The 70,393-nt window shown below is 56.5% G+C and overlaps 1 protein-coding gene and 2 long non-coding RNA genes across 3 annotated transcripts; 2 read left to right on the top strand and 1 right to left on the bottom strand.

Annotated features, from left to right (window-relative positions):
* The first annotated feature begins 14,219 nt into the window (after positions 1–14,219).
* On the top strand, positions 14,220–15,265 carry LOC134434080 (uncharacterized). Its single transcript, XR_010031804.1, has 3 exons — positions 14,220–14,273; positions 14,572–14,652; positions 14,893–15,265. It is a non-coding gene; the product is annotated as an uncharacterized LOC134434080 (long non-coding RNA).
* Positions 15,266–18,358: 3,093 nt separating this feature from the next.
* Positions 18,359–20,030, top strand: LOC134434090 (low affinity immunoglobulin gamma Fc region receptor II-like). The gene is made up of 4 exons (XM_063182785.1): positions 18,359–18,451; positions 19,011–19,031; positions 19,120–19,350; positions 19,621–20,030. The coding sequence occupies exons 1-4, from the start codon at positions 18,421–18,423 to the stop codon at positions 20,028–20,030; spliced, it is 693 nt and encodes a 230-aa protein (XP_063038855.1). The 5' UTR covers positions 18,359–18,420.
* Positions 20,031–26,882: 6,852 nt separating this feature from the next.
* LOC134434193 (uncharacterized) lies at positions 26,883–43,501 on the bottom strand. Its single transcript, XR_010031818.1, has 3 exons — positions 43,447–43,501; positions 36,831–36,851; positions 26,883–26,941 (listed from the first exon to the last, which is right to left on the bottom strand). It is a non-coding gene; the product is annotated as an uncharacterized LOC134434193 (long non-coding RNA).
* Positions 43,502–70,393: the final 26,892 nt, after the last annotated feature.

The raw sequence follows: 70,393 nt of genomic DNA, 5'->3' as shown, positions 1-70,393 counted from the left end.
CTCTCTGGTTGCTGTTTCAGGAAATTGTTCTTCTCTCAGCCCTTTGGGATCTTTGTGCCTTCACAAGGCGGTCAAGGGGCAAATTTTTGGTGGCAGCACAAACACGAGTGGATGCCCATGGGTGGGCACCCCCAGTGCCCCCAGTTCCCCCCAGTGTCACAGCACATTCCCGTAGATGTCACCAGGTTCTCGCAGTCGCCCCTGGGGTCCCTGGTGCTCAGCGTAGGTCACGTGGGGATCCTGGAGTGTGGTGGCACGGGGGGGACACTGCGAGAGACACGGGCTGTGGGATCTGGGTGGGGTGACACTCATTGGTGACATGTCCCCCTGCGTGTGTCCTCCACATACTCACCCCCTGCCCTCTTGGTGACCACGACGTGGGCATACAGCATCTCCCCCTCCTCTGGAGGGGCTGGGGGATCCAGGGGGGCCCTGAGGGAATAAAGGGGATGTGTGGGAAGGAATGGGAGGTCCTGGGGATTGGGGTAAAAGTGTAGAGTGTGGTTTTAGCCCCCTCCCCTGACCTTTCCTGGTTCTTCCTGGCAGCTGCAAAGGAAAGAGGGAAGGCATGACTGTGAGGTCCCAAGGACCTGATCCCTCTCATGATTCCTGAACCCCCACAAGACCCTAATTCCTCTCAGGACTTCCAAGCATCCCTGGATCTCCCAGAATTCATAAACATCCCCAGTGGCCCTGACCAACTCAGCATCAAGAACCCAAATCCAGGTAGGTACTGAGACCCCCCAAACGCCCCCACGGCCCCTGAAAGAACCCAAACATCCCTGCAGGACCCTCCAGCACCTCCCCAAACCATTCCGACTCCAGGCTAAGGTCAATATTCTGTGGATGTGCGTGCTGCCCAATCGCTCCCCAACTCTGGCAGCCTCTACAGCTTGCTGTGACCCCGTGCCTCCCCATTGTCACCCACCCACACGGTGCCACTGGTGCCAGGCCACAATGACACCCACAAGCAGGAGCAGGAACAAAAGGGCCCCACTGACACCTGCGGCTACTGCTAGAAACAGAGAGGGACACATCAGGATCACCCATCAGCATGGAGGTCCTGCACTCCCTGGTGACCCTGTGTGACCCTACCTGTGTCCCTTTGTGCCCCTGTGTCCCGCAGTGTCACATCCAGGACACTGGGTGTGATGGTGGCATTGTCCGTGGGCACTGCAGGGACACAGACAGGGATGAGACCACAGGGAGGGGTTGGAGCCAGTGTGGGGGACAAGGGATGGGGGAGGGATGGGTGTGGTAGGGGATGTTGGGGATGGGGTCACACCACAGATGGGTGAGGGGAAAAGGGGAGTAATAGAAGGACCAAGGAAATTTGTGTGGAGGAAATGGAGATGCCCTGCCAGGGGAAGGGAGGTGGCTGTGGGGGCTCCCCGTGCCCATCCCCGCACTCACTGTGCACGGTGATGCGGAGCCGGGTGCTGCTCTTCCGCACATCCCCCCCACCCCCACCCCCCCTCTCCGTAAGCAACTGGCAGCTGTAATTCCCCAAGTGGGAGACCCCCACGGACACCAGCAGCTGCAGGGACCCCTGCTGGCCCCCCACCACCTGCCCGTCCCGGTAGAACACGTGCAGGAGGGGGGCTCAGGGCAGCAGGGGGCTGGGGGTCCTGAGGCAGCTGAGAGTCAGGGGCGACCTCACGATGTGTTCAGGGGGACCCTCCAGCACTGGCACTGAGAAGAGCTCTGGGAGGGAGAGTGGAGGGGGATTTGTGAGTCCAAGTCCCTGAGGAGGTGCTGTGGGGGTGTCGGGGTGGGGGCTGTATGGTGCTCACCCTGCACTGTCACTGTCACAGGCTCTGACTTCTTCCACCCCCAGGATTCCACCCAACCCCTGCATCTGTAGTGGCCACTGTGGCCCAGCTGCAGAGGGGACTGGGACAGCTCTGTGGCTTTGGGGAACACCTCCAGCTCCGTCTTCTCACGGTAGAAGGACACCGAGTTGACTGTGCTGTTCCAAGACTCTGGCAGCACAGTGTCACCGTGTCCCCCTCCAGCAGCACCCGTGCCGGCGCCTGCAGCACCAGCCAGTCTTAGGGACAGAGAGGTCCTGTCACACCCAATGGCACTGGCATCCCCTCACTGGTTCACATCCAGAGCACCAGGGATCCCCAAATCCAACTTGGGGATCCCTCCAAACCAGGATACTCTGGGATGTTCCCAGAGCAGGGGACAGGCTCTGGTTACGGAGGAGGTGACCCATGGAGCGGAGCCCATTCAGAGCCCTCAGGGTCCCTGCGAGTGCCAGGTTGGGGATACCCAAACATCCCCTCACCATCTAAGATGCTCACGGGGTGGCTGAGCCCAGTGCCAGGACTGTCACACATGTAGGTGCCTCTCTTGAAGACAGTGAAGTGATCAGGATGCTGCTACCACCAGGTCTGTATGTCCTTGTACCAGGTGGCGGCACCAGCAGTCCCCGAGCCCTGGCAGGTCAGTGTCACCCAGTCCCACAGCACTGCCAGCCTCCAGGGGGGCTCCACAAGGAGCTGGGTGGTCTGGGCACCTGTGGGTGACAGGGGACACCAGCCTGCCAGGGCCAGCATAAGGCTGGGGACAGCAGGGTGGGGCCATGGCCTCCCCCGAGGACTCACCAGTGAGGCTGAGGGTCTGGGCTGGAAGGGAGAAGGGAGAGGGCTCAGTGAGTGTGGCACCATGGGAACAGAGGCAAAGGGATGCAGACTGTGGGGACTGTCCCTAACTCTCCCCATCGGGTCAGCAGTTCTTGTGAGAAAGTGTGTGTCGGTGGTCCCCAAGAGATTTGGAGTGGCAGGGGGACATGTCTGTGTCACAGCCACCCATGCACCACATCCCTGTGGCACAGACACCTTGGAACAGGGAAACTGAGGCCACCCCGGGCTGAGGCTGAACAAGGGGACACTGTGGAGACAAGCCCTCTATGGACACAGCCCATCCTGGCCCAGGTCACCCCCACCAGCTCATGATCTCATCCCCATGATCCCATCCCCATGATCCCATCCCCATGATCCCATCCCCACGGCCACATCCTCACTGTTGTTGTCCACTTCTGTCCCTGCATCCCAGTTCCCTTTTGCCTATGCCCAGAGCCACCTGAACCCAAAGGTGCCAGTCCCCACATCCCTGTCCCCACATTTCTGACCCCTCTTCCTGTCCCCAAAGCCACCCTATATGTCCAGTCCCACCAAAGTCCACTGTAGGTAACATGGACTGGCACTGCTGGCATTGGAGACCTCAGGGGACCCCACAACCCCCTTGTGCCCCCTCCCCTCCCTATCCCTGGGGTGTCAGGCCCGTGCCCGGGGCATTCACCCCACAGGAGCAGCACCACCTTCCCAGCCATCCCGGTGTCCCCAGCCATGTGCACTGGCTGTCACTCGCTGCTGTGGCCACTGCTCCCCTGGCTGGCGGCTCTTTGGACGAAGGGGAAGGAAGTGAGGTCAGGTCTTTCCCCATGTGTAGGTGGCCCTTGGTGGGGATGAGGTGGGCACAGGATGGGCACAGGCTGGGGACAAGGCTGCATAGTCTGGGGACATGGTGGGTGATGGTGTTTGCAGGAGTGGGGGGCTCAGGGGATGTGGGGAACCAGGGATGGGTGTCCAGGAGAATGAGGGTCCAGGGGAATTGGGGTCTCCATGCCTGGAGGGATTAAGGGTTGGGTGTGCTGTGGGAACATGGTCCCCAGGGATCTGGGGTCATGGCATGTTGGTGCCAGGGTTGGGGGTGCAGGACGAAAAAGGGGACCCTTGGGAATAGGGGTTCTGGGGGAAGAAGCAGCCCATGGGATGGGCTCAAGGCAATGGTGGTGCTGGGAAATGGCAGTCCTGGGATGGGGGTCCCAGGGAGGAGAGACCAAGGCAATGGGGGTCCCATGGTTGGGTTCCCAGGGGAATGAGGGTGCCAGGGATTGGGCAGTTGATGGGTGGGCACAGGGGAAAACAGCTTCTTCCCTGGGTGCGGCAGATTTTGAGCTGACCCAGAGCCCAGCAAAGCCCCAACCCCGAGGCACCTCAGGGCTGTTCTGGGAGTCTCTGTTCCCCTGCCCCACACAACCCTGGGTCAGGTCCCCCAATTTCCTGGCTCAGCCATCCCAGACAACACTTGATGCCCAATTGGTTGAGACAAAATTACACATCCATAGAATAAAAGCAAACATCTTTCCCACACCATTATTTTCCCAATAAAGGACAAACTCATCAGAAATCCAACTGACAAGGTATAAAATTACCTGGGTTTGTAGAATCCACTGCTTTTCCAACAAGTCACTAACAATAAAAACACAAACAAACCACAATGGAATGAGACTTTTTCATTCCATTTAGCAGCCCCTGGGTGCATTCCCCAGTAGCATTTCCTTGTGGATAACAGAGTGTGGATTGTCCCTGAGTGTCCAACAGCTCCATGGAATTGCTCCCTGCCTGCTGAGCAGCAACCCAGCCCAGAAGGAAGCCTTTCTTTGGCTTTTAGGAACTCTCCTCATTTTGCCCCTTCCCACCCTGAAACTTGATTGACTTCCCATGGAGGAAGGGGAGAAGCTCTGTCCATCCTTGGGACAGTGCACAGGAATCTGTGGAAATGCCTGTGTGTGCCTCAGGGTCTGATTCCCTGGTAAATCCACTCCAGCCTGCCCTGAATTCCCCTGCCTGGGCACTCCCTACTCCTGCTGTGACACCCCTGTTCCCCAGCCCCTTGTGTGCAGCCCCTGCTCAATATTTCCACATTTTCCCTCTCTTCTGCTGTGAACATCCAGATCACAAACATTCTCTCTGTGCGGTTCCAAAGGGCTGCAGGTTTTGTTCAAGAAGGAGGGTCCAGGTCAGGTTGTTGAGCAGATTGTTCTGGTATTTGCAGTAGTGCTGGGGCTCTCTCAGTCCCTTGCTGAGAGGGACAAAATGATCAATTGCTGCATTTCCAGACAGGTTCCCACACAGCTGCCCTTGCATGTCCAGTTTCCAGCCAGCCCTGCTCTGAAAAGCATGAAAGACCGTCACAGAGCCACTGCTTGGGCTCCCTTTGTGGTTTGTGCTTCTTGCAGGGCTGAGCAAACCACAGGCAGGCCTTTTTCCCCAACAGAATTCTCACCTTTGCAGCCGCTCTAAAGTTCCCAGAATCAAAGCCAGGGGGGCAGAGGGGAACACTTAGGTGCTGGCTGCCCCCTGGGGCTGGCCAGAGCAGAGCTGGGCAATGGCCATCCCTGTGCAGTGGGGCTGGGCCATGGCTGGGCCCCACCCTTGCATTGACAGGGCTCCCCAGGACGTGCCACCCCTGGGACAGGCACCTGGCCAGGAATGTGCAGGGAGATTTCTGGAACTGCCACCCCCTGGGACAGGACCCCCCCACAACAGGATGTGTCACCCCCTGGACTGGTTTCCCCCAGCTGAACTCTGGAACAGAGACCTTAGAGGACAGGATGCCCCTGGATGTGCCCCCCCAGGAACAGAGACTGAACGCTCCCTTTCCCATCTGACTCTCAGCACAAATGGCCTCTTCCCTCTTGTCCAGAATAATGAAAGTGTTGAGGGAGCACAGCCCAACACCTCCTTACCTCAAATCCTCCTCACCCTTCCATGCGCCCCCTGCTCCCCATTTCCCCCCTCCCCTGGCTGCCCCAACCCCTTCCCTGCTCAGGTGCTCCCCAGGATTGCTGAGCCAGTAACTGGGGTTGAGGAAATACGGCAAAAAGTGCAAAAAACAAGGAAAAAAGCGAAATAGAGGGAAAAGTCAAGGATAGGGGCAGGCACAGAATTACTACCCAGGACCCCCCTGTGATGCCTGCACAGAAAACGGGCATCCCAAGGGGGCTTTGCTGAGCTCTGTGTCATGCCCAAATCTGAGGCACCCAGAGAAGGAGCTGTGACATCTGTGCCCACCCAGCCATTGCCCATCCCAGGCACCCCCATTCCCCTGGGAACTCAACCATGAGATCCCAATTCCTTCAGTCCCTCTTCCCTGGGGCCCCCATCCCTGGACTGCAATTCCCCAGGATATCTAAGACCAAGGAACCCCATCCTGGTAATTCCAGTCCCTGGGATCCCCCTTCCCTTGGGGACCTTGATTCGCCAGGACCTCCCATTCTCACAGGATTCCCCTTTCCCCTTGCACACCCATCCCTTGGCCACCATCCCATGACCACAAATCCCTGGAGGCCAAGTTTTTCTGGGACCCTCCTTCCTGACTCTGAGTCCATCCAACCCTTGGGACCATCATTCCCATGAGACCCCATTCCGGGGCACCCAATTCCACTGGACACCCATCCCTGGCTCCCTACACCACCTCAGACGCCAAATTCTGGCAACACCATGTCCCCACCATGTCCCACAAGGTCCCTCTCTGCCCCATCCTGTCCCCACCCTGCCCCCACCAAGGGCCACCTACACGTGGGGACAGACATGACCTCGCTTCCTTCCCCTTCATCTGAAGAGCCGCCAGCCAGGGGAGCGGTGGCCACAGCAGCGAGTGACAGCCAGTGCACATGGCTGGGGACACCGGGATGGCCGGGAAGGTGGCACTGCTCCTGTGGGGTGAGTGCCCTGGGCACGGGCCTGAAACCCAGAGATGGGGAGGGGGCAGAGGGGGGCTGTGGGGTCCCCTGAGGTCCCCAATAACCCCAGAGTCAGTGCCAGTGCCAGTGACTGCACGGTGAGCACTCCACAGCCTCCACCCCGACGACCCCACAGCCCCTCCCCAGGGACTTGGGCTCATAAATCTCCCTCTCCTCTCCTTCCCAGAGCTCTTCTCGGTGCTGATGCTGGAGTGTTCCACCGAGCCCATCCAGGGTTCCCCCTGACTCTCAGCTGCCTCAGCACCCCCAGCCCCCTGTGGCCCCGAGCCCCCCTCCTGCACGTGTTCTACCGGGACGGGCAGGTGGTGGGGGGCCCGCAGGGGTCTCTGCAGCTGCTGGTGCCTGCCGTTGGGGTCCCCCACTCGGGGAATTACAGCTGCCAGGTGCGCTCTGAGGGCGGGGACGTGCGGAAGAGCAGCACCTGGCTCCACATCACGGTGCACTGTGAGTGTGGAGATGGGCACGGGGAGCCCCCACAGCCTCCTTGGGTCCCCCATCACGGTCTGGTTCCCCCATAAATGCCCGGGTCCCCCATCCTTTCCTGGGTACATCACCAGATGCCCCACTCCTACGTGGGCGCCCCCATTTTCCCTTTAATCCTTTTCCATGTCCCCCCTTTACTGCTGGGATCACCCTCTGTGTCCCCCCATTCCTCACTGGGCTCCCTTCATCTGTCCCTGGTTCAACCACAGCCCTCTCTGATTTCTCCCATGGTCTTCAGGTTCCACCATCCCCTTCCTAGGTCCCCATACCCTTCTTGGTGTTTCCCCATCTTCCTCTCCAGATAACAGGTCCCTGAACCCTCCATCCTTCCTGGGGGTGCCTTTCCAAGCCCCCTTCAATCTCTGACCCCCTCTCCCTCAGTGGGATCCCCCTTCCCCGTTCCCACCCACCCTCTATGGGTCCCTCATTGTCCTCCGGTGCCCCCCCTCCTGCAGGAGTCCTGCTCTCAGGGGTGTCACTGTGGGCACAGCCCCCAAGGGGACAGGTGGCACTCGAGGACTGCCTGGTGCTGAGCTACACAATGGCCATGGGGACAGGTCCCTTGTCCTTCTCCTGGAACTGGGGGGCTCGGGGGCACCACTGGGAACTGGCCCCCACCTGGAGATGGGGTACATGGCGAAAATGACAGCGGCCAGCACTAGTGCGGGGACAGCGTGGAAGAGAGTGTCACCCTGAATGTCGCTGTCCTGGGAGACCAGAGCCCTTGGGCTAAGGATGACCCCACCCACAGTATCTGCATCCCCATCCCACCTTGCCCGGTGCCAGTCGCATCTCTGTCCCCACAGTGCCCATGGCCAATGCCACCATCACCCCCGGTCACACCAGATGGGCACAGGTGACAACGTGACCCTGCATTGCTCGGTGCAGGTGGGCTCAGCACCTGTCACCTTCACCTGGCGGCACAACGGGCTGGAGGTGGCCCGGGGTCCCCTCCTGGATCTTGGGAACATCAATGGCAGACATTTGGGCACCTACCAGTGCGTGGCCACCAACCAGCTGGGACAGGACGGGCATCGAGCGTTCCGGGCACTCAGCCCTGAGCTGGCCTTGGAGGTGACAGCTGGCTCACTCTGGGTCACAGGTGGGGTCACATGGGGTCACCGCGGTGTTCAGGACCCCTGGGGTAATGGGTGACCCTGATGTGTCCCCCTCTGTTTCTTGCAGTGGCCGCAGGGGTCGGTGGGGCCCTTTCCTTCCTGCTTCTGCTCGTGGGTGTCATTGTGGCCTGGCACTGGTGGCACCGTGTGGGTGGGTGGCAATGGGGGGACGGGGGTCCCATTCAACTGTAGAGGCCTACAAAGAAGAGGGTGCAATAGGTTGGCACCCACAGGCCCAAAATTGTGACATTGGTGGGGGTCCTGTAGGGATTGGGGACGTGCTGGAGGGTTCTGCAGGGATATTGGGGGTTCTTTCAAGGGCCCTGGGGGCGTTTGGGGGGTCTTTGTCCCTCCTGGGCTTTGGGTTCTTGAGGTTGAGTTGGTCGGGGGCACTGGGGATGTTCATCTGGGGCATCAGGGATGCTTGGAGGTCCTGTGGAAAATTTAGGGTCCTTTGGGAGCTCAGAAATCCTGAGAGTGGTCAGGGCCCAGGGTCCCCTCAGTCACCCTACCACTTTTGCCTCAGCAGACTCCAGGACGGAGAAGGAAAGGTGAGTGGGGGGCTCAAACTACAGTCTCCCCTTTTACCCCAACCCCCAAGACCTCCCATTCCCTCCCCCACATTCCCGTTATTCCCTCAGGGCCCCCCCCGGATGCCCCAGCCCCCCAAGATGAGGGGGAGGTGTACACGCATGTACACGCATGTCGTGGTCACCAAGAGGGCAGGGGGTGAGTACGGGGGGGACACACACAGAGGGACACATCACCCACGAATGTCACCCCATCCAGATCCCACAGCCCGTGTCTCTCGCAGGGTCCCTGCGTGCCACCACCCTCCAGGATCCCCAGGTGACCTACATGGAGCTGCGGGGACCCCAGGGGCGACCACAGGAACCCAGTGACATCCACAGGAATGTTCTGTGACACTGGGGGGAACTGGGGGGCACTGGGGGTCCCCACCCATGGGCACCCACTCCTGTGTGTGCTGCCACTAAAAACTGCCCCTCCCCTCTCTGTGGAGGCACAAAGATCCCAAAGGGCTGAGAAACGAAAAATTTCCAGAAACAGCAATGAGATAGAATAAAAACAACAGCAACGGAAACAAAGTTCAGAGTCTGAATTGTGACAAAAGGAATGATTTCCGGGGAAAGTCACCAAAAACGAATAAACCTCAAATATTTCCTCTAGTTTTCCTCCACCAGAGGAACCTGGCAGGTTCCGGGACCTTCCTTGCTCTGATGGCCAAAGTGGCCTTCAGGAGCTCTGTATTCTCTTGTCCCCTGTCCCAAACCCCTCCTCTGCTGTGTTCCCCAAACGAGGAACTTACAAAGGTCCTGTGGGGATTCCAGAGCCTCCCCCTTTTCCAGGGCAGACGGAATCAGACCATGGCACAGGCCAGGGTGTCAGCGACAGGAAATTTTGATGTCTGGAGACATTTTGGAACTCCTGTGTATGATGGGTCAGGCCTTGCTTTTGGTGAGACAGGGCCCTGTCTGTCCATCAGTCTGTCAGCCATGGCACACTGGGGACAGGGTGATGCTCTGGCAAAGCCAGCTCCTGAGCGGCTGGGTGACCAGAAATGCCACCTGGGGAGAAGGGCCCTTGGTGTCCCAACTGGCTTAAAAGGCAGAGCATGAGGTGGCCAAGTCCCTGATCGGGTCTTCTCTTGGGGTTTCTGACCCATCCATACTGGAACCCAGGAGTTGGCAACCCATTTAAATGAGAAATATCTGCCAAGGAAAGTGGGATATTCCTGAAATGGAAAGAAGACCCATATCTAAAGCTTGCTTTAATTTCAAAGATTGTGGGACTCTCAGGCCAAAATGTTGGAAAAGGAATAACAGCGGTTTCCTGGGAAATTGATAAACCAGAACAGAACAAACAACACAAACCCAGAACTTTCCCTTCCACTCAGTGCTGTTGTTTTTTGTGGCAGTTATAACTGCGGCCAGCAGGGGACATTGCAGGGACACTCCCGACCAGCAGGGGGCGCTGCAAGGAGCACTGCCAGCCAGCAGGGGGCGCCGTGGTCCAGCTCCATCCCCTCAGGGGCCGTGGCGGCCTCGGACGGGAGGGAGGAGGGGAAATCGCTCCTTTTGCAAACTCACGGGCACCAATCGCTCCCAGCACCACCACCGGTAGCGGGCAGAAGCTGCCAAGGCAGCAGGTTGCATCCCAGTGCCCAGTGGCAGCGTAGCAGTGTCCTGGGGCCAGGCACACGCCCTGCAGAACACTCGCCACCACTCTCCATGATCCCAAATGGAAGGAAGGCAGTGCCTGACCCCAGGCAGGTCTCGGGTCCACAGCAGCAGCTCTGGTGGTTTTAAACCACAATTCCTGCAAGTCCTCAGCCTTTCTCTCCCTTTTCCTCTTTCAGTCCTGTCACAGCCGCTCTGGAAATGTTGAATTGCCCTGGGATGTTGAGGAAAGCTGGTACTCAGTGCTGACTCTGCCTGGGCTCCTCAGGGGGCTCCAGAGCACTTTTGGAGTTCCTGCTCTTCCTGGGCCACTGCTGGTCCTGACACAGAAGCCACAGGGGGAGGAGGAAGAGGAGGAAAGCAAAGCCACAGCCCTGAGGGCTCTGGAGCTGCAGCTAGAGCACAGGGAGAGCCAAGGCTGGAAGCAGTGCCTTGGGAGGCCAAAATGGGGCAAAACTGGAGCTGGTTGAGCCAATGCCCCTGTTCTGCTCTGGGAGCTCAGACTCTTAAGGAGGTGTTGTAATTATAGCTGGAGTTACTGAAGTTCAGCTGTGCTCCTAAATCATCCTGGTGCACAAACAGATGGCTTTGCTGCGTCTTCCAGGGATTTTGGGCTACACAAGGCAATATTTGATACCATTTGGGCGTCAGATGCTGCCAGCTCTGCCCACAAGGACCTTTCTTTACTGCCCGGAAGATTTTTGCTGGTGCTGGGGATGATTCAGTGCCTGTGCCATGTGGCTGGTGCTTCCTGCTAGCCTTCCAGGAGGGCCGAGCTGGAGCAGTGGCCGAGGCAGGAGCAGCTGGAGGAGGAGGTTTCCCATGGGAAAAGCATCTGGCCATGCAGGTGGAGCAAGAGTGCTGAAAATTTTGCAGGGTGGTCAGATGAGGCCCCCAGGGGCTGGGCCACAGTGGGGCACCACTTGCCATTCCAGCTTCCCCCAGATTTTGAGACAGAACAGTGACACCCATCGGCTCCCAAATCTCTCAGTGCTCAGGCACAGCCTCACAGGAGGACCCGGGGATGATTCGGATGCTCCCAGGCTCGTTCCCAACAAAGGGCAGGGCTCCAGGAGCGATCGGCACATCCCAAAAGAGCAGCCCGGGCCTGCTGGAGCCCGAGTGCTGCGAGCAAGGACAGTGTGAAGGAGCCAGGCCCCGCACAGCCGGCACTTCCACAAGAACGTCTCATCCTGCAGGAGCTCGGCAGCCTCTGCCGGTGCCGGCCCCGGGGCTTTCAGGGGGGCGCAGCCTGAGGGGCCGGGGGGCAGCGGGTGGGAGGGGCCAGGATTGAGGGACCGGGACCCCACTGGGGAGCCCCAAACGTGGAGAGAGCGAAACGGCAGAGGGGAGACTCCGGGACAGGGGGGAGTAGAGACCCTGCAGTGGGGTCTGCAGAAAGGAGTGACCGCAATGGTGGTCCCGGAGCACCGGGAAGGGGCTCAGCTGCCATCGTGCTGCGAGTGCCAGGACGGACACGGGGTGTCCAAACTGACTGTGACAGTGTGCCCGAAGCCACTGTGGAGATGTGTCGGGACTGAGCGTTGCCAGGGTAAGGCTCGGACAGCTCCGGGAAGTGGAGGGGTACCCTGGAAGGTGTGCAGCAGGGGCAGGGCAGAGCCCTGTCTATTCCCTATGCCTTGTGCAGATGAGGAGGGCAGGGAAGGAGGAGCTTTGGGAACACCTGGAATCCAAACAGGATCGCTCCCCACAGCCCCATCATGGCCATAGAGCAGAGCCACTGCTCAATATTTCCCACATTTCCCTCTTGTCTGGCAGCTAAACCAGAACCCGAACTTTCTTTCCATGAGGTTCCAAAGGGCTGCTGGTTTTGTTCAAGAAGGAGGATCCAGTCAGGTTGTTGAGCAGATTGTTGTGGCATTTGCAGTAGTTATGGGGTTCTCTTAGTCCCTTGAAGACAGGGATTAAATGATCAATTGCTGCATTTCCAGACTGGTTCCCTCACAGCTGCCTCTGCAGAGGTGGTTTCCAGCCAGCCCTGCTCTGGAATCCATCAAAAGCCCTCTCAGAGCCACTGCTTGGGCTCCGTTTGGGTTTTGTGCTTCTTGCAGGGCTGAGCTAACCACAGGCAGGCCTTTTTCCACCCACAGAATTCTCACCTCTGCAGCAGCTCTAAATCTGCCAGAATCAAAGCCAAGGGGGCAGGGGGACCCTCAGGTGCTGGCTGCCACCTGGGGCTGGCCAGAGCAGGGCTGGGCAATGGCCATCCCTGTGCAGTGGGGCTGGGCCATGGCTGGGCCCCACCCTTGGATGGCCACTGGCTTCAAGGAGCAGGAATTTGGGAGCCCCTTCCTGGCTGGGGCTCCATTCCCCAGCTGCTCTTGCAGGCTCAGATCCTGCAGAAGACGAGCAAGAATGGAGAAATCTGGAGCCCCCCGGAGCTGCCATTCCCCAGGACAGGACCCCCTTGTCCAGCATGTGTCCCCCCTGGGACAGGATCCCCCCATCGCAGAAAACTCCCCTCCCCCCCATCTGACACTTAGCACAAACGGCCTCTTCCTTACTCTGCAGGACAGAAAAAGTGAAAGTGTTGGGGCACACAGCCAGACACCCCCATGCCCCACAGCCTCCCCAGCCCTGCCTGCAGACCCCTAACCCTTACTAGCCCCACTCTGGGGTTCCCCCAACTCATTCGCCGCTCTGTTGTTTCCCAGAATAATCAAGGAACAAACTGGGGCATTGTGAAATTTAGGGATCAAAGGGAGGAAATGGAAATGAAGAATGGAAAAAGCCCCTGGGAGCTGGAGGCACACAGACTCAGAGCCCTTCAGAATTTCCTTGGCGTCACCCCCAGGCCATTGGCACACTTCAAGCCCTGTGCTGGGCTGTGGGTCACCCCAAAATCTGAGGCACTCAGGGAAGGGGCTCCAACCCATGGACCCACCGAGCCGCTGCCCATCTCTGGCACCCTCATTCCCCTGGGAACCCAACCATGGGACCCCTATTCCTTCAGTCCCCCTGTCCTGGGGACCCCATCCCAGTACTCACATTCCCCAGGATCTCCATGGCCCAGAACCTCATTCCCAAGGAACCCTCTCCCATTCATTTCATCCCCAGAAATTCCTCTTCCCCCAGAACTTTGATTCTCCCAGAAACCCTCATGCCCACTGGATCCCTCATTCTTCTGGTACCCTCATCCCTAGGACAACCATCCCCTGACCCCAAATCCCTGGAGCCCTCATTGTTCTGGGACTTCCATCCTTTAGTTCCTCCAGCCCTGGGCACCCCCATTCCCATGGCACCCCCGTCGCTGGTTACTCCCCCTCCTCAGAACCCCCATTCCCAGGGACCCAATACCTTGGGCTCCCCATTCTCCTGGAACCGATCCCTGGATCTCCAAACACCCTGTGCCCCTCACTCCTGCCAGGCCCATGTCCCACCTTCTGCCACTCTGTCTTGTCCCCATCCTGTCCCCTCCCTGCCCACAGCCTGTCCCCAGCTTGTGGTCACCCTGCCACCACCAGGTGCCACCTACACATGAGGAAGAGACCTGACCTCGCTTCCTTCCCCTTTGGCCATAGAGCCACCACCCAGGAGACAGCCACCCTGGCAGTGAGTGACAGCCAGTGCACATGGCTGGGGACACAGGATGGCCGGGAAGGTGGAGCTGCTCCTGTGGGGTGAGTGCCCTGGACATGGATATGACACCCCGGGGATTGACCTCTGTGAGACAGAGACCAGTGGGGAGGCGGCACAGGGAGTGGGAGAACATGTCGGTCACTGAGGTGCGATTCTGCTATGAGGACAAGGAGGGGCAGGCGTCCCTCAATGGGACTGTTCTGTCCCTTTCCCCTCTGCAGCTGAACCACAGTGGGCGCTACTGCTGTGGGGGCTGGGTGAGCTCCAACGTGTCCTCGTGGGTGCTCTCAGCGCCGGTGACAGTGACAGTGCACAGTGAGCACCCCACGGCTAGAACTGCAATCTCCTGACACCCCCAAACCCACCTCCCAGCAGACTCAGAGTCACAGTCCTTAGCTCCCCTCTCCTTCCCTGAACGCTTCTCGGTGCCAGTGCTGGAGGGTTCCCCAAGCCCACCAAGGGGTCCCCCCTGACTCTCAGCTGCCTCAGCACCCCCAGCCCCCTGCGGCCCCGAGCCCCCCTCCTGCACGCGTTCTACCAGGATGGGCAGGTGGTGGGGGGCCCACAGGGGTCCCTGCAGCTGCTGGTGCCCACTGTGGGCGTCTCACACTAGGGCAAATACAGCTGCCAGGTGCACCCCAAGAGGAGGGATCAGTGCGGAAATGCAGTGCCTGGCTCCGCATCACAGTGCACAGTGAGTGTGGGGACGGGCACGGGGAGTCCCCAGAGACCCCCCGGGTCCCCTTCCTTGGTACCTCCATGTCCCCCTGACACCTTTATTGTTTCCCTTTGCCTCCACCCTCAGTCCCTTCACTCCTCTGTGGTGTGACCCAATACCCAAAGTCCCCCATCACACCCATCCCCCTCATCCCTATCCCCTCAAACTGGCTGCCAGCCCCTCCCTGTGCCCTCAGCCTTGTCTCTGTTCCCACAGTGCCCATGGCCAATGCCACCATCACTTGAAGTCCCCTGTATCATCAAGTGCACGCGGGTGACAACGTGACCCTGCACCACTCAGTGCAGGTGGGCTCAGCCCCTGTCACCTTCATCTGGCTGCACAACGGGCAGGAGGTGGCCCAAGGTCCCCTCCTGGAGCTCAGGGCTGTTGATGTGGGACATTCAGGCACCTGCCAGTATGTGGCATCCAACCAGGTGGGACAGAAGGACACCAGGCTCTCAGCCCAGAACTGGTCCTGGAGGTGACACCTGGCTCATCCTGGGTCACAGGTGGGGTCACACGGGGTCACCAGGGTGTTCAGGAACCCCAAGGTTCAGGTTGACCCTGGTGTGTCCCCTCTGTCCCCAGCAGTGGCTGTGAATGTCGGCAGGACCCTCCTGTTCCTGCTCCTGCTCCTGGCTGTCATCGGGGGCTGTCACTGGTGGCACCACCAGGGTGGGTGACAATGGGGGGGGATTGGGGTCCTGGAGTAAGGAGGAGGCCCCAGAGTGGAGGCAGAGATCAGCAGCACCGAGGGCACCTGATCTGGGGGACACTGAGCCTGCAGTGACCTCACCTGGGGTTCCTGGGGATTTCTGGGGAATTTGGAGAGTCTTAGCTGTGCTCTAGGGCCATCCCCGGATGGGCTTTGAGGAAAATTGTGGTGCATTGGGAGTTCCTGGAGGGTTTGGAGAGCTCCTAGAGGGCTGTGCTGGGATGTTGGAGGATCTTTGTGGGTCCTGTGGGAGTTTGGGGGCCCCCCTCTCTGCCATGCTTGGGGTTCTGGGGGCTCAGAGGGTTGGGGGCACCAGGGGGACTGGGGGCACTGCGGTGTTGCAGAAGTTCCAGGAGGTTCAGGGGTGATCAGAGTGTCCTGGGGGAATCAGGAGTCCATTGGAATTTGGGGCTGCAGTGGGGATATGGGGATCCTGTGGGTGGTTGGAGCTCCTGAGGTCCCAGGAAGGATCAGGGGTCCCGGTGTCCCCACAGTCACCCCCTCCCCTTTCCCTTGCCGCTCCCAGGAAGCTCCAGGAGAGGTGAGTGGGGGGCTCTGGCTGGGACTCCCCTCTCCCCCTCCCCAGACATGACCCAGACCCCCCCCCATCCCCACAGGAGGAAGGGGCAGTGCTGAACCCCGCACATTGTGGGCACCAAATGGGCAGATGGTGAGTACAGAGGGTGACAGTGACACGTCACCCGCGGGTGTCACCCCCACCCAGGTCCCCACAACCAGTGTCACTCTCAGGGCCCCCATGGGTCTCCCCCAGCCCTGCCCCACCTCGGGATCCACAAGTGACCAATGTGGAGCTGTCGGGACCCAACGAGGGACAGTGGGACCCCTGTGACTACGATGACATGCTGTGACGCTGGGGGCACTGGGGTACCCTGCCTGAGGGCACCCACCATGTGTCCCCCCAAGCTCCCATGGGTGCTCACCGTGTCTGTGGGGTGCCCACGAGTGGGGGTCCCATGTGGGGCTGCCCAGAGCTCCCCATTCCAGTGCTCCCAGCGCTCCCAGTACCCCCAAAGTCTCCCCATTCCCTTCCCCAGAGCCTTGTCCCTCCTATTGGATCCAAAATACAGCTCTTTGATTAAACTGGGAGAAATGGTTTTTGTTTGTTCAGCTCTGTCAATTCAGCTTGGGAAGGAGCCAGGTCCCTGTCAGGTTAAGGAGCAGATTGTTGTTGCTTTCTTTCCAGTAGACCTGGGGCTCTCTCAGTACCCTGGGGACAGGGGCAAATTGATAAATTGCTGCATTTCCTGTCTAGTTCCCTCCCAGCTGCCCCTGCAGGGTGGGTTTCCAGCCAGCCCTGCTCTGAAAACCATCAAAGGCCTTCACAGGATCACTGCTAGTGTCACTCTGGCTTTTGTGCTTCTTGCAGGGCTGAGAAAACCACAAGAAGAACAAAACCCAAGAACTTTTTCCACCCACAGAATTCTCACCTCTGCAGCATCTCTAAAGCTGCCAGAATCAAAGCCAAGGGGGCAGGGGGGACCCTCAGGTGCTGGCTGCCACCTGGGGCTGGCTAGAGCAGGGCTGGGCAATGGCCATCCCTGTGCAGTGGGGCTGGGCCATGGCTGGGCCCCACCCTTGCATTGACAGGGCTCCCCAGGATGTGCCACCCCGTGGACTGGTTTCATCCAGGTCACCCCCAGAACAAGATCCTGCCTGGACAAGACCCCCCTGGATGTGCCCCCCCCAGGACAGAACCCCTTCCTTTCCCATCTGACTCTCAGCACAAATGGCCTCTTCCTGCTTGTCCAGGAAAAGGAAAGTAAAAGTGTTGAGGGAGCACAAGCAGACATCCCCCAAAGCCTCCCCACCCTTCCCTGCACCCCTCACACCCCATTTTCCCCCCCCCCCCGGGGTCCCCCCAACCTGTTCCCTACTCAGGTGCTCCCCAGGATTGCTGAGCCAGGAACTGGGGCTGAGGGGACCAGGCACAAAAGTGAAGAAAATAATGGAAATAGAGAAATAAAGAGAGGTAAAAGTCAAGAGCAGGGGAGGGCACAGAGTTAGAGCTATCCAGAACCCCCATGTGATGCTTGCCCAGAAAACAAGCAGAGTGGGTGGGCAGTGCTGGGCCCTGTGTCACCCCAAAACCTGAGGCACCCAGGGAAGGAGTTGTGACCCCTGTGCCCCTCCAGCCACTGCCCATCCCTGGCACCCCCTTTCCCCTGGGATCCCAAACATGGGAATCCCATTTCTTTCAGTCGCCCCTTCCCTGGAGTCCCCATCTCCGGACTGCAATTCCCCAGGATCTCCAACACCAAGGAACACCATCCTGGTTAATTCCAGCCCTTGGGACCTCCCTTCCCTTGGGGACATTCATTCCCCCAGGACCCCCATTCTCACAGAGCCCCCATTCTCACAGAGCCCTCCTTTCCCCTGACACCCTCATCCCTTGGCCACCACCTCTTGATCACTGGAGGCCAAGTTGTTCTTGGACCCTCATTCCTGAGTCTGAGTCCACCCAACACTTGGGGCCCCAATTTCCATGGGATCCCATCCTGGTAATTCCAGATCCGGGGACACCCCTTCCCTTGGGGACATTGATTCCCCCAGGACCCCCAATCTCACAGGGCCCCCTTTAACCCTGGCACCCACATCCTTGGCCACCATCCCATGATCAGAAGTCCCTGGAGGCCACGTTGTTCATGGACCCTCATTCCTGAGTCTGAGTCTACCTAACCCTTGGGATCCCCATTCCCCTGGGACCCCATCCCTGGGCACCCCATTCCCATGGACGCCCATCCCTGGCTCCCTACACAGCCTCAGCCTCAAAATTCTGGCAACACCATGTCACACTATCACCCCCATCTCTCAGAAGTTCCCCAACCTGCCACCATCCTGTCCCCACCCTGCCCCCATCCTGTCCCCACCCTGCCCCCACCAAGGGCCACCTACACATGGGGACAAGACGTGACCTGGCTTCCTTCCCCTTCGTCCAAAGAGCCGCCAGCCAGGGGAGCGGTGGCCACAGCAGCGAGTGACAGCCAGTGCACAAGGCTGGGGACACCGGGATGGCCGGGAAGGTGGCGCTGCTCCTGTGGGGTGAGTGCCTTTGGCAGGGGCCAGACACCACGGGGATGGGCCCTGGTGAGGCAGAGACCAGTGGAGGGGAGCGGGGGCACAGGGGGGCTGCAGGGTTCCCTGAGGTCCCCAATGCCAGGAGAGTCAAGGCATGAGGTGACCAGGGTCGTGGGGAGGCTTTAGGGACAGGAGAGGGGGTTAAGGAACATGGGGACAATAACAGGGGGATGGAATTTAGGGAGGCATCGTGGGACTGGTGAAGATGTGGGGACATGAACAGGGTGCCTGGGGGACCAGGACAGGAATTAGGGGAAAAGCACTGTGCAGATGGGCCCTGGGTACAGAGACCATGGGACTGGTGGGGGTGACCTGTGCCGGCACGGGATGGTCCTGGCATCCCCAATCCCACGGTGTCCATGGTGTCCCTGTGTCCTGCCTCAGCCTAAGGTGGCCCTGGAGCCCCAGTTCCTGAGAGGTCTGTGCCACTCTGGTGTCCCCACACGAGAAATCTGGGGGTGATGCCATAACCCGAGCTCTGGTGCTGCTGTAACTAAAGAGCCCTGTCCCTTCTCTCTTCCAGCCCAGACACTCGGCTTTGCTGGTGAGTCCTCAGGGGATGCCATGGCCCAACCCTGCTGTGCCCAGCCCCACGCTGGCCCTGGCAGGCTGGTGTCCCCTGTCACCCACAGGCACTCAGACCACCTGGATCATCGTGGAGCCCCCCTGGATGCCAGCAGTTCTGTGGGACCGGGTGACACTGACCTGCCAGGGCTCGGGGACCTCCAGTGCCACCACATGGTACAAGGATGGGCAGCGCTGGGGACAGCAGGGACATGACCGCCTCACTGTCACTGAGAATGGCACCTATGAGTGTAACAGAACCGGCACTGGGCTCAGCCTCCCCGTGAGAGTCTCTGATGGTAAGAGGGGTTTGAGTGTCCCCAGCCTGGCACCTGCGGGGACCCCAAGGGCTCTGGGTGGGCTCTGCTCCATGGGTCACCTCCTTTGTGACCAGAGCCCATCCCCTGCATATGGGAACAACCCAAAGCATGCCAGTGTGGAGGGGCCCCTGTATTGGAATTGGGGACCCCTAGTGTGCTCGCTGTGACCCACTAGGGGGGTCCCTATTGGGTGGTGCCTTCAGGACCCTCCAAGGCCTCCTGATGTGACCGGACCCACTTGTTCCCCAGACTGGCTGGTGCTGCAGGTGCCGGCACGGCCACTGCTGGAGGGGGACACGGTGACACTGCGCTGCCGGGCCCGGCGGAACAACCTGGGCACCTGGGTGTCCTTCTACCATGAAGAGAAGCTGTTGGTGGAGCTCCGAAATGGGACAGAGCTGACCCTGTTCCCTCTCCAGCTGCACCACAGTGGGCGCTACCGCTGCAGGGGCTGGCTGAAAGACAGGGAGTGGGTGGTGTCCGCGCCGGTGACAGTGACAGTGCATGGTGAGAACCCCACAGCTTCCACCCCAACACCCCCACAGCCCTTCCCCAAGGACTTGGGGTCACTGTCCCCACTGCCTCCAATCTCCTGCCCCGAGCTCCTCCCAGTGCAGGTGCTGGAGGGTCCCCCCGAGCCATCCTTCACCTCCCCCTGACTCTCAGCTGCCTCAGCACCCCCAGCCCCCTGCGGCCCCGAGCCCCCCTCCTGCATGTGTTCCACAGGGACAGGCAAGTGGTGGGGGGCCCTCAGGAGTCCCTGCAGCTGCTGGTCCCCACCATGGGCGTCTCCCACTCAGGGAATTACAGCTGTCAGGTGTGCTCTGAGGGGGGGCCGTGCGTAAGAGCAGCACCCGGCTCCGCATCAGTTTGCAGTGAGTGCGGGGATGGGCACAGGGCCCCCCACATGCTCCTAGGGACCCCTGACTGGGATACTCCATGACCCCCAGAGACCTTTCTTGGGTCCTTCCACCACTCCCCTTGTCTCCACAAATCCATCGCTTAGCCCTGTCCCCACTATCCCCGATCACACTCATCCCCTCCCGTCCCTATCCCCCCACACTGGCTGCCAGCCCCTCCCTGTGCCCTCAGCCCTGTCTGTGTCCCTGCAGTGCCTGTGGCCAATGCCACCATCATCCCAGGTCCCCTGTCACACCAGGTGCGTGCAGGTGACCCCGTGACCCTGCGCTGCTCGGTGCAGGTGGGCTCAGCCCCTGTCACCTTCACCTGGCTGCACAATGGGCAGGAGGTGGCTCAGGGGCCCCTCCTGGAACTCAGGGACATCGATGTGGAACATTCAGGCACCTACCAGTGCATGGCCACCAATCAGCTGGGACAGGATGGGCACCGTGTGTTCCAGGCACTGAGCCCTGAGCTGGTCCTGGAGGTGACACCATGGGGACACAGGGACACAGGTGGGGTCACACGGGGTCACCAGGGAGTGCAGGATCCCTGGGGTGATGGGCGATCCTGATGTGTCCCCCTCTGTTTCTTGCAGTGGCCGCAGGGGTCGGTGGAGCCCTTTTGTTCCTGCTCTTGCTTGTGGGTGTCATTGTGGCCTGGCACTGGTGGCACCGTGTGGGTGGGTGACAATGGGGGGACGGGGGTCATGGAGAGACATTGGAAGGCCCCCAGAGAAGGGGGCCATAGGGCAGCACCCACAGCCCCTGACCAGGGAGGGGCTCAGCCCCCAGTGACCATGGCTCAGAGGCCTGGGGAGCTGTTGGAGGGTCCTGCAGGGATTTTGGGGGGTCTATCAGGGGTCCCCCTCCCTGCCAGGCTCAGAATTCTGGGGGCTAAGGGTGTTGGTGCAAGTGGGGTGGGTCAGGGATACTGAGGGGGCATCAGGGATACTGGGGGAGCTTGGGGAGAATTGTGTGTCTGGTGGTGGTTCAGCATTGCCAAGGGTGGATGGGGGCCCCTGGGTCTCCAAAGTCACCTGTCCGGTTTTCTTTGCAGATGCCAGGAAGCACCAGGAAAGGTGAGTGCAGCCTCCAGCCATGATTAACCTTTTACCCAAACCCCCAGCACCTTCCATCCCCTTCCACACACCCCCTTATTCCAACAGGGCCCCCTCAGACCTCCTGGCACCCCCAGTGAAGGATCCTCAGCCGACGTACATGGAGCTGCACAGGCAACCATGGGAACCCAGCGACATCTATGGTAATCTACACCAAAAGTTGTGATCCTCTGGGAAGCGGGAGGCACTGGGTGACACTGGGGGTGCTCCCTCCATGGCTCCTGTGGTTGCCCATCCTTCCAAGGGAGGTGGTCATGGGTCAGGGGAAGGCTATACAGGGCACCCTGTGCTCCCCATTTCCTCTCCCTGTACCCACAAGGGCTCCCCCATCCCTTTGCTCGTACCTGCAGGGGCTCCCCAGCCCCGTCCAAGTGCCCAAGTACCCTCAGGGCCTGCCCCATTCTCTCCCCATAGTGCTTGCAGTACACACAGGGCTTCCCCATTCCCCCTCCCACTATCCCTGTCCCATCCCGCTGTAAAAGGGGGAACTGGGGAGGATTCTTGCTGAAAGGTTTCTCAGATGAAAATGAAGCAAAAACTTGGCAATATTATATCTGAGAACTGTTTATTGATAAAGGAGAATAAGCATTCGTACTGAAGGAGGAGGGAAGGGAGTAGAAAGGGAAAAGGATAGAGAGAGAAACAGAAGACAGGGACAGCGTTACCACAAGAAGCTCGGGAGCTCTGTGGGCATCAGCTCGGCAGATGGAGTGTGTGTGCTGCAAGCCAGGGCGAGCCACATTGCTTTTGTGATTGTCTGGGCGTGATTTCCAAGGATGGCACCTGTGTGTCTCTGGCATGGGCGAGCGATGGCTGCAGGCTGGTGCTGCGGCACTGGTGGCTCTGGGCTGGCTGCGGGGGCTGGGGCTGCGGTGGGCAGGTGCAACAGGCTCGGTGCTGTGGGCAGCATGGGAAACATGGCAGAGGAGGCGGGTGGGTGTAGGCAGCATCTACTCCATCAGGGAAAGCAATGAAGGAATGTCCAGGATGAGCAGGACTGAGCTGCCTCGGGGAAGCAGCAAAGCAGGGAAGAATGGATGCAGGCAGGGAAGAAGGACCACTGGACAAAAAGGCAAGGGAGTGGAGTGTCGATGATATTTTTACCCGATGTCCAGGAGGAATGATGCAACTTACCCCATCTTATCAGAAGGCTTATTAAGTACTTTATTATATTATATTATTCTATACTATATTACAATACATCTAAACTGAATCTGCCAAGCACTCAACTGCACTCCACTGCACACAATCTCATGACTGTCAGCTGACAGTCCAGACACACACAGACCTGGATTCAATTGGTCACTGAATCAAAACACTCCCAACAGAATCCAATTACCAATTCCCTTCAGGTAAACAATCTTCCACAATGCATTCCACTTGTGAACAACACAGGCGCAGTAAATGAGATAAGAATTGTTTGGATAATGCTTTGCCTCTCTCACTGCTTCTCCCAGGTTCAGAGAATGTCAATCCCACAGGGGAGGATGGCCAAGCTGACCCTCTGAGTGAGCCCCTGATCCCTCCAAGAAACCCAAAGCAAAACACTCCTGTTGTGTCACAGTTTGCTGCTTTTATTTGCAAAGGCTCCTCCCACAGCACAATTTCCCAGCCATTTTTCCCACATATTTTTCCCGGGCATCTGTCCCACCAGCCAGTGGGGGTCACTCACAGCCCAATCACTGAAGCTTTCTCTCCCGATTTGTCGCTTTCTCGGCTGTTTAGGTGGCCTTGGACAGCCCGCGCTTCAAAGGATGAGAAGAGACTTCAGATCTTTTCTCGGTCTCGGTGTTTAATAATTGTTTATCTAAAAGATTTTCTCTTGGCCCGACAGAGGTCTGCCCAGCATGTCAGCCATGAGCACACTGCGAGCCCCTGGGGCGGTCACCTATCTTTATACTCGAAGTTACGTATACAATATTTATCATTTTTCCCCAATACCTTTTACCCTTATTAACCAGTGCACTTTTAGTAATAACCAATCCCAAAGTGCCAACATCACCACAGAAGATGGAGGCCAAGAAGAAGAAGAAGAAGGACAGGACACACCCCAATTCCTCCATCTTACTTCTTTAGACCCCCCCTGTACAGAAATCCTAAACCCTGTGTCTTACACTCTAATTAACTTATCCCTTCACCATTCACCCAGTGAAATCCTCCCATCCTCATACAGGTGTCGTCTCCTGTGTAGGATCAAAGTCCAGCCACCAGACGCTTCTGGCAACATTCCAGGACCTCCGAGCCCCCCAAGGGTGGTCTCGGCCTCTCTGCACCTCAGTCCTGAGGTGCTGAGATCCCACACCGATTCTCTGTTGTGTGAAGCCTTGCCAGGGACAGGGTTCTTAGCACATGTACAATCCACAGAGTCATTTTTCACCTCCTGTGTAGCACATGTTGAAACATAAATCCAAATCAGATTTGTTCCTCCTAACCCCCATGTGCTTAGTGGCTCTGCAGTCCCCCTCCCAGTGCTCCCACTAAGGTGGCTTACTGGTGCCCATCCCAGTTCCAAGGTGGCACAGCACCTGGTTCCCTGCTCCTGGGAAAAAAATGCAGCTCTTTGGTTAAACTGGCAGAAATGGTGTTTCTTTGTTCAGCTCTGTCAAGGAAGCTGAACAAAGTAGGAACCTTCCTTGAAATGGAAAATACAACCACCTTCTCTCTGAACTATTGTAACTTTGAAATTATGGGGCTTTTCGGCAAAGATGTGGGAGCAGGAATAACAGTTCTTTACTAGTATGTGTTGTGAGAAACAAGTTAATGTAAGTGGACTTTCATGTGATATTATACACATTGATACTGCATTATTGATTGTATTGTTGATTAAATATTGTGATGTTGTTGGGACAGTGATGTGTATTGTGGAGTGGCTGATGTTGGGGTGGCCATCCAAGGGTGGGGGCCAGCCATGGCGCAGCCCCACTGCACAGGGATGGCCATTGCCCAGCCCTGCTCTGGCCAGCCCCAGGGGGCAGCCAGCACCTGAGGGTCCCCCCCTGCCCCCTTGCCTTTGATTCTGGCAGCTTTAGAGCTGGATGGGAAATTGAGGAGAGCCATTCCCTGCAGCATTCCAGAAGCAACTTCCTCTGATAAATCCCTTTTTTTGGGAATGTGGAGACCCAGAGCAGGAGGTTCTGACATTTCCCACTACAGGATAGAAGAGCCTCTTTTTACTTCATTCCATGGGAAGGTTACCATGGGAAAAGCTTTGGATTCAGTGGGTGGAAGCTGGAGGTTGTCTTTCTTATGGAATTCCTCTACCACCCCTTTTCCAGGGAGTTGGGAAGAAACTCCTCAGCCCAGTGCAATATTCCCTGGTGTGAGAGTTTGTCAGAATTTTCCCTCATCTGCCTCACAATTGTCCTTGGGAGATCACTGAAGAGAAGACCCCCCCATCTATATCTGGCTCTGAAGGAGAAAAGTCACACGCCATGGGCCTTGAGACCTGAAAGCTCAGTGTTAAGCTATTGTTTCCACAAGTACGTTTGCTGTATGCTAAGAAGGGGCACCATGCTCTGTTTGCAACAATAGCAGCTTTGGAAGCTGTCCCACCTCTCGGCCTGGCTGGACTTCTCCTGAGTTTCGGGTGGTCTCCCACCGAAGACCCTCACCTATTTTACAACCACCATGACAGACAGACAGAGATGTAAGAAGCCTCTCCATCAAGGACTGAGACATGAAACTCCTAAAAGGCCCCTCTGCTCCTTCCAAGGCCTGGGACTGAAACCCCCAGCCTGGGGGAGGTGTGTGAGAGAGGCAAGCTGACCAAAGCGAGATGTTTGCCTGCAGATTGTGACCACTGGAGCAAGAAAACAATGGCTCTCATTTACTGTTGAGAACATGGACTACCTGTTACATCTGTTCCCTATTGTATCTGTTTCCCCCCCTCACAATTTTCAATAATAAAAACCTCTGAGTTAGCTAGAGCCTTTGAGATCTCCCCAGCGTAGCAGATGGACCCTCGACTGGACTGCACCAAAGGACTTGGTCACTGTGTTGGCAGCTATATCCCCTCTCTCTCTCCCTCTCTCTCTCTCTATATATATCTTTTTCTCTCCCTTAATCTCTCTATCGCATTTTTGCTGTGATTATTTCAATAAAACTGCATTTGTTTTGATTATCACTGCAAACACCCTTGTACTGTGTTGGTTTTTTGCACTCTGAAATCATTCCTACGAACCATCAGGTCATCTGTCCACTAGGACGGACCCTGACACCTGGATATAATGAAGGCAGTGTGGAAAACATCTCATCCACCAGCTGGGCTGGGATCTGAAATTCTTCTATTGGGAAAAACAGAGCTGCTGGCAAAGGATGGGACATCCAGGAATTTGGGAATCTTCCATTGGGAAGAGCAGAGCTGCTGGCAAAGCGTGAGGATGAAGCAGAATTCCCATCACTCCAACATGGATGAGCAAGGGCCCCATGACACGGAAAACATTCTGGGGTTCCTGTTCTGACAGGGATTGAATCATTTCCCACCAGGATTTGGGAAAATTCCCTGACTTGGGGTCCGTCAAGGGAGTTCACTCTTAGGAACTGGGCAAGGAGCATCCTGGAGATGGAGATCCCTGGGGATGGAAGGTGTGCATGAAGGATGCAAGAAATTACAGAATCACAGAATCACAGAATTTCTAGGTTGGAAGAGACCTTTAAGATCAACGAGTCCAACCCATGTTCTAACACCTCAACTAGATCATGGCACCAAGTGCCACATCTAGTTCTTTTATAAACACATTGAGGGATGGTGACTCCACCACCTCCCTGGGTAGATGATTCCAGTATTTGACCACTCTTTCTGTGAAAAACTTCCTCCTGAATTCTAGCCTATATCTCCCTTGGTGCAGCTTGAGACTGTGTCCTCTTGTTCTGTCTGTTGTTGCCTGGAGAAAGAGACCGACCCCCAGCTCACCACAGCCACCCTTCAGGAAGTTGAAGAGGGTGATACGATCACCTCTGAGTCTCCTTTTCTCCAGGCTGAACAACCCCAGCTCCCTCAGTTGTTCCTCATACGGCTTGTGCTCCAAGTCCCTCACCAGCCTTGTTGCTCTGTTTTGCGGAGAAAAGAAGAAACTTCACAACTTTATAAAAGTTGTAAAGCCCGGTATGCCTTTGTTATGACGCGCGTGCGTCATCAGATGTAAGCCTCCCCAAAAGGCATGCGTACCCCTGAGGATTTCAAGTCTCCTTTTATCCCCCTTCCAAATACATATGCATACAGTTTCACAATTGGTTCATACATATTCATTCCGCGTGACATTTTTCGCCAGTTCTTCTTTATCAAAGGAATTCCTAGGTCGGGGGAAAATCGACCATGTGGTCGTTTCTGTTTTTCTTTCTCTGTCTCCTCGTTTCTGTTTTTCTTTCTCTGTCTCCTCGCTGTCTCCAGCATGTGAGTTTTTCCCTCAGCTTTGGCCTCACAGACTTTTCACCTCTCCTAGACACTTCACCTAATTCAGAATGGATCTCTACTCTGTCTCAGTGTCACCCGGTCCCACAGCACCGCCGGCCTCCAGGGGGGCTCCACCAGGAGCTGGGTGGTCTGGGCACCTGTGGGTGACAGGGGACAACAGCCTGCCAGGGCCACCATGGGTCTGGGGACAGCAGGGTGGGGCCATGGCATCCCACGAGGACTCATTAGCGAGGCTGAGGGTCCGGGCTGGAAGGGAGAAGGGACAGGGCTGGGTGGGGGTGGCACTGCAGGGACAGAGACACATGGGGCACAGGGTGCGGGGACTGTCCCTAACTGTCCCCATGGAGTCAGCAGTTGTTGTGGGAAAGTGTGTCTGGGTGGTCCCCAAAAGATTTGGAGAGTCAGGGGGACATGTCTGTGTCACAGCCACCCTTGCACCACATCCCTGTGGCACAGACACCTTGGGAACAGGGACACTGAGGCCACTCTGGGCTGAGGCAGAACATGGGGACACTATGGACACCCTGGGCACAAGGACACCACAGACACAGCCCATGCTGGCCCAGGTCGCCCCCACCAGCTCATGATCCCATCCCCATGGCCACATCTTCACCTTTCTTGTCCCCTTCTGTCCCTTCATCCCAGTTCCCTTGTCCCTATGCCCAGAGCTACCTGAGCCCAAAGGTGCCAGTGCGCACATTCCTGTCCCCATCCCCAAATTCCTGCCCCCTCTTCCAGTCCCCAAAGCCACCCTGCATCCCCAGTCCTACCAGTGTCCACTGTGGGTAACATGGACTGGCATTGCTGGCATTGGGGAACTGCAGCCCCCCTGTACCCCATCCCCGGGATGTCAGGCCCATGCCCGGGGCACTCACCCCACAGGAGCAGCGCCACCTTCCTGGCCATGCTGGTGTCCCCAGCCATGTGGACTGGCTGTCACTCCTTACCGGGGGCGGCTGTCCCCTGGGTGGTGGCTCTTTGGCCAAAGCGGAAGGAAGCAAGGTCAGGTCTGATCCTCATGCATAGGTAGCACCTGGTGGGGGCAGGGTGGCCACAAGCTGAGGACAGGCTGTGGGAAGGGTAGGGACAGGATGGGGACAAGGCTGGATGGGACACAGTGGGACATGGGGTTCCTAGGAATGAGGGGCTCAGTGACTTTAGGGAGCCAGGGCTGGGTGTCCAGGGGAATGGGGAGTCCCAGGGATGAGGTCCCTGGGAATGGAGGTCCTGAAGAGGGGGAGTCACCAGGGATGGGGTTGCCATGGGAATGGGGTTCCCCAGGCATGTGGGGACTCAGGGATGGGAGTCCCAGGGGAATGTGGGCTCCAGGGATTTGGGGTCATGGGATGAGGATACTGGGGGAATGAGGGGTCCTATAGTAATGAGGGTCCTGGGAAAATCAAGGTCCTGGGGAAAGGAGGATTTCAGGGGATGGAATGAACCAGAGAGAGTTCCTTAGGAGGGAGGCTCTGGGCCATGGAGATCCCGGAGAATGTAAATATTGGGATAGAGGTCCCAGGCAAGGTGGGACCTAAGAAATTGGGTACCCTTGATTTGATTTCCAGGGGTATGGAGGTCCCAGGGATAGGCAGTGGCTGGATGGACCCATACATCCCAGCTCCTTCCCAGAGTGCCTCAGATTTTGGGTGATCCAGGGCTCAGCACAACCCCAGAAGTTGCTAGCAGACTGGATGTGACTCCAGACAGATTCTAAGGGGCTCTAGGCCTGTGGAGCTGCTGCAGAGTTGAGAATTCTATCGGAGAAAAAGCCCAGCCTGTGGTTTGCTCAGCCCTGCAAGGAGCACAAAACCCAAAGAGACCCCAAGGAGTGGCTCTTTTGAGAGTCTTTGATGGTTTTCAGAGCAGGGCTGGCTGGAAACTGCCCATGCAGTGGCAGCTGAGAGGGAATCAACCCGAATATGCAGCAATTGTTCATTTGTTCCTCTTGGTAAGGCACCCAGAGAACCATAAAACTACTGTGCAATCCACCACACTGAGCTCAGCAACTTGACTCAGACTGTCTTCTTTGAACTAAACCTGCAGCCTTCTGCAACCTCATGGAAAGAATGCTTGGGTTCAGGTCGTGGCCACCAGACAAGATTGAAAATTGTGGAAATACTGTGCAGGGGCTCTGCCTGCACCCATGGTGGGGCTGTGGGGAGTGACCCTGTGTAGATTCCAGGTGTCCCAAAGCTGCTCCATCCCTGCCCTATTCACCTGAGTTATAGGCAGATGGTTTGCAGGAATTGTGGCATAAAGCCATCAGAGGTGCTGCTGTGGACCTGAGACCTGCCTGGGGTCAGGCACTGCCTTCCTTCCATTCGGGATCATGGAGAGCAGTCACAGATGTTGTGCAGAGCGTGTGTCTGGCCCCGGGACACTGCTACGCTGTCAGTGGGCACTGGGATGCAACCTGCTGCCTTGGTGGCTTCTGCCTGCTGCCGGTGGTGGTGCTGGGACCAATTGGTGCCCGTGAGTTTGCAAAAGGAGTGATTTCCCTTCCTGCCTCCCGTCTGAGGCAGCCATGGCCCCTGAGGAGAGGGAGCTGGACCGGGGCGCCCCCTGCTGGCCGGGAGTGCTCCCTGCAGCGCCCCCTGCTGGCCGGGAGTGCTGCCTGCAGCGCCCCCTACTGACCGTGGTTATAATTGCCACAAAAAACAACAGTGCTGAGCAGGACGGAAAGTTCTGGGTTTGTGTTGTTTGTGTTGTTTGTTCTGTTCTGGTTTATAAATTTCTCAGTAAAGAGCTGTTCTTCCTTTTCCTACAGTTCTGCCTAGAAACCCTGTAATGTTTGAAATTAAGGAGACTTTTAGGCATGGGTCTTCTTTCTATTCTTGGAAGATTCACACTTTCTTTGACAGATATTCCTCATTTAAATGAGTTTTCAGTTCCTGGGTTCCAGCATGAATGGGACACACACACCAAGAAAGTCAGGGTCAAGGACTTGACCACCTCATGCTCTTAAAAGTCAGTTGGGCAACCAAGAGCCCTCTCCCCAGCTGGCATTTCTGGCCACCTGTCCACTCAGGAGCTGGCTTTGGCAGAGCGTCACCCTGTCCCCGGTGTACAATGGCTGACAGACTGATGGACAGATGGAGCACTGTCTCACCAAAAGCAAGGCCTGACCCACCCCTGCCAAACACAGCTGTTCCAAAATGACTCCAGACATCAATCTTTTCCTATCTCTGATACCCCACCCTGTGCCATGGCCTGATCCTGACTGCCAGGGCAAAGGGGGAGGCTCTGGAATCCCCACAGGGCCTTTGTGACATCCTGGTGTGGGGAACAGGGCAGAGGAGGGATTTGAGACAGGGGACAAGAGAATCCAGAGCCTCCTGAAGGCCACTTTGGCCATCAGAGCAAAGTAGATCCTGCCAGGTTCCTCTGGTGGAGGAAACGTGCTGAGGGAAATGTCTGGGGTTTGCTCCTTTTCACTGGATATCCCTGGAAACTGTTTCTTTTTTGACAATTTGGACTCTGAACCTTGCTGCTGTTGGTTTTTTTCTCTGGTTGCTGTTTCAGGAAATTGTTCTTCTGTCAGCCCTTTGGGATCTTTGTGCCTCCATGGGGAGGGGCACTTTTTAGTGGCAGCACACACACGAGTTGGTGCCCATGGGTGGGGACCCCCAGTGCCCCCCAGTTCCCCACAGTATCATGGCACAACCTCATTGATGTCCCTGGAATCCCGTGGTCGCTCCTGGTGTCCCCGCAGCTCCGCGTAGGTCACCTGGTGATCCTGGAGTGTGGTGGCAAGGGGGGACACTGCGAGAGACCCAGGCTGTGGGATCTGGATGGGGTGACACTCGTGGGTGATGTGTCCCTCTGCGTGTGTCCCTCCCGTACTCTACTCACCCCCTGCCCTCTTGGTGACCACGACGTGGGCATACAGCACCTCCCCCTCCTCTGAGGGGGCCAGGGGATCGGGGGGGGGGGGGGCCCTGAGGGTATATAGGGGATGTGGGGGAGGGGATGGAAGGGCTTGGGGGTTGGGGCAGAGGGGAGAGTGTGGTTTGAGCCCCTCATTCACATTTCCTCTTACTTCCTGGCAGCTGCAAAAGAAAGAGGGAAGAAGTCACTGTGTGGTCCCAGGGTCCTGACCCCTCTCAGCATTCCTGAACCCCCATGGTATGCCCAAGCATTTCTGAAGCCCCCCAGAATCTGTGGACCTCTCCAGTGCCCCTAACAAAGTCAGCATCAAGAACCCAAGCCCAGCTGGACGGAGAACCCCCAAAGAACCACAGGGCCCCTGAAAGAACCCCCAACATCCCTACAGGACACCCCAGCACCTCCCCAAACCCTACAGGACGCCCAGAGAAGGTCACAGTTCTGGGTCTGTGGGTGCTGCCCTTTCGCTCCCCAACTCTGGGGGCCTCTACAGCTCCCTGAGACCCCCATTTCTCCCAGGACACCAGCCTGCCAGGGCCAGCATGGGGCTGGGGACAGTGAGGTGGTACCATGGCATCCTGTGAGGACTCACCAACGAGGCTGATGGTCTGGGCTGGAAGGGAGAAGGGACAGAGCCAGGTGAGGTTCATGGGGACACTCTGGACACCTTATGTTTGCACTGGCCACCTCCACCAGCCCTACAGCACCTGCCCCATGGCCACATCCCCATGGCACTGTGCCCATGATCCCATTCCAATGGCACCTGTCCTCACAGCCCATCCCCAAGCAAAGTGGCCCTTGTCCCTGTCCCTGCATGCCTGTTCCCCTGTCCCCATCCCCACAGCTACCCAAGCCCCAGGGCTCTTTCTGCCACATCCTTGTCCTCACATCTCTATCCCCCTGTTCTTGTCTCCACATCCCAGTTTCCCTATTTCTGTCCCTAAAGCCACCCTAAATCTCTGGTCATACTGGGCTCCATGCCTATGCACTTGCTCTGCTGCCATTGGGGACCTCAGGGGACCCTGCATGCCCCCTCTACCCCCTTCCCACCAGTCTGTGCCTCACCAGGGCCCATTCCCTGGGCACTCACCCCAAAGGAGCAGTGCCACCTTCCCAGCCATCCCGGTGTCCCCTACCATGTGCACTGGCTGTCACTCACTGCTGTGGCCACCGCTGCCCTGGCTGGCGGCTCTTTGGATGAAGGGGAAGGAAGGGATCTCACATCTGTCTGCACATGTAGGTGGCCCTTGGTGGGGGCAGGGCAGGGTCAGGATGGAGCAAGTGTGGGGACCTTGTGGGACACGGGCGTGAAGGTGGGAGGTGGCGTGGACATGGTGTTGCCAGAATTTCGAGTCTGAGGCTGTGTAGGAAGCCAGGGATGGATGTTCCCCCTGCCCCCTTGGCTTTGATTCTGGCAGCTTTAGAGCTCCTGCAGAGGTGAGAATTATGTGGGGTAAAAGACCTGTGGTTTATTCAGCCCTGCAAGAAGCACAAAACCCAAAGGGAGCCCAAGCAGTGGCTCTGCATGGGCCTTTGATGGTTTTCAAAGGAGGGCTGGCTGGAAACCACCCCTGCAGGGGCTGCTGTGGGGGACCCAGTGTGGAAATGCAGCAACTGATCCCTTTGTTCCTTTGCCCAAGGGTCTGAGAGAGCCCCAGCACTACTGCAAATCCCACAACAATCTGCTCAACAGCCTGACCTGGACCCTCCTCCTCCTCCCTGCCTTGCCATGGATGGACAGTGGCCGGATGCCCCGCACCCACCACAGCTGCTCTCTCACTGCCCTCCGCACCTGGATGGGGAGAGAAAATTGAGCAAAAGGTTCCTGGGTTGAGACAAGGACCAGGAGAGATCAATCATCAAATCCTGTCACGGGCAAAACTGCCTCGGAATTAGAGATATGAATTGAATTTATTGCTGATGAAATCAGAGCAGGATACGGAGAAGTCAAACCCTTCAATACAGCTTCCCCCTGTTATGAATAGCTATGTAGTCATTGGTTTTCACTATTATATTTGTGTTTGTAAATTTTTTGATACAATAAAGTTTGTAATCACTTTTTAACTGCTTTTGATACAATTTGTCAGCCTTTTTACCCTAATCCCTGTGTAGAATATATATTTCAATGTGATAAATATATTATAGTTTAGCCTCACCCAAAATATCAAGATAGAGACAATGTGCTGTTTATTACAACATTAACTGTTGCAGAAGTAGCTAAAGCCTTTATTTGTGTAACTAAGTGACAATGGTGATAATAACTCAGATAATTTTGTGAAATAGCTAATGTTGATTTAATGTACTGGTGGAGTATCTCATCTGTATAAGAAGAACACATTGAAAAGAAACAAGTAAACAAACAATAAAAGAAAGACCGCAAAGAGGAATTTGCCACTGACTCTTTGGCTATCAAGAACTGTCAAACCATAGAACAGGGGGACCTTGTGAGGGAATAAAATATATAAATTTCATCTGTAATATTGCATGGACTTTAAAAAAATTAATCAAGGGTCAAACCAAATGAAAGAATTTCCAGAACGTGTGAACTGAAAGAATGTTTCAATATGTATAACCCTCCTGAGTATGTATTTAACAAATACAATGAAAAGCTATGTAAGAAGAATTGTTGTGGTTAACCGTGTGCCTCTGGCAGTTGCCAAGAACCCAGTACGCTATTTACTGTCCCTTTTATCACTTATTAAACATTTTTTACATATGAAGAGTGAGCCTTGTTTCTCAAACAGTTTAATGAAAAAGTGTCATTTTGGGTACAGTAAGAGGGGAAAAATGTCGTGTGCTTCCGTGGCACTGGGAGAGGGATGGAGGAGCCCCGCGGGGTCCTGTGAAGAGGAAAAAGAGACCCCTGAGGGGAATTGATGCCCCCCAGTGCACCCAGAGTCACAGCATGCTCTCGTATTCACGGGGGTCCCACTGTCCCTCATGGGGTTCTGACAGCTCCATGTTGCTCACTTGTGGATCATGAGGTGGCGCAAGGCTGGGGGACACCCATGGGGGCCCCGAGAGTGACACTGGTTCTGGGGACCTAGTTGGGGGGGTGACACCTGCAGGTGATGTGTCCCTGTCCCCCCCTGTACTCATCCCCTGCCCACTTGGTGCCCATGATGTGGGTGTTGAGCACTGTCCCCTCCTCTGGGGGGGTCTTGAGGAGGATGGGGGGGTCTGGGTGGTGTCTGGGGAAGGGGAAAGGGGAGTCCCAGCCCAACCCCCCACTCACCTGTTCTGCAGCTTTCTGGCAGCTGCAAGGGAAAGGGGAGGGGGTGACCGTGGGGACACCGGGACCCCCGAACCTTCCTGGGACCTCAGCAGCTCCAACCACCCATGGGATCCCCAAATCCCCACTGCAGCCCTGATTCCCAATGGAACCCTGATAACCCCCGGACACTCTGAGCACACCTGAACCTCCCCCCCCTGAACCTCTGCACCACCGCAGGATCCCCAACGCCCCCTGGTGCCCCCAAGTGTCTGGGTCCCCAGAACCTCAAACCTGGCAGGGACAGGCACCCCCAAACTCCACCAGGACCCTAGAAAGATCCCCCAACATCCCTGCACTGCCCTCCAGGACCTCACCAAGCCCTCCAGGAGCTCCCTGTCCCACCACAATGTTCCTCAAAATCCACCTAGGGAAGGCCCTGGAGCCCAACTAAGACCCTCCAAATTCCCCAGAAATCCCTCAGGACCCCCAGCCGAGGTCACTGCAGGCTCAGTTTCCCCCAGCTCAGAGGCCCTGGGGGCTGCCAATCTCTGACCCCACTCTGGGGGCTTCCCCTCATTCCAGGACCCCCATCCCCTCCATTGTCACCCACCCCGGCGGTGCCACCAGCGACAGCCCCCAATGACAGCCAGGAGCAGGAGCAGGAACAGGAGGGTCCTGCCGACATTCACAGCCACTGCTGGGGACAGAGTGGGACACATTGGGGTCATCCTGAACTGCAGGAGTCCTGAACACCCTGGTGACCCCATGTGACCCCACCTGTGAGGCAGGGTGAGCCAGGTGTCACCACCAGGGCCAACCCAGGGGTGAGTGCCCGGAACAAGCGGTGCCCGTCCTGTCCCAGCTGGTTGGTGGCCACGCACTGGTAGGTGCCTGAATGTTCCACATTGACGGCCCTGAGCTCCAGGAGGGGACCCTGGGCCACCTCGTTCCCGTTGTCCAGCCAGATGAAGGTGACAGGGGCTGAACCCACCTGCAACCAGCAGCGCAGGGTCATGGGGTCACCTGCACACACTTGGTGTGCCAGGGGACCGGGGGTGATGATGGCATTGGCCATGGGCACTGTGGGGACAGAGATGGGGCTGAGGCCACAGGGAAGGGCTGGCAGGTGGTGTGAGGGGATAGGGACGGGGTGATTGGTGTGATGGGGGATGTTGGGGATGGGGGCACCTCAGGAAGGGGTGAGGGGACACAGGGCAGAGGTGAAGCAACACAAGCAAGATGTCAGGGGCACATGGAGGTGCCCAGGAAGGGGACCTGAGGAGGCTGTGGGGGTTCCCCGTGCCTGTCCCCACTCTTACGGCACACTGTGACGTGGAGCCGGGCGCTGCTCTTCTGCACGGTTCCCGCCTCGGAGTGCACCTGGCAGCTGTAATTCCCCGAGTGGGAGACCCCTACAGTGGGCACCAGTAGCTGCGGGACCCCTGTGGGCCCCCCACCACCTTCCTGTCCTGGTAGAACATGTGCAGGAGGGGGACTGGGCCTGGGGGTGCTGAGGCAGCTGAGAGTCAGGAGGGACCCCACAGTGGGCTTGGGGGGACCCTCCAGGACCAGGACCGAGAAGAGCTCTGGGAAGGAGAGGGGAGGTGAGGGCTGTGACTCTGAGTCCATTGGGAAGTGGCTTTGGATGTTTCAGGAGATTGGTGTTCCAACCGCAGGGATGCTCACCGTGCACTGTCAGAGTCACTGGCGCTGAAAGTACCCATGATGACACTTCAGAAACCACCAAGCCCCTGCAGCAGTAGTGGCCGCTGTGGTGCAGCTGCAGAGGAGACAGTGACAGCTCAGTCCCACTGAGGGACCTCTCCACATCCTTGTCCCAATGGTAGAATCTCACTCCAGTGACCGGCATGTCCCGCCAGTGCTGGAAGCACAGTGTCACCGTGTCCCCCTCCAGCAGCTCCCATGTCGACACCTGCAGCACCAACCGGGCTGCAGGAGAGAGGGATCCTTTCAAACCGGGTGTCCCGTTTGCATGGGGATCCACCCGTGGGGTCACACCCAAATCAACAGGGATTCCCAATTCCAACACAGGGCTCCCCCCAACCCGGGGTACACTGGGATGCTCACCATGGACTGTCACTTTCACCGGCACTGGCTCCTTCCAGCCCCAGGACCTCACTCAGCCCCCACAGTGGTAGTTGCCGCCTTGGCTCAGCTGCAGATGGGACAGGGACAGCTCTGTCCCATTGCGGAGCCACGCTACTTTCTTCCCCTTGTGGTAGAAGGACACCAAGCTGACCAAGCTGTTCCACCTGCCCCAGCAGCGCAGTGTCACCGTGTCCCCCTCCAGCAGCACCCACGCTGGCAACTGCAACACAACCCAGTCTGGGGACAGAGGGGTCCTGACACATCACAGAGATCTGGAGGGTGCCCATATCACCGGGACATTGGTTCCATTGGGTCACACCCAGCCCATCATGGGTCCCAAGTTTCAACACAGGGGTGCACCATACTGAGAAACTCTGGGATGTCCCGAGAGCAGAGGATGGGCTCTGCTCTTACAGGAGGTGACCCATGGAGCTGAGCCCACCCAGAGCCCTTGGGGTCTCTGTGGGTGCCAGGCTGGGGACACCCAAACCCCGCTCACCGTCTGAGACTGTCACAGGGGGGCTGAGCCCAGTCCCGGGTCTGTCACATGTGTAGGTGCCACTCTGGGTGACAGTGAGTTTCTCAGGTCCCTCCTGCCACCAGCGCTGCCCATCCCTGCACCAGGTGGTGGCAGCGGCGGTTCCCAAGCCCTGGCAGGTCAGTGTCACCAGGTCCCACAGCAATGCTGGTCTTCAGGGGGGCACCATGAAGAGCTGAGTGCTCTTGGCACCTGTGGGTGACAGGGGACAACAGCCTGCCAGAGCCACCATGGGGCTGGGGACAGTAGGGTGGGGCCATGGCATCCTCTGAGGACTCACCAGCAAGGCTGAGGGTCTGGGCTGGAAGGGAGAAGGGACAGGGCTGGGTGGGGGTGGCACTGCAGGGACAGAGGCACAGGGACATGGGGTGCACGGACTGTCCCTAACTGTCCCCATGGAGTCAGCAGTTGTTGTGGGAAAGTGTGTCTGGGTGGTCCCCAAAAGATTTGGAGAGTCAGAGGGACATGTCTGTGTCACAGCCACCTGTGCACCACATCTGTGTGGCACAGACACCTTGGGAACAGGGACACTGAGGCCACTCTGGGCTGAGGCAGACAGAACATGGGGACACTGTGGACACTCTGGGCACGAGGGCACCACGGACACAGCCCATGCTGGCCTAGGTCATCCCCCACCAGCTCATGATCCCATCCCCAAGGCCACATCCTCACTGTTCTTGTCCCCTTCTGTCCCTTCATCCCCGTTCCCTTGTCCCCATCCCCAGAGCTCCCTGAGCCCAAAGGTGCCAGTCCCCCATTTCTGTCCCCACATCCCCATCCCCAATTCCTGCCCCCTGTATCAGTCCCCAAACCCACCCTACATCCCCAGTCCCACCAAAGTCCACTGTGGGTAACATGGACTGCCTCTGCTGGCATTGGGGACCTCAGGGGACCCCTCCACCCCCTGTGCCCCCTCCCCATCCCTGGGATGTCAGGCCCATACCCGGGGCACTCACCCCACAAGAGCAGCACCACCCTCCCGACCATCCCGGTGTCCCCAGCCTTGTGGACAGGCTGTCACTTGCTGCCAGGGGTGGCTGTCCCCTGGGTGGTGGCTTTTGGATTAAGGGGAAGGAAGCGAAGTCATGTCTGTCCTCACGTGTTGGTGGCCCTTGGTGGGAGCAGGGTGGCCACAAGCACAGGATTACGGGGATGTGACCTTGGGGACAGGCTGTGGGAAGGGTGGGAACAGTGTGGGGACAAGGCTGGGCTGCACACAGTAGTACATGGGGTTCCCAGGAGTGGGGGGCTCAGAGGGTTTGGGGAACTGGGGAGGGGGTCAGGGGAATGGGGGGGTCGCAGAGGAATGGGGTCCCTGGCAATGGGGAATCACTGACGATGGGGGGGCCATGGGAATGGGGGTCCCTAGGGCAGGAGGGCCACAGGGATGGGAGTCCCAGGGGAACGTGGGCTCCATGGACTGGGGTCATGGGATGGGTATGCTGGGGGAATGAGGGTTCCCATGGGAATGGGGGTCCTGGGAGAATCAAGGTGCTGGGGGAAGAGAGATTACAAGGGATGGAATGGACAGGAGAGGGTTCCTTGGGAATGGGATGCTGGGTAATAAAGATCCTGGGGAATGTCAGTACTGGGATGGGGGTCTCAGGCAAGGTGGATCATAAGGAATGAGACTCCCATGATTTGATTTCCAGTGGAATGGAAGTCCAAGGGATGGGCGATGGCTGGGTGGACCCATAGGTCTCAGCTCCTTCCCTGGGTGCCTCAGATTTTGGGGTGACCAGAGCCCAGCAGAGCCCCCACAAGGTGCCTGTGGCCTGGGGGTCACCCCAGATAAATTCTGAGGGGCTCTGGGTCTGTGAATCGGCTGCAGAGGTGAGAATTATGTGGGGGAAAAGGCCGGCCTGTGGTTTGCTCAGCCCTGCAAGAAGTACAAAAGCCAAAGGGAGCCCAAGCAGTGGCTCTGGGAAGGCCTTTGATGGTTTTCAGAGCAGGGCTTGCTTGAAACACCCCCTGCAGGGGCAGCTGTGAGGGAACCAGTCCAGAAATACAGCAATTGATCATTTTTTCTTCTTTGTAAGGGACAGAGAGAACCACAAAACTACTGCACAATCCACAACAATCCACTAAACAACCTGACCCGGACCCACCTTCTTGCACAAAACCTGCAGCCTTCTGGAACCCCATGGAAAGAATGTTTGGGCTTGGGATGTGTCCGCCAGATAAGAGGGAAAACTGTGGAAATACTGAGTTGGGGCTCTGCCCCGGGACATGAGTTAGCCGTGGGGAGTGACCCTGTCTGGATTCCAGGTGTCCCCAAAGCTGCTCCATCCATACCCTACTCACCTGAGTGAAAGGCTGAGGGTTTGCAGGAATTGTAAAGCCACCAGAGATGCTGCTGTGGACCCGAGACCTGCCTGGGGTCAGGCACTGCCTTCCTTTCATTCCGGATAATGGAGAGCAGTCACAGGTGTTGTGTAGGGTGTGTGCCTGGCCCCGGGACACTGCTACACTGCCAGTGGGCACTGGGATGCAACCTGCTGCCTTGGCGGCTTCTGCCCGCTGCAGGTGGTGGTGTCGGGACCAATTGGTGCCCGTGAGTTTGCAAAAAGAGCGATTTCCCCTCCTCCCTCCCGTCCAAGGCCGCCATGGCCCCTGAGGGGATGGAGCTGGACCGCGGCGCCCCCTGCTGGTCGGGATTGCTCCCTGCTGCGCCCACTGCTGGCCGCGTTTATAACTGCCACAAAAACCAACAGTGCTGAGCGGAAGGGACAGTTCTGGGTTTGTATTGTTTGTTGTGTTCTGGATCATAAATTTCCCAGTAATTAGCTGTTATTCATTATCCAACACTTTGGCCTGGAAGCCCCATCATTTTTGAAATTAAAAATCAATTTAGGGATGGGTCTTCTTTCCATTCCAGGAACATTCCCAATTTCCTTGGCAGATATTTTGCATTTAAATGAGTTGCCAACTCCTGGGTTCCAGCTTGGATGCGACACACACCCCAAGAGGAGGCAGGGTCAGGGACTTTGTCACATCATGCTCTGCCTTTTAAGCCAGTTGGGACACCAAGGGCCCTCTCCCCAGCTGGCACTTCTGGTCACCTGGCCACGCAGAAGTTGGCTTTGGCAGAGCATCACCCTGTCCCCAGTGTTCCATGGCTGACAGACTGATGGACAGATGGGGCACTGTCTCATCAAAAGCAAGGCCTGACCCACCCCAGCGACACACAGGTGCTCCAAAATGTCTCCAGACATCAAACTTTTCCTGTCTCTCACACCCCACTCTCTGTCATGGCCTGATCCTGACAGCCTTGGAAAAGCAATGGGCTCTGGAATCCCCACAGAGCATTTCTGACATCTTTGTGTGGGGAGCATGGCAGAGGAGGGGTTTGGGAGAGGGGAAAAGAAAATCTAGAGCCTTTTGAAAGCTGATTTGGCCATCAGAGTAATGCAGGTCCAGGACCCTTCTGGGTTCCTCTGGTGGAGGAAACGTGTTGGGGGAAATGTCTGGGGTTTATTCCTTTTTGGGTGGCTTTCGCTGGAAATCATTCCTTGTGGGACCATTTGGACGCTGAACCTTGTTGTTGTTAATGTTGGTTTTATTCTCTCTCATTGCTGTTGCAGGAAATTGTTCTTCTCTCAGCCCTTTGGCATCTTTGTGCCCTCATGGGGAAGGAGGGGGGCAGTTTTTAGTGGCAGCACACACACGAGTGGGTGCCCATGGGTGGGGACCCCCAGTGCCCTCCAGTTCCCCCCAGTGTCACAGCACATTCCCGTAGATGTCACCAGGTTCCTACAGTCACCACTGGGGTCCCCGCAGCTCCGTGTAGGTCACCTGGGGATCCTGGAGGGTGGTGGCATGGGGGGACACTGCGAGAGACACGGGCTGTGGGATCTGGGTGGGGTGACACTCGTGGGTGTTGTGTCCCTCTGTGTGTGTCCCCCCCTGTACTCACCCCCTGCCCTCTTGGTGACCACGAGGTGGGTGTACAGCACCTCACCCTCCTCTGGGGGGGCAGGCGATCCGGGGGGGCCCTGTGGTAATAAAGGGAATGTGGGGGAGGGAATGAAGTGCTGTGGGGTGGGGTAAAAGGGGACTCATGTCTGGAGCCCCCCACTCACCTTTCCTGGTTCTTTCTGGTGGCTGCAGAGGAAGGAGGGGAGATGTGACTTTGGGGTTGCAGAACCATGAACCCTCCCAGGATTCCTGACCCCTCAATTGACCCTCAATTTACAACAGAACTCTCAAGCATCCCTGAAGCCCCCCAGAATTCACGAACCTCCCCAGTTCTGCCTCAAGAAACCAAAGCCCAGCAAGACAGAGACCCACCAAAACCCCCCCAGGGCCCCTGGAAGAATCTCCAACATCCTTTCAAGACCATCCAGAACCTCCCCAAACCCTAAAGGACCCCCAGGCAATGCCACAATTCTGGGGCTGTGGGTGCTGCCCAATCACTGTCCAACTCTGGGACCCTCTACTGCTCCCTGGGACCCCCATTCCCCCATTTGTCACCCACCCAAACGGTGCCACCAGTGCCAGGCCACAATGACACCCACGACCAGGAGCAGGAACAAAAGCACCCCAGCAACCCCTGCAGTGACTGCAAGAAACAGAGGGGGACACATCAGGGTCCCTCATCAACCCAGGGGGCCTGCATTCCCTGGTGACCCTGTGTGACCCCACCTGTGTCCCTGTGTCCCCATGTTTTCACCTCCAGGGCCAGCTCAGCGCTGAGTGCCTGGAACACACGGTGCCCGTCTTGTCCCAGCTGGTTGGTGGCCACGCACTGGTAGGTGCCTGAATGTCCCACATCAATGTCCCTGAACTCCAAGAGGGGACCCCGGGCCACCTCCTGCCCGTTGTGCAGCCAGGTGAAGGTGACGGGGCTGAGCCCACCTGCACTGAGCAGCACAGGGTCATGTTGTCACCTGCATGCATCTGGTGTGCCAGGGGACCAGGCGTGATGGTGGCATTGTGCGGACACAGACAGGGCTGAGGGCAATGGTATGGGCTGGCAGGCATTGTGGAGGGATAGGGATGGAAGGAATGGGTGTGATGGATGATGTCGGGGATGGGGTCACACCAAGGAGGGGTGCGGGGACACAGGACAGAGGTGGGGGGACACGATAAAGGCATCTGGGGGTCATGGATGTACACAGGCAGGATACCCGAGGAAGCTGTGGTGGCCCCTTGTGCCCATCCCTGCACTCACTGCACACTGTGACGCGGAGCCAGGTGCTGCTCTTCCACATGGCCCCCCCCTCAGAGCGCACCTGGCAGCTGTAATTCCCCGAGTGGGAGACCCCCACGGTGGGCACCAGCAGCTGCAGGGACCCCTGTGGGCCCCCCACCACCTGCCCATCCCTTTAGAACACGTGCAGGAGGGGGGCTCGGGGCCGCAGGGGGCTGGGAGTGCTGAGGCAGCTGAGAGTCAGGGGGGCCTCCTCGGTGGGCTCAGAGGGACCCTCCAGCACCGGCACCATGAAAAGCTCAGGGAAGGAGAGGGGAGATGAGGACTGTGGCTCTGAATCTGCTGAGAAGTGGCTTTGGGGCTGTCAGGAGATTGGAGTTCCAGGTGTGGGGGTTCTCACTGTGCACTGTCACTGGTGCCGAATGTGCCCATGATGACATCTCAGAGTCCACCCAGCCCTTGCAAATGTAACTGCTGCTGTGGTGCAGCCGCAGAGGGGCCAGGGATGGCTCGGTCCCATTGAGGGACCTCTCCACCTCCTTGTCCCCATGGTAGAATGGCACCCCGGTGACTGACATGTTCTCCCAGAACCGGCAGCACAGTTTCACTGTGTCTGCCTCCAGCAGCTCCTGCACCAGCACCTGCAGCACCAAGTGGGCTGCGGGACCGAGGGATCCTGTCACATCAGGGTATCCTCTTTTGATGGGGATCCCCCCATTGTGTCACACCAATTGCACCAGGGATCCCCAATTCCAGCATGGTTTTCCCCACATTGGGATGCTCTGGGACGTCCCTAGAGCAGGGGACTGGTACTGGTCACACAGCAGGTGACCCATGGAGTGCAGCACACCCAGAGCCCTTAGGGTTCCCATGGGTGCCAGGTTGGTCACATCCAAACCTCCCTCACCATTTAAGACTCTCACGGGGGAGCTGAGCCCACTGTTGGGTCTGTCACACTCATAGGAGCCACTTTCACTGACAGTGAAGTAGCCCCGTCCCTGTCGCCCCCAGCGCTGCCCATCCTTGTACCAGGTGGTGGCACCGGCGGTCCCTGAGCCCTGGCAGGTCATTGTCACCCGGTCCCACAGCACCGCCAGCATCCACAGGGGCTCCACGAGAAGCTGGGTGGTCTGGGCACCTGTGGGTGACAGGGGACACCAGTCCGCCAGGGCCAGCATGGGGCTGGAGACAGCAGGGTGGGGCCATGGTATCCCCTGAGGACTCACCAGCAAAGCCAAGGGTCTGAGCTGGAAGGGACAAGGGACAGGGCTGGGTGAGGGTCATGGGGACACTGTGGACATCCCATGTTTGCACTGGCCACCTCCACCAGCCCTACAGAACCTGTCCCCACGGCCACATCCCCATGGCCCTGTACCCATGATCCCATTCCAATGGTACCTGTCCTCCTGGCCCATCCCCATGCTACGTGGTCCTTGTCCCTGTCCCTGCATCCCTGTTCCCCTGTCCCTGTCCCCACACCTACCCAAGCCCCAAGGCTCCTTCTGCCACATCCTTGTCCCCACATCTCTATCCCCCTGTTCCTGTTCCCACATCCCAGTTCCCCTCTTTCTGTCTCTACAGCCACCCCAAAACTCTGGTCACACTTGGCTCCATGCCCTGCTCTGGCACTGCTGGCATTGGGGACCTCAGAGGACCCTGCAGACCCCCTGTGCCCCCTCCCCACCAGTCTGTGCCTCACCAGGGCCCATCCCAGGGGTTTCAGGCCCGTGCCTGGGGCACTCACCCCACAGGAGCAGTGCCACCTTCCCAGCCATCCCGGTGTCCCCAGCCATGTGCACTGGCTGTCACTCGCTGCTGTGGCCACCGCTCCCCTGGCTGGTGACTGTTCGGATGAAGGTGAAGGAAGCGAGGTCCCATCCTGTCCCCATGTGTAGGTGGCCCTTGGTGGGGGCAGGGTGGGGACAGGATGGGGGCAGGCTTTGGGGACCTTGTGAGACATGGGGGTGCTGGTGGGACATTGTGGGGACATGGTGTTGCCAGAATTTGGAGTCTGAGGTGGTATAGGGAGCCAGGGATGGGTGTCCAGGGGAATGGGATGCCCAGGGTCAGGGTCCCAGGGGAATGGGGTCGCAAGGATTGGGTGGACTCAGACTAGGGGATGAGGGTCCCAAAACATTGTGGCCTTCAGGGATTTGTGATCATGAGATGGGGGCCATGGCATGGAGGTGCTAGTGGAAAGAGGCGCCCTGTGAGAATGGGGGCCCTGGGGAAATCAATGTTCCTAAGGGAAGGGGTGTCCCAGGAAGTGGAATTACTGGGACGGGATTCCTTGGGGTTGGAGATCATGGGAATTGCAGTCTAGGGATGGGGGTCCCAGGGAACAGGGGGCTGAAGGAAATTGGGTCCCAAGGTTGGGGTCCCAGGGGAATGGGGGTGCCAGGGCTGGACAGGTGCTGGGGGGGCACGGGGGTCACAGCTCCTTCCCTGAGTGCCTCAGATTTTGGGTTAAGGTGGGGCTCCACAAAATCACCCCTGTAGTGTTCGTTTCCTGGACAGGCATTGCATGGGGGTCCTGGGTACCTCTGCATCTGTGTCCTCCCCTGCCCTGGACTTTTTCCTCTCTTTATTTCTCTTTTTTCCTTATTCTCCTTACTTTTTGCCACATTCCCTCACCCCCAGTTACTGGCTCAGGAATCCTGGGGTGCACCTGAGCAGGAAGGGGTTGGGGCACCCAGGGGAGGGAGGAATTGGGGAGCAGGGGGCGCATGGAAGGGTGAGGAGGATTTGAGGTATGGAGGTGTTGGGCTGTGCTCCCTCAACACTTTCATTATCCTGGACAAGAGAGAAGAGGCCATTTGTGCTGAGAGTCAGATGGGAAATGGAGCATTCAGTCTCTGTTCCTGGGGGGGCACATCCAGGGGCATCCCGTCCTCTAAGGTCTCTGTTCCAGAGTTCAGCTGGGGGAAACCAGTCCAGGGGGTGACACATCCTGTTGTGGGGGGGTCCTGTCCCAGGGGGTGGCGGTTCCAGAAATGTCCCTGCACATTCCTGGCCGGGTGCCTGTCCCAGCGGTGGCACGTCCTGGGGAGCCCTGTCAACGCTAGGGTGGGGCCCAGCCATGGCCCAGCCCCACTGCACAGGGATGGCCATTGCCCAGCTCTGCTCTGGCCAGCCCCAGGGGGCAGCCAGCACCTGAGCGTTCCCCTCTGCCCCCCTGGCTTTGATTCTGGGAACTTTAGAGCGGCTGCAAAGGTGAGAATTCTGTTGGGGAAAAAGGCCTGCCTGTGGTTTGCTCAGCCCTGCAAGAAGCACAAACCTCAAAGGGAGCCCAAGCAGTGGCTCTGTGAGGGCCTTTCATGCTTTTCAGAGCAGGGCTGGCTGGAAATTCCCCATGCAAAGGCAGCTGTGTGGGAACCTGTCCGGAACTGCAGCAATTGATAATTTTGTCCCTCTCAGCAAGGGACTGAGAGAGCCCCAGCACTACTGCAAATACCAGAACAATCTGCTCAACAGCCTGACCTGGACCCTCCTTCTTGAACAAAACCTGCAGCCCTTTGGAACCTCACAGAGAGAATGTTTGTGATCTGGATGTTCACAGCAGAAGAGAGGGAAAATGTGGAAATATTGAGCAGGGGCTGCACACAAGGGGCTGGGGAACAGGGGTGTCACAGCAGGAGTAGGGAGTGCCCAGGCAGGGGAATTCAGGGCAGGCTGGAGTGGATTCACCAGGGAATCAGACCCTGAGGCACACACAGGCATTTCCACAGATTCCTATGCACTGTCCCAAGGATGGACAGAGCTTCTCGCCTCCCTCCATGGGAAGTCAATCAAGTTTCAGGGTGGGAATGAGCAAAATGAGGAGAGTTCCTAAAAGCCGAAGAAAAGGCTTCCTTCTGGGCTGGGTTGCTGCTCAGCAGGCAGGGAGCAATTCCATGGAGCTGTTGGACACTCAGGGAGAATCCACACTCTGTTATCCACAAGCAAATGCTACTGGGGAATGCACCAAGGGGCTGCTAAAAGGAATGAAAAAGTCTCATTCCATTGTGGTTTGTTAGTGTTTTTATTGTGAGTGACTTGTTGGGAAATCAATGGATTCTACAAACCCAGGTAATTTTATACCTTGTCAGTTTGATTTCTGATGAGTTTGTCCTTTATTGGGAAAATAATGGTGTGGGAAAGATGCTTGCTTTTATTCTATGGATGTGTAATTTTGTCTCAACCAATTGGGCATCAAGTGTTGTCTGGGATGGCTGAGCCAGGAAATTGGGGGACCTGACCCAGGGTTGTGTGGGGCAGGGGAACAGAGGCTCCCAGGACAGCCCTGAGGTGCCTCAGGGTGGGGGCTTTGCTGGGCTCTGGGTCAGCTCAAAATCTGCAGCACCCAGGGAAGAAGCTGTTTTCCCCTGTGCCCACCCATCAACTGCCCAATCCCTGGCACCCTCATTCCCCTGGGAACCCAACCATGGGACCCCCATTGCCTTGGTCTCTCCTCCCTGGGACCCCCATCCCAGGACTGCCATTTCCCAGCACCACCATTGCCTTGAGCCCATCCCATGAGCTGCTTCTTCCCCCTAAACCCCTATTCCCAAGGGTCCCCTTTTTCCTCCTGCACCCCCAAACCTGGCACCAACATGCCATGACCCCAGATCCCTGGGGACCATGTTCCCACAGCACACCCAACCCTTAATCCCTCCAGGCATGGAGACCCCAATTCCCCTGGACCCTCATTCTCCTGGACACCCATCCCTGGTTCCCCACATCCCCTGAGCCCCCCACTCCTGCAAACACCATCACCCACCATGTCCCCAGACTATGCAGCCTTGTCCCCAGCCTGTGCCCATCCTGTGCCCACCTCATCCCCACCAAGGGCCACCTACACATGGGGAAAGACCTGACCTCACTTCCTTCCCCTTCGTCCAAAGAGCCGCCAGCCAGGGGAGCAGTGGCCACAGCAGCGAGTGACAGCCAGTGCACATGGCTGAGGACACCGGGATGGCTGGGAAGGTGGTGCTGCTCCTGTGGGGTGAATGCCCCGGGCACGGGCCTGACACCCCAGGGATAAGGAGGGGAGGGGGCACAAGGGGATTGTGGGGTCCCCTGAGGTCTCCAATGCCAGCAGTGCCAGTCCATGTTACCTACAGTGGACTTTGGTGGGACTGGACATATAGGGTGGCTTTGGGGACAGGAAGAGGAGTCAGAAATGTGGGGACAGGGATGTGGGGACTGGCACCTTTGGGTTCAGGTGGCTCTGGGCATAGGCAAAAGGGAACTGGGATGCAGGGACAGAAGTGGACAACAACAGTGAGGATGTGGCCATGGGGATGGGATCATGGGGATGGGATCATGGGGATGGGATCATGGGGATGGGATCATGAGCTGGTGGCGGTGACCTGGGCCAGTATGGGCTGTGTCCATAGAGGGCTTGTCTCCACAGTGTCCCCTTGTTCAGCCTCAGCCCAGGGTGGCCTCAGTGTCCCTGTTCCAAGGTGTCTGTGCCACAGGGATGTGGTGCATGGGTGACTGTGACACAGACATGTCCCCCTGCCACTCCAAATCTCTTGGGGACCACTGACACACACTTTCTCACAAGAACTGCTGACCCGATGGGGAGAGTTAGGGATAGTCCCCACACTCTGCATCCCTTTGCCTCTGTTCCCATGGTGCCACACTCACTGAGCCCTGTCCCTTCTCCCTTCCAGCCCAGACCCTCGGCCTCGCTGGTGAGTCCTCGGGGGAGGCCATGGCCCCACCCCGCGGTTCCCAGCCCTATGTTGGCCCTGGCAGGCTGGTGTCCCCTGTCACCCACAGGTGCCCAGACCACCCAGCTCCTTGTGGAGCCCCCCTGGAGGCCGGCAGTGCTGTGGGACCGGGTGACACTGACCTGCCAGGGCTCGGGGACTGCTGGTGCCGCCACCTGGTACAAGGACATGCAGACCTGGTGGTAGCAGCATCCTGATCACTTCACTGTCTTCAAGAGAGGAACCTACATGTGTGACAGACCTGGCACTGGGCTCAGACAACCCGTGAGCATCTTAGATGGTGAGGGGATGTTTGGGAATCCCCAACCTGGCACTCGCAGGGACCCTGAGGGCTCTGAATGGGCTCCGCTCCATGGGTCACCTCCTCCGTAACCAGAGCCTGTCCCCTTCTCTGGGGACATCCCAGAGTATCCTGGTTTGGAGGGATCCCCAAGTTGGATTTGGGGATCCCTGGTGCTCTGGATGTGAACCAGTGAGGGGATGCTGGTGCCATTGGGTGTGACAGGACCCCTCTGTCCCTAAGACTGGCTGGTGCTGCAGGTGCCGGCACAGGTGCTGCTGGAGGGGGACACGGTGACAAAGTACTGCCAGAGTCTTGGAACAGCACGGTCAACTCGGTGTCCTTCTACTGTGAGAAGACGGAGCTGGAGGTGTTCCCCAAAGCCACAGAGCTGTCCCAGTCCCCTCTGCAGCTGGGCCACAGTGGCCACTACAGATGCAGGGGTTGGGTGGAATCCTGGGGGTGGAAGAAGTCAGCGCCTGTGACAGTGACAGTGCAGGGTGAGCACCATACAGCCCCCACCCCAACACCCCCCACAGCACCTCCTCAGGGACTCGGGCTCACAAATCCCCCCCCACTCTCCTTCCCAGAGCTCTTCTCAGTGCCAGTGCTGGAGGGTCCCCCTGAACACATCGTGAGGTCGCCCCTGACTCTCAGCTGCCTCAGCACCCCCAGCCCCCTGCGGCCCTGAGCCCCCTCTCCTGCACGTGTTCTACCGGGACGGGCAGGTGGTGGGGGGCCAGCAGGGCTCCCTGCAGCTGCTGGTGTCCATGGGGGTCTCCCACTCGGGGAATTACAGCTGCCAGTTGCTTACGGAGAGGGGGCGTGGGGGTGGGGGGGATGTGCGGAAGAGCAGCACCCGGCTCCGCATCACCGTGCACAGTGAGTGCGGGGATGGGCACGGGGAGCCCCCACAGCCACCTCCCTTCCCCTGGCAGGGCATCTCCATTTCCTCCACACAAATTTCCTTGGTCCTTCTATTACTCCCCTTTTCCCCTCACCCATCTGTGGTGTGATCCCATCCCCAACATCCCCTACCACACCCATCCCTCCCCCATCCCTTGTCCCCCACACTGGCTCCAACTGCTCCCTGTGGTCTCATCCCTGTCTGTGTCCCTGCAGTGCCCACGGACAATGCCACCATCACACCCAGTGTCCTGGATGTGACACTGCGGGACACAGGGACACAAAGGGACACAGGTAGGGTCACACAGGGTCACCAGGGAGTGCAGGACCTCCATGTTGATGGGTGATCCTGATGTGTCCCTCTCTGTTTCTAGCAGTGGCCGCAGGTGTCAGTGGGGCCCTTTTGTTCCTGCTCCTGCTTGTGGGTGTCATTCTGGCCTGGCACCAGTGGCACCGTGTGGGTGGGTGACAATGGGGAGGCACGGGGTCACAGCAAGCTGTAGAGGCTGCCAGAGTTGGGGAACGATTGGGCAGCACGCACATCCACAGAATATTGGCCTTAGCCTGGAGTCGGAATGGTTTGGGGAGGTGCTGGAGGGTCCTGCAGGGATGTTTGGGTTCTTTCAGGGGCCGTGGGGGCGTTTGGGGGGTCTCAGTACCTACCTGGATTTGGGTTCTTGATGCTGAGTTGGTCAGGGCCACTGGGGATGTTTATGAATTCTGGGAGATCCAGGGATGCTTGGAAGTCCTGAGAGGAATTAGGGTCTTGTGGGGGTTCAGGAATCCTGAGAGGGGTCAGGTCCCTGGGACCTCACAGTCATGCCTTCCCTCTTTCCTTTGCAGCTGCCAGGAAGAACCAGGAAAGGTAAGGGGGGGGCCAAAACCACACTCTACGCTTTTACCCCAACCCCCAGGACCTCCCATTCCTTCCCACACATCCCCTTTATTCCCTCAGGGCCCCCCTGGATCCCCCAGCCCCCCCAGAGGAGGGGGAGGTGCTGTGTGCCCATGTCGTGGTCACCAAGAGGGCAGGGGGTAAGTATGCGGAGGACACATGCAGGGGGACATGTCACCAATGAGTGTCACCCCACCCAGATCCCACAGCCCGTGTCTCTCGCAGTGTCCCCCCGTGCCACCACACTCCAGGATCCCCACGTGACCTACGCTGAGCACCAGGGACCCCAGGGGTGACTGCGAGAACCTGGTGACATCTACGGGAATGTGCTGTGACACTGGGGGGAACTGGGGGGCACTGGGGGTCCCCACCCATGGGCATCCACTCGTGTTTGTGCTGCCACCAAAAATTTGCCCCTTGACCGCCTTGTGAAGGCACAAAGATCCCAAAGGGCTGAGAGAAGAACAATTTCCTGAAACAGCAACCAGAGAGAATAAAAACAACAACAACAAAAACAAGGTTCAGGGTCCAAATGGTCACAAAAAGAACAATTTATTGGGAGAGCCCCCAAAAATTGACAATTCCTGAACATTCCTCCCAGCACGTTTCATACCCCAGAGTAACATGGCAGGGCCCTGGGCCTTCCTTGCGCTGGTAGCCAAAGCAGCCTTCAGGAGGCTCTGGATCCTCTTGTCCCATCCCAAACACCTCCTCTGCCCTGTTCCCCACACAATGGTGTCACAAAGGCCCTGTGGGGGTTCTGGAGCCTCCCCCTTTTCCAGGGCAGTCGGGATCAGGCCATGGCACAGAGTGGGGTATCAGAGAGAGGAAAAGTTTGATGTCTGGAGACATTTTGGAACAGCTGCATGTGGCAGGGATGGATCAGGCTTTGCTTTTGATGAGACAGGGCTCCGTCTGTCCATCAGTCTGTCAGCCATGGCACACTGGTGACAGTGTGACGCTCTGCCAAAGCCAGCTCCTGAGTGGTCATGTGACCAGAAGTGCCAGCTGGGGAGAGGGCCCTTGGTGGCCCCACTAGCTTAAAAGGCAGAGCATGAGGTTGCCAAGTCCCTGACCCTGTCTCCTCTTGAGGGCTTGGTCCCATCCACACTGGACCCAGGATTTGGCAACTCATTTAAATGAGAAATACCTTCCAAGGAAAGTGGGAATGTTCCTGGAATAGAAAGAAGACACTTGTCAAAAACTCTCTTTAATTTCAAAAATAATGGGGCTTCCTTTGGGAAATTCCTATGGGGCTCTTTACATGGAAATTTATGATCCAGAACATAACAAACAGCACAAACCCAGAACTTTCCCTCCCCCTCAGTGCTCTTGGTTTTTGTAACAGTTAAAACCGTGGCCAGCAGGGGGCGCTGCAGGGAGCACTCCCAGCCAGCAGGGGGCGCCCCGGTCCAGCTCCCTCTCCTCAGGGGCCATGGCGGCCTCAGACGGGAGGCAGGAGGGGAAATCGCTCCTTTTGCAAACTCACGGGCACCAATCGCTCCCAGCACCACCACCGGTAGCGGACAGAAGCCGCCAAGGCAGCAGGTTGCATCCCAGTGCCCACTGGCAGCGTAGCAGTGTCCCGGGGCCAGACACACGCCCTGCACAACACCCGCGACTGCTCTCCATGATCTCAAATGAAAGGAAGGCAGTGCCTGACCCCAGGCAGGTCTCAGGTCCACAGCAGCATCTCTGGTGGCTTTACACCACAATTCCTGCCAACCCTCAGCCTTTCACTCAGGTGAGGTGGGTATGGATGGAGCAGCTTTGGGGACACCTGGAATCCAGACAGGGTCACTCCCCACTGCCCCACCATGGGTGCAGGCGGAGCCCCTGCACAGTATTTCCACAGCTTTCCCTTTTATCAGGTGGACATATCCGGAACTGAAACATTCTTTCCATGAGGTTCAAGAAGGCTTCAGGTTTTGTTCAAGAAGGAGGGTCCAGGTCAGGATGTTGAGCAGAATGTTGTGGGATTTGCAGTAATTTTGTGGTTCTGTCTCTTACAAAGAGGAACAAATTAACAATTGCTACATTTCCTGGCTGGTTCCCTCTCAGCGGCCACTGCAGGGGGTGTTTCCATCCAGCCCTGCTCTGAAAGCCATCAAAGGCCCTTCCAGAGCCACTTGCAGGCCTCAGCAAACCACAGGCAGGCCTTTTTCCCCCATAGAAATCTCACCTCTGCCACAGCTCCACAGACCCCGAGCCCTCGGAATCTGTTTTGGGTGACCCCCAGGCCGCTGGCACCTTATGTCATCCCAAACTCTTAGGCACCCAGGGAAGGAGCTGAGACATATGGGCCCATACAGCTACTGCCCATTCCATCCCTGGCACCCCTACTCCGCCGGAAATCAAATCATGGTACCCCATTTCTTATATCCTCCCCTCTCTGGAACCTGTATCCCAGTACTGATATTTCCCAGGAACATCATGGCCCAGCACCCCTCATTCCCAAGGAACACTCTCCTGTTCATTCCATCTCCAGAAATCTCTCTTCCTCTAGAACTATGATTCTCCCAGGACCCCCATTCCCACAGGATCCCCCTTTCCCCCAGCATCCCCATCCCATGACCCCAAATCCTGAGCCCAAGTTCCTCTGGCACTCCCATCCCAGAGTCCCCTCCACCCTGGGAACCCCCATTCTCCATGACTCCTCCTCCGCAGCACCCCCATTCCCATCCCTGGGACCCCCCATTACCCTGGACACCTATCCACGGCACCCCAAAGCATCCTGAGCCTCCCACTCCTGGGAATCCCATATGGCACCTTGTCCCACCCAGACTTGTCCCCGTCCTGTCCCCTCCCTGCCCACAGCCTGTCCCCAGCTTGTGGCCACCCTGCCCCACCAGGTGCCACCTATGCATGAGGATGAGACCTGACCTCGCTTCCTTCCTCTTTGGCCAAAGAGCCACCACCCAGGGGACAGTCACCCCCAGCACCGAGTGACAGCCAGTCCACATGGCTGGGAACACCAGGATGGCCGGGAAGGTGGCTCTGCTCCTGTGGGGTGAGTGCCCCGGGCATGGACCTGACACCCCGGGTATAGGGAGGGGAGGGGGCACAGGGTGGCTGTGGGGTCCCCTGAGGTCCCCAAGGCCAGCAGTGCCACTCCATGTTACCTACAGTGGACTTTGGTGGGAATGTGACTGATGTAGGGTGTCTTTGGGGAATGGAACAGAGCACAGGAACAGGGGATGGAAGTATGGGGACAGGAATGTGGGGACTGGCACCTTTGGGCTGAGGTAGCTCTGGGGATAGGGAAGAGGGAACTGGGATGCAGGGACAGAAGATGACATGAACTGTGAGGATGTGGCCATGGGGATCATGGGGATGGGATCATGAGCTCGCGGGGGTGACCTGGGCCAGCATGGGCTGTGTCCGTGGTGTCCTTGTGCCCAAGATGTTCACAGTGTCCCCATGTTCTGCCTCAGCCCAGGGTGGCCTCGGTGTCCCTCTTCCCAAGGTGTCTGTGCCACAGGAATGTGCCCGTGGTGCACTGGTGGCAGTGACACAGACATGGCCCCCTGCCTTGCCAACTCGTTTGGGCACCACTCCCATGCACTTTCTTAAAAGAACTGCTGACTCCATGGGGACAGTTAGGGACAGTCCCCAGACCCTGTGCCCCGTGCTGCTGTCCCCACAGTGCTACCCCCACCCAGCTCTGTCCCTTCTCCCTTCCAGCCCAGACCCTTGGCATCGCTGGTGAGTCCTCAGGGGATGCCATGGCCTCACCCCGCTATACCCAGCCCTATGCTGGCCCTGGCAGGTTGGTGTCCCCTGTCACCCACAGGTGCCCAGACCACCCAGCTCCTGGTGGAGCCCCCCTGGAGGCCGGCGGTGCTCTGGGACCGAGTGACACTGACCTGCCAGGGCTCGGGGACCGCAGGTGTCACCACCTGGCACAAGGACGGGCAGCGCTGGTGGCAGAAGAGACCTGATCACTTCACTGTCACCAAGAGTGCCACCTACACACGTGACAGTCCTGGAAGTAGCACAGCCCCTCTGTGAGAGTCTCAAACAGGGAGGGGGGTTTGGGTGTCCCCAACCTGGCACCCGCAGGGACCCCGAGGGCTCTGGGTGGGCTCCGCTCCATGGGTACCCTCCTGTGTGGCCAGAGCCCATCCCCTGCTCTGGGGAAATCGCAGAGCATCCCAGTTTGGGTGGAACTAGTTTTGGAATCGGAGAGCCTGGTGCATGGGTTGTGACCCAATGGGGGTGTTCCCGTGCTCTCCCCAAGACTGTCTGGTGCTGAAGGTGCCGGCACAGGCACTACTGGAGGGGTACATGGTGACACTGCACTGCCAGGGCTGGCAGGACAGCATGATCAACTCCGTGTTCTTTTTACCACGAGGGTAAGAAACTGGAGTGGCTCTGAAAAGGGAAGGAGCTGTCTCTGTCCCCCCTGCAGCTGAACCACAGCGGCCAGTACGGCTGCGAGGGCTGGGTGAAATTTGGGATATTAGGGGAGTTTTGGTGGTCATCGCAGGTGACAGTGACAGTGCAGGGTGAGCACCCCAACGACTGCCACCCCGACAGCCCCACAGCCCCTCCCCAGGGATTCAGGTTCAGAAACCCCCCTCCAATCTCCTTCCCACAGCTCTTTTCGGTGCCAGTGCTGGAGGGTCCCCCTGAGCCCACCCAGGGGTCCCCCCTGACTCTCAGCTGCCTCAGCACCCCCAGCCCCCTGCGGACCCGAGCCCCCCTCCTGCACGTGTTCTGCCAGGACGGGCAGGTGGTGGGGGGCCCACAGGGGTCCCTGCAGCTGCTGGTGCCCACCGTGGGGGTCTCCCATTCGGGGAATTACAGCTGCCAGGTGCGCTCTGAGGGGGGGCTGTGCAGAAGAGCAGCAACATGCTCCGTGTCACGGTGCACAGTGAGTGCAGGGATGGGCACAGGGAACTCCCACATGCTCTTCCGGTCCCCTGCCTTGGTACGTCCATGTTCCCCAGACACCTTTCTTCTGTCACTCCACCTCCTCCCTGTGTCCGCTCATCCCTCCATGGTGTGACCCCTTCCCCAACATGCCCCATCACAACCTTTCCTGCCAATCCCTATCCCCTCACTGGCTGCCAGCCCTAGCCTGTGCCCTCTGCCGTGTCTCTGTCCCCACAGTGCCCGTGGCCAATGCCACCATCACTCCTGGTCTCCCGTCACACCAGGTGCATGCGGGTGACAATGTGACCCTGCGCTGCTTGGTGCAGGTGGGCTCAGCCCCTGTCACCTTCACCTGGCCAGATGGGCAGGAGGTGGCCCAGGGTCCCCTTCTGGAGCTTGGCAACATCGATGTGGGACATTCTGGCACCTACCAGTGCGTGGCCACCAAGCAGCTGGGACAAGATGGGCATCGGATGTTCCAGGCACTCAGCCCTGAGCTGGCCCTGGAGGTGACACCTGGCTCACCCTGGCTCACAGGTGGGGTCCCACAGGGTTTCTGGGGTTTCAGAACACCTACAGTTCAGGGTGACCCCGATGTGTCCCCTCTGCTCCCAGCAGTGGCTGTGAATGTCAGTAGGACCCTCCTGTTCCTGCTCCTGCTCCTGGCTGTCATCAGGGTGGCACTGCTGGAGTGGGTGACAGTGGATGTGATAAGAGGATCCTGGAGAGAGGGGAAGCCCCCTGATTGGGGGCAGAGATCAGCAGCACCCAGGGCCCCTGAGCTGGGGGACACTGAGCCTGCAGTGACCTCAGCTGGGCGTCCTGGGGGATTTGGGGGGAATTTTGAGAGTCTTGGTTGGGCCCCAAGGCCTTCCCTGGGTGGGCTTTGAGGAACATTGGGGTGACACTGGGAGTTCCTGGAGGATCTGGGGAGCTCCTGCATGGATGTGCAGGGATGTTTGGGGATCTTTTTGGGGTCTTGGAGGAGTTTGGGGGTACCCCTCTCTGCTTGGGGCTCTGGGGACCCAGAGAGTTGGGGGCATCAGGGGGACTGGGTGCACTTCAGTGATGCAGAAGTTCTGGGGGCTTCAGGTGTGCTCAGAGTGTCCGGGGGAGTCAGGGATCCACTGGGATTCAGGGCTGCAGTGGGGATTTGAGTGTCCTGTGTGTGGTTGGAGCTGCTGAGGTCCCAGGAAGGTTCAGGGGTCCTGGTGTCCACTTGGTCACCCCCTCCCCTTTCCTTGCAGCTGCCAGGAAACTCCAGGACAGGTGAGTGGGAAGTTCGGTCTGGGACTCCACTTTCCCCCTCCCCACACACCATCCAGTCCCCCCCATCCCCTCAAGAACCCCCCGGAGCAGGGGGTTGTGCTCAACACCCACATCAGGGGCACCAAGTGGGTAGAGGGTGAGTACAGGGGGAGACAGTGGGACACGTCACACACGAGTGTCACCCTCAAGCAGGTCCCTGCAACCGATGTCACTCTCAGGGCCCCCATGGATGTCCCCCAGCCCTGCCCCACCTTGGGATCTGCAAGTGACCAACACGGAGCTGTTGGAACCCTATGAGGGACAGTGGGATCCTTGTGACTATGATGATGTGCTGTGACACTGGGTGGCAGTGGGGGGCATTGATTCCCCTCAGGGGTCTCTTCTTCCTCTTCACAGCACCCCACTGGGCTCCTCATTCCGCCTCCCAGTGATGGGAGAGCACACAACGTTTTTCCATCCTATGGTACCCAAAATTCTGTCTTTTGGTCAAACTCTGTGAGAAACAAGGCTCACTCTTTAAATTTTGTAAATGTTTAATAAGGAATAAAAGGGATAGTAAACAGTGTGCTGGGTGCTTGGCAACTGCCAGAGGCACACTTTTAACTACAGCAATTCTTCTTACATAGCTTTTCACTGTAATGGTTAAATACATACTCAGGAGGGTTAAACATATACAAACATTCTTTCCAGTTGACATGTTCTGGGAATTCTTTTGCTTGGTTTGACCCTTGATTCATTTTCATAAAGTACATGCTATACTGCAAAGTAAAGTTATCTATTTTTGTCCTCACAAAGCCCCCATGTTCTGTGGTTTGACAGTTCTTGAGAAAAGAAGGGTCAGTGGTAAATTCCTCTTTGCATTCTTCCTTTTGATGTTTTATCACTTGCTACTTTTCCATGTGTTCTTCTCATACAGATGAGATACTCCACCAGTACATTAAATCAACAATATCTATTTCACAAATTATCTCAGTTATTCTCACAATTGTCACTTAGTTACACAAATAAAGGCATTAGCTACTTCTGCAACAGGTAATGCTGTAATACGCAGCACATTGTCTCTATCTTGATATTTTGGGACAGCTTAAACTATAATGTATTTATCACACTAAAATATATATTCTACACAGGGATTAGGGTAAAAAGGCTGACAATTTGTAGTGTATCAAAATCAGTTAAAATTTATTACAACCTGTATTATATAAAAATAATTTGGAAAAACCAATATAATAGTGAAAGCCAATGAATACAAAATTGTTTGTAACAGGGGGAATGTGTATGGAAGGGTTTATTTGACTTCTCCTTATCTTGCTCTGATTTTGATGGCAATAAATTCAATTCATATCGCTAATTCTGAGGCAGTTTTACCCGTGACAGGATTTGATGAGCGATCTCTCCTGGTCCTTGTCTCAACCCAGGAACCCTTTTCTCAATTTTCTCTCCCCATTCAGGTGTGGAGGGCAGTGAGAGAGCGGCTGTGGTGGGTGTGGGGCATCCGGCCACTGTCCATCCACAGCAAGGCAGGAAGGAGGAGGAGGGTCCAGGTCAGGTTGTTGAGCAGATTGTTGTGGGATTTGCAGTAGTGCTGGGGCTCTCTCAGACCGTTTGGCAAAGGGACAAAGGGATCAATTGCATTTCTGGACTGATTCCCCCACAGCTGCCCCTGCAGGAGCAGTTTCCAGCCAGCCCTGCTCTGAAAACTATCAAAGACCCTCACAGAGCCACTGCTTGGACTGCCTTTGTGGTTTGTGCTTCTTGCAGGGCTGAGCAAACCACAGGCAGGCCTTTTTCCACCCACAGAATTCTCACCTCTGCAGCAGCTCTAAATCTGCCAGAATAAAAGCCTAGGGGACAGGGGGGACCCTGGCCAGAGCAGGGCTGGGCAATGGCCATCCCTGTGCAGTGGGGCTGGGCCATGGCTGGGCCCCACGGTTGCCTTGACAGGGGTCCCCAGGATGTGCCACCCCTGGGACAGGCACCCGGCCAGGAATGTGCAGGGACATTTCTGGAACCGCCACGCCCTGGGACAGGATCCCCCCTGCCAGGATGTGTAACCCCCTGGGACAGGATCCCCCCAGGACAGGACCCCCTGGATTTGCCACCCCAGGAACAGAGACTGCCCCCCTTTCCCATCTGATTGTCAGCACAAATGGCCTCTTCCTTCTTGCCAAGAAAAAGGAAGTGAAAACATTGTGGAGGCACAAGCCAACACCTCCATCCCCCACAGCCTCCCCACCCTTCCCTGCAACTCCTGCTTCCCATTCCCCCTTCCCTCAGTCCCCCCACCTTGGTCCCCTCTCAGGTGCTCCATGAGATTGCCGAGCTAAGGACTGGGGGTGAGGGGGCCTGACACAAAAGTGAGCAAAATAAAGAAAAAAAGCAATAAAGACACTAAAGTCAAGGGCAGGGGAGGGCACAGAGTCAGAGCTACCCAGGACGACCATGTGAAGCCTGCACAGCACATGAGCTTCCCAGGGGAACTTGGCTGGCTCTTGCTCATCCCAAAATCTGATGCACCCAGGGAAGAAGGTGAGACCCCTGTGCCCATTCAGCAACTGCCCATCTCTGGCACCCCCATTCCCCTGGGAACCCAAGCATGGGATCCCCATTCCTTATGTCCCCTCATCCCTGGGACTCCCATCCCAGTACTGCCATTCTCCAGGATCTCCATGGCCCAGGACCCCATTCCCAAAGAACCCTCTCCTGTTAATTCTATCCCCTGAAATCCCCCTTCCACCAGGACCTTGGTTCTCTCAGGAAACCCATTCCCATGGGAACCACCATTCCCCTAGCATCACTATCCCATGACCCCAAATCCCTGGAGCCCCATGTTCCCCTGGGACTCCCATGATTGAGTCCCCTCAGCCCTGGCCACCCCCAGACCCATGACTCCCCCTCCTTAGGAACCCCATTCCCCTGGACACTCAGCCCTGGCACCCAAAACCAATCCTAGCGCCCCACTCCTGTGAAACACACGTCCCACTTTGTTCTACCCACGTTCATCCCCTTCCTGTGCCCAGCTTGTAGCCACCCTGCCCCCACCTAGGGCCCCTTACATGTGGGGACGGACATGACCTCGCTTCCTTCCCCTTCATCCGAAGAGCCGCCAGCCAGGGGAGCGGTGGCCACAGCAGTGAGTGACAGCCAGTGCACATGGCTGGGGACACCGGGATGGCTGGGAAGGTGGCGCTGCTTCTGTGGGGTGAGTGCCCAGGGCACGGGCCTGAGACCCAGGGGATGGGGAGAGGAGGAGGCACAGGGGGTCCTCAGAGGTCCCCAATGGCAGCAGTTCCAGTCCATGGTACCCACAGTGGATCTTGCTGGGACTGGAAATGTAGGGTGGCTTTGGGGACAGGAAGAGGGGGCAGGAATTTAGGGATGAGGATGTGGGTACAGGGATGTGGGGATTTGCACCTTTGGGATCAGGGAGTTCTGGGGATAGGAACAATGGAACTGGGATGCAGGGACAGAAGTGGACAAGAAGCATGATGATGGGGATGGCCATGGGGATGGGATCATGAGCAGATGGAGATGACCTGGGCCTGCATGGGTTGTGTCCCTAGTGTCATAGTGCCCGGGGTGTCCACAGTGTCCTCATTTTCTTCCTCAGCCAAGGCTGGCCTTGGTGTCCCTGTTCCTGAGGCGTCTGTGCCACATGGATGTGGTGCACAGGTGGCTGTGACACAGACATGTCCCCCTGCCTCTCCAAATCTTTTGGGGACCACCCAGACACACTTTCCCACAAGAATTGCTGTCCCCATGGGGACAATTTAGGGACAGCCTCCACACCCTGTGCCTCTATGCTCCTGTCCCAATGGTGCCACCCCCACCCAGATCTGTCCCTTCTCCCTTCCAGCCCAGACCCTCGGCCTCGCTGGTGAGTCCTCGGGGGATGCCATGGCCCCACCCCGCTGTCCCCAGCCCCACGCTGGCCCTGGCAGGCTGGTGTCCCCTGTCACCCACAGGTGCCCAGACCACCCAGCTCCTGGTGGAGCCCCCCTGGAAGCCGGCAGTGCTGTGGGACCGGGTGACGCTGACCTGCCAGGGCTCAGGGACTGCCGGTGGCACCACCTGGTACAAGGGCAGGCAGCGCTGGAGGGAGCAGGGACCATGCCACGTCACTGTCACCGAGAGTGGCACCTATACGTGTTACAGACCTGGCACCGGGCACAGCCCCCCTGTGACAGTGCTAGATGGTGAGTGGTTATCTTAAATGATCAGGGTGGCCCCTGACAGGTCTGGGTGGGATCCACTTTGTGGGTGGCCTTACACCCCCTGTGTGGCAGAGCCTGTCTACAGGACACCTGGACATCCCAGTGCACCCAGATGTCCCCAGTGCCATGGGCACCCACCATGGACCTGTCTTGAGCCCCTCAGTGAGAGGGGACCCCTCTGTCGCACAGACAATCTGGTGCTGCAGGTGCCAGCACAGGCACTGCTGGAAGGGGACACGGTGACACTGCGTTGCCGTGGATGGTGGAACAACACGGTCACCAGGGTGCGATTCTACCAGGACGAGAAGGATCTGAGGGGGCCTGTCAATGGGACGGAGCTGTCCCTGTCCCCCCTGCAGCTGAACCATAGGGGCCGCTACAGCTGCGGGGGCTTGGTGAGGTCCTTTCTCTCACGGTCAGCAGCAGTGACAGTGACAGTGCACGGTGAGCACCCCATGGCTGGAACTCCAATCTCCTGATATCCCCAAAGCCCCTTTTTAGTGGACTCAGAATTACAGTCCTCACCTACCCTCTCCTTCCCAGAGCTCTTCTTGGTACCGGTAATTGAATGTCCCCTTGAGCCCATTGACGGGTCCCCCCTGACTCTCAGCTGCCTCAGCACCCCCAGCCCTCTGCGACCCCGAGCCCCCCTCCTGCAAGTGTTCTACTGGGACTGGTGAGGAGGGGGGGCGAGCAGGGGTCCCTGCAGCTGCTGGTGCCCATCATGGGGGTCTCCCATTTGGGAAATTATGACTGTGAGGTGCATTCCAAGGGGGGTCCATGAGGAAGAGCAGCACCCAGCTCCGTGTCATGCTGGGCAGTGAGTGCGGGGATGGGCACGGGGAGTACACACGGCCCTCTCAGGTCCCCTGGTTGGGCACCTCCACATCTCCCAGACAGTTTTCCCGGGTCCTTCCATCCCTCCCCTTATCTCCTCACCCCTCCATGTTGTGACCCCATTCCCAAAATCCCCCATCACACCCTTCTCCCCGTACCTATCCCCCCACACCATCTGCCAGCCCCTCCCTTAGCCCTCAGCCCTGTCTGTGTCCCCACAGTTCCTGTGGCCAATGCCACCATCACCCTTGGTCCCCTGTCACACCAGGTGCATGCAGGTGACCCCGTGACCCTGCACTGCTCAGTGCAGGTGGGCTCAGCCCCTGTCACCTTCACCTGGCTGCACAACAGGAAGGAGGTGGCACAGGGTCCCCTCCTGGACCTTGGGGCTGTCAATGTGGGACATTCGGGAACCTACCAGTGCATGGCCACCAACCAGCTGGGACAGGATGAGCACCACGTGTTCCGAGCATTCAGCCCAGAGGTTGCCCTGGAGCTGAAACCGCAAAACAAAGGGACACAGAGGGGCACAGGTGGGGTCACACGGGGCCACTGTGGGGTGCAGGACCCCTGGAGTGATGGTTGACTCTTATGTGTCCCCCTCCGTTTCTTGCAGTGGCCGCAGGGGTCGGTGGGGCCCTTCTGTTCTTGCTTCTGCTCGTGGGTGTCATTGTGGCCTGGTACCAGTGGCACCACCTGGGTGCGTGACAACGGGGGCCGGGGGTCCTAGAGATCAGTGGGAAGGCCCCCGGAGAAGGGGGCCATTGAGCGGCACCCACAGCCCCTGGCTTGGGAGGGGCAGAGCCTCTAGTGACCATGGCTCAGAGCCCTGGGGAGCTGTTTGAGGGTCATGCAGGGATGTTGGGTGTTCTATCAGAGGTCCCCCTCCCTGCTGGGCTCGGGGCTATGTGGGCTCAGGGTGTTGGTGCAAGTGTGGTGGGTCAGGGACACTGGGGGGCATCAGGGATACTCAGGGGGCTGGGTAGTATTGTGTGCCTGGTGGTGGTTCAGCATTGCCAAGGGTGGATGGAGGCCCCTGGGTCTCCAAAGTCACCTGTCCAGTTTTCTTTGCAGATGCCAGGAAGCACCAGGAAAGGTGAGTGCAGCCTCCAGCCATGATTAACCTTTTACCCAAACCCCCAGCACCTCCCATCCCCTTCCACACACCCCCTTATTCCAACAGGGCCCCCCCAGACCCCCTGGCACTCCCAGTGGAGGATCCTCACACGACGTACATGGAGCTGCAAAGGCAACCATGGGAACCCAGCGACATCTATGACAACCTACACCAAAAGTTGTGATGCTCTGGGAAGCGGGAGGCACTGGGTGACACTGGGGGTGCTCCCTCCATGCCTCCTGTGGTTGCCCAGCCTTCCAAGGGATGTGGCCATGAGTCAGGGGGAGGCTACACAAGGCACCCTGTGCTCCCCATTTCCTCTCCCAGTACCCACAAGGGCTCCCCCATCCCTTTGCTTGTTCCTGTAGGGGCTCCCCAGCCCCATCCAAGTGCCCAAGTATCCTCAGGGCCTGTCCCATTCTCTCCCCACAGTGCTTGCAGTACACTCAGGGCTTCCCCATTCCCCCTCCCACTACCCCTGTCCCATCCCGCTGTAAAAGGGGGAGGCGGGGAGGATTCTTGCTGAAAGGTTTCTCGGATGACAATGAAGTACAAAAGTGGCAATATTATATCTGAGAACTGTTTATTGGTAAAGGAGGGTAAGTGTTCTTTCCAAAGGGGGAGAGAAGGGAGTAGAAAGGGAAAAGGATAGAGAGAGAAACAGAAGACAGGACAGTGTTAACGCAAGGAGCCCGGGTGCTCTGTGGGCACCAGCTCAGCAGATGGAGTGTGTGTGCTGCAAGCCAGGGCGAGCCCACATGGCTTTTGTGGGTGTCTGGGCGTGATTTCCAAGGATGGCACCTGCGTGTGTCTGGCATGGGCTATCGATGGCTGCAGGCTGGCTGCTGCGGCTGGCTGCGGGCTGGTGCTGTGGCTGGTGGCTGGTGGCTCTGGGCTGGCTGTGGGGGCTGGGGCTGCGGTGGGCAGGTGCAGCAGGCTCGGTGCTGTGGGCAGCACGGGAAACGCGGCAGAGGCGGCGGGTGGGTGCAGGCAGCATCCTCTCCATTGGGGAGGCAATGAAGGAACGTCCAGGACGAGCAGGAATGAGCTGCCTCGGGGAAGCAGTGAAGCAGGGAAGAACGGGTGCGGACAGGGAAGAAGGACCACTGGACAAAAAGGCAAGGGAGTGGAGAGTCGATGATATTTTCACCCGATGTCCAGCAGGAATGATACATCTGACTCCATCTTATCAGAAGACCTATTAAATACTTTATTATACTATATTATTCTATATTATATTCCTAATATCTAAACTGAATCTGCCAAGCACTCAACAGCACTCCACTGAACACAATCTCATGACTGTCAGCCAACAGTCCTGACACACACACACACACCTGGATTCAATTGGTCAGTGAATCAAAACACTCACAGCAGAATCCAATTACCAATTCCGTTCAGGTAAACAATCTCCCACAATGCATTCCTTATGTGAAAAACACAGGAGTAAAAAATGAAATGAGAATTGTTTGGATTGTTTTTTTCTTCTCCTACTGCTTCTCCAAGGTTCAGAGAATGTGAATCTCACAGGGAAGGAGGGCCAAACTGACCCTCTGCGCAAGACCCTGATCCTCCAAGAAACTCAAAGCAAAACGCTCCTGTAGTGTCACAGTTTGCTGCTTTTCTTTGCAAAGGTTCCTCCCACAGCCCGATTTCCTGGACATTTTTTTCCCACACATTTTTTCCCAGATATTTTTCCCAGGCAACTCTTCCACCAGCCAATGGGGGTCACTCACAGCCCCATCACTGCAGCTTTCTCTCCCCTCATTTTGTGTTGCCAGAAGCCTCACTGGGGACAGGTTTCCCAGCACATATACAACCCACAGAGTAATTTTTCACCTCATGTGTAGCATATGTTAAGGCATAAATCCAAATCAGATTTGTTCCTCTTAACCCTCATGTGCTTAGTGGCTCTGCAATCCCCCTCAGAGTGCACCCACCAAAGTGTCTTACTGGTGCCCATCCCAGTTCCAAAGGGGCACAGGACCTGGTTCCCTGCTCCTGGGACAAAAATTCAGCTCTTTGGTTAAACTAGGCAGAAATGGTGTTTCTTTGTTCAGCTCTGTCAAGGAAGCTGAACAAGGTGGGAACCTCCCTTTCATTGGAAAATACAACCCCAATCTCTCTGAATTATTGCTACTTTGAAATTACAGGCCTTGTAGGCAACGATGTGGGAACAGGAATAACACTTCTTAACTAATACATATTGTGAGAAACAAGTAAATGGAAGCTGACTTTTGCTGGATATTATGTGAAATGATATAAAATTATTGATTAGATTGTTGATTACATATTGTGATGTTACTGCTGTGACAGTGATGTGTATTGTGGAGTGGCTGGTGTTGTTGGGGTGGCCATCCAAGGGTGGGGCCCAGCCATGGCCCAGCCCCGCTGCACAGGGATGGCCATTGCCCAGCCCTGCTCTGGCCAGCTCCAGGTGGCAGTCAGGACCTGAGGGTCTCCCCTGCCCCCTTGGCTTAGATTCAGACAGCCTTAGAGCTGCTGCAGAGGTGAGAATTCTGTGGGGGAGAAAGGCCTGCCTGTGGTTTGTTCAGCCCTGCAAGAAGCAGAAAACCCAAAGGGAGCCAAGCAGTGTCTCTGGGAGGGCCTTTGGTGGTTTTCAGAGTAGAGCTGGCTGGAAACCCCCTATGCAGGTGTAGCTTTGAGGGAACCAGTCAGGAAATGCTGCAATTGATAATTTTGTGCCTTTGCCCAAGGGATTGAGAGAGCCCCAGCACTATGGCAAATCCCACAACAATCTGCTCAACAACCTGACCAGCACCCTCTTGAACAAAACCTGCAGCCCTTTGGAACATCATGGAAAGAATGTTTGAATTCTGGATGTGAACAGCAGAATAGAGGGAAAAAGTGTGGAAATACTGAGCCGGAGCTGCACACGAGGGGCTGGGCAACAGGGGTGTCACACCAGAAGCAGGGAGTGCCCAGGCAGGGGAATTCAGGGCAGGCTGGAGTGGATTTACCAGGGAATCAGACCTTGAGGCACAAACGACCATTTCCACAGATTCCTGTGCACTGTCCCAAGGATGGACAGAGCTTCTCCCCTTCTTCCATGGGAAGTCAATCAAGTTTCAGGGTGGGAATGAGCAAAATGGGGAGATTTCCTAAATATGGCTCAACAAAAGGTGTGGAGAGTATTATTAATAATTGGTTAGCTGAGAAAGGCCACACTGATATAATGCCACTGGTTAAGCTGAAGGAGAAAAGTCAGCAGTCAGCAAGCTGAAAGGAAGAGTCAGCAGCGACCTTGCTGCAACATGAGGATAGGGAGTTGAGATTAGTCCTGAATATATCCTAAGAATATGTAGAAAGTATCAAAAGTAGAACCATAGGAATGCAGAAGTAGGCGTAGGTGCTGATATGTAAGCTGACCAATCCTGAGCTCAACTTTTGCAATATGTATGAAGCTCATTATTAACTGTATTTAACCTGCCGTACTGATCAATAAAATTGAGCCTTTGATGATCAAACTGATGTCCTGGTTCCCTTCCGCCGACAAATGGTGGAGAATGCGGGCATAACTGAATCTCTGCCCTTTTTCTCGGATTAAAAGAAAAAGGGATTACGCCATGGTCGAGGAAGTTGGGTTTGGGTCCTTGCAGCTGGGACGGTGCCAGAATTTGAAGCACCCTTAAGGTTCACAAGGGTGACTTAAGCCAATACGTGTCCGCCGGAGCCTGGAGAGCTGCAACAGCGCGCGCTGATTAATAGGTATGGATAGGCAAGCGGCATATGATTTATTCACCGCCTATTTAGAGCGGCGTGGGATAAAAGGGATAGATTTAAAAAAGGAGTTACCAGGGTTATTAGCTTATGGCCATGCTAAGGGTATCTTTTCTAATCCTCATACAGTTCATGAGTTATCAGAGTGGAGAAAGTTTGGGGAAATATTGTGGGATACAGTACTAGACAATGATAAGTCAGCAAAGAAATTCGGGAAGTTATGGCGGGTGGTGTATAACACGTTACTTCAGCAGGTCTCTGAGAGAAAGGTAGCAGAAAGGGCAACAGAAGCTCATAAGAGGAATATAGGGTATGGTCGTGAAGATGATCCCCTGGCACCTTCTGTAACTAAGGTACTTATGCCTAAGAGTCCCCAGCAAAGTGGTGTGGAAGATTTTTCTATAGGCGCAGTGGAACCGTCTGCACCTTTCCTGTCAGAGGGGGAGGGCGAGTCGGATGGTGGGGGTAAGAGCAAACCAGCTTTGCCTCCGCCACCAGCTTCAGGCGGGTCGGATGGTGGGGGTGGGAGCAAGCCAGCTTTGCCTCCGCCGCCAGCCTTGCCTCCGCCGCTTCCCCTCAGCGAGCCGGCTCCGGTTACAGCTTCGGCGGGGGAAGGGCCCATTCCCCCGCCCGAGCCGGCTCCAGCGGGGGAGCGGATTGCCCCCCGCAGGCTGGCTCCGCGTGAGCTGGCTCCGGTTTCACTGTCAGCTCCAGCGGGGGAGGGGGGGCTCCCGCTTCCCCCGCGCGAGCCAGCCTCTGCTTCACTGCAACCCCCGCGCAAAAACTCGGTGTCTGCACCGAAGCGCCAGCAGCATAGCACCCTTAAAGAGCCAGATCCCATCCCAGGGGCGCACCGTGATCCATGGGGGGAGATGGCTAAACAGAGGAGGGAAGCTTGGGCTGCTTTGGCGAAAGAAGTAATGCAAATGGGGGATGGTGAAGCGGTGGAAATAGCTTCTAGTCTTGCATGTCCAGTTACATACACACCACAGTATGATGCACAGGGGAACCTTACGCATAATATAGCAGAATATACTCCCTTAGATTGGAAGCTGTTAACTCAGCTACGTTCTACGGTTAGTCAGTTTGGAGTAAAAAGTGAACCTGTTAAGCAAATGTTAGATTATCTTTTTAATACTCAGGTTTTATGTCCTAATGATTTAAGAGGAATAGTTCGGTTGATATTTACTCAGCATCAGCAGTTATTGTTTAATGCACATGACCCATTACATGGAGTAACAGTAAAGGAGCTGATGGGCTTAGAGGCATTTTTACGTACAGAGGCACAGATGTTATTGGGAGAAGATAAACTTAGAGAGTCTATGTGGTTAGTGCGTGCTGCAATAGATATGGTTAAAGAGCCAGGAGGGTTACCGGCTTATATGGGTATTAAGCAAGGAAGAGAAGAATCATTTGGAAATTTTATCGATAGAGCAGCTACTGCTATAGATCGGGCTGGTGTTGCAGGACGCTATTGAAGCAGTGTGCTTTACAAAATAGCAATCCAGCAACCCAAAGAGTGTTAGCTACTTTAGGGGCAAATTAGACTATTGAGGAAGCATTAGAGCGAATGGCATTAATGCCAACAGCTTCACAGGCATTTATAGCAGAAGCCTTAAAAGAATTAGGATTAGGGTTACAAAAGCAAGCAGAGTCCACTCAAAATCAGGTGTTAGCTGCTCTTGCTCCTCTCCGAAATGGCTCACTGGCATTCACGCAAGGAGGTTCAAAACCATTCATCAAGTGTTACCGATGCGGCAATGAGGGACAGACACAAGTTGCCGCCGTGACATCGGAGACACCAGCTGCTGCCGTGACATCGCTGCCACCTCCTGTCTGCAACCCGCAACAACCGGGAGCCTCGGCTTGGACTTAGCAGCAGCAGTAGACGTCACACTAATGACAAACCAGCCTGAGAGGATACCCACTGGAGTAAAGGGTCCTCCTATATTAAATGGACAAACATGTGGAGCATTATTGCTGGGACGTTCCTCTATAACTATGTTGGGATTATTTGTTTTGCCTGGTGTTATCGATGCGGACTTTACAGGGGAAATACAAATTACGGCTTACACCCTTTATCCTCCGATTAAAATTACAAAAGGACAACGCATTGCTCAATTGGTACCACTGTCACAAATGACATCAGGAATACAATCATTTACTGGGCAAGCACAGGATGAAAAAGGTTTTGGCTCTACTGGTGTTACATTTTTAACTGTGGATTTACAAAATAGACCAAAGCAAAAGGTTGAAATTACCTATGGGCATCAAAGCATACCCCCTTTATGGATTGTTGGATACAGGAGCAGATACTAGCATCATTTCTCCAGAAGCATGGCCACAACATTGGCCTCTATTTCCCTCATCAAACATGCTCACAGGAGTGGGAGGATTTACATTGGCAAGCAGGTCGCCGTCTTTGTCTGTGTGCATTGGGAATCAACAAATATCTGCTGTGTTTTCAATTGTTCAACTGCCTCCTACAGTTTCCTGCTTAATTGGAAGGGACATTTTAACACAATTGGGAGTGGTGTTAACTAATCAGCACCCTTTGGGGTAATTGCCATTGCTTGGACTTTCCCCATTCCACTCACCTGGAAAACGGATACACCGGTGATGGTTAAGCAATGGCCATTAAAAGGGGAGAGTCGTATGCATGCCCATGAATTGGTACAGGAACAATATACAAAGGGACTCCTACGACTATCCACAAGCCCTTGGAATACACCTATTTTTGTAATCAAAAAGAAATCAGGGAAATATCGTTTGATACATGATTTGAGGGCTGTAAATGACCAAATGGAACCAATGGGGGCCTTACAGCCTGGTCTTCCAAATCCAGCTATGATTCCAGAACACTGGCCACTTTTAATTATTGACCTAAAGGATTGTTTTTTCACTATTGGCCTGCATCCTGATGACATGAAGAGATTTGCTTTTACTTTACCAGCAATAAATCGTGGGGAACCAGATAAAAGATTTGAATGGACATCTCTTCCGCAGGGCATGCGCAACTCCCCCACTTTATGTCAGCTTTATGTTGATGCAGCATTACAGCCACTACGTCGTAAATGGCCAGCAACTATAATATATCATTACATGGACGATATTTTGTTTGCACAGCAACAGCCATTCTCCTCTTTACAGATTAACACCATTAAAAATACTCTTGCTGCATATTCACTTGTTATTGCTGCAGAGAAAATTCAGACTACAAAGCCCTGGAAATATTTGGGATGGACTTTGACGGATCAAGTAGTCATACCACAAAAATTGGAATTACAATTGGACATTAAAACTCTACATGATGCACAGAAGTTGCTGAGAGACTTACAGTGGCTGAAGCCTATTGTGGGAATACCAAATCATTTATTAGAAGCTCTATGGCCTTTTTTAAAAGGCGTGGACCCTACTACTCCTGTACACCTGACAAAGGAGCATCGTCTTGCCTTGCAGCAAATTAGTAACTGTGTACAGCAAGGGTATGTGTCTCGTCGACAACTCGCCCACCCCATTGACCTTGCTATCTGGAATAGCCCTTGCCACTTGCTTGGTGCTCTCTCTCAGTTGCAAAAGAAAACGGGGGAGATACGGGTGTTGGAATGGTTATCACCACCACTACAGCATAAGAAAACAATATCTTCAAAAATTGAACAATTGGCTGCATTAATCAAAAAGGGGCATCTCAGAATTCTTGAAGTGGATGGTAGAGAACCTGCTACTATTAGATTACCTATGGAAAAAGAAACCTTGGACTGGTACTTGATAAATTCAAAGAATTTACAAGAAGCATTATTGATGTCACCTGCTAAAGTAGAGACTAGTAAATTAGTGCCTAGAGTTTTGCAATGGATGACAGAATGGAATTGGATCACTCGACCTTTGAGAGAAGAAAACCCCATAGAAGGAGCTATTACAGTTTTTACAGATGCAGGAAAGAAATCAAGGCGTGCTGCTGTTACCTGGCAAGAAAAAGGACAATGGAAGCATCAACTCCTCACAGCAGACCCTGCAGATAGCTTACAAACTTTGGAATTGTTAGCAGTAGTATGGGCGGTGTCCAACTTACAGGAGCCTTTAAATGTGGTCACAGACTCTATGTATGTTGCAGGAGTAGTCAAACGAATAGAGGAAGCAGCAATTAAGGAAGTGAATAATAAACGATTGTATGAGTTACTGATACAGTTAAGGAAGGCTTTACGAGAAAGAAATGCAGTATATTCTGTGATTCATATTAGGAGCCATAAGTGGTCTGAAGGTTTAGGAGAAGGGAATGAACGTGCAGATAAACTGGTTACCCTACCCATTGATAATTCTTGTCCTATTGACAAGCACACATTGGCCAGAGAAGCACATAGTAGATATCATCAAAATGCAAGAGGTTTAGCAAAACACTTTGAGCTGAGTTTGTCAGAAGCCAAGGCCATTGTCAGAGCATGTCCAACCTGTAGTTATCATAATGGTGGGATAGGTCTAGGCATTGGAGTTAATCCTCGAGGTTTAAAAATAAATGAGATATGGCAAATGGATGTTACACACATAGCTAGATTCGGTAAAGTCAAGCATGTGCATGTCACCATAGATACATATAGTCATTACATATGGGCTACAGCTCAGGCAGGACAGAAAGCTATACAGGTTATCAGACATCTGTTAAGTTGTTTCGCTGTTATGGGAGTTCCAAAGAGTATCAAAACGGATAATGGTCGAGCTTATGTAAGTGCTAGGGTCCAGAAATTTTTGAATCAGTGGTCTGTTAAGCATGTGACAGGTATTCCACACTCTTCTACTGGACAGGCAATAGTGGAAAGAGCAAACGGTACCCTTAAGC

Source organism: Melospiza melodia, unplaced genomic scaffold (genome assembly GCF_035770615.1).
Source record: "Melospiza melodia melodia isolate bMelMel2 unplaced genomic scaffold, bMelMel2.pri scaffold_32, whole genome shotgun sequence".
Lineage (NCBI taxonomy): Eukaryota > Metazoa > Chordata > Aves > Passeriformes > Passerellidae > Melospiza > Melospiza melodia.
This window is presented reverse-complemented; position numbering and strand designations above follow the sequence as displayed.

Bases quoted from the DNA above. Each gene is read 5' to 3' on its own strand.
- LOC134434090 (XM_063182785.1), top strand. From the start codon at position 18,421: ATGGCCGGGAAGGTGGCGCTGCTCCTGTGGG. The intron at 19,032-19,119 runs GTGAGTCCTCAG...TGTCACCCACAG, and splicing joins CCAGACACTCGGCTTTGCTG to GCACTCAGACCACCTGGATC. The intron at 19,351-19,620 runs GTAAGAGGGGTT...CTTGTTCCCCAG, and splicing joins CCCCGTGAGAGTCTCTGATG to ACTGGCTGGTGCTGCAGGTG.